Source organism: Prorops nasuta, unplaced genomic scaffold, assembly GCF_024137725.1.
Source record: "Prorops nasuta isolate Cenicafe-Biocafe unplaced genomic scaffold, Cenicafe_Pnas_1.2 PNAS00009, whole genome shotgun sequence".
In the NCBI taxonomy this organism is placed as follows: Eukaryota; Metazoa; Arthropoda; class Insecta; order Hymenoptera; family Bethylidae; genus Prorops; species Prorops nasuta.
In genome coordinates this window covers 1812448-1883807 of record NW_027116806.1, presented here as the reverse complement: position 1 = coordinate 1883807, position 71360 = coordinate 1812448, and the positions used below count along the sequence as shown (strand labels likewise).

Here is a 71360-nt window from a genome sequence, read left to right as displayed (position 1 = left end):
CACGTTTCATTATTCCTCTTATGTATTAATCAATATCATTTACATATACAGCAATTAATGACAAATTTAGATGATGAAAGTTCTACTTATTACTACAACCTTCTATCCTCATTAAAATTATAAGTCACAAAAGATTAATGTATGTTTAATTCTTGTTTCTGCATACCTTTATATATATGTAATCTGTTCGATCTGCCATTCGTTCATTTGCTTTCTGCATTTTGCTAACACAATCTGTAATTTTGAAAACACATACTATAATAATAATATTGATAAATACATTAAATATTAAAACTGAGTAAATAAAAATCAGATATTGAAAAATGTTATTTACCATGAATTTGTTCTTCAAGATGCATTGAAACTAACCTAAATAATCTGCGTATTAAGGGTTATAGACTATACCACAACTATTTTCCTTGTTTTGGCATCATTTTGTTACCAATTACTTTATTAATTGGAATGTGATGAGCGTTTATAAACGCATGTTTTTCTATTAGTCACTCTATTTCCTGTAACCTATAAAACAAAGAAATCACAAAGTACCATTGCTCAAATATTTAAATATTTGTTCTAACAAACAATACTTATCTAATTGTTTCCTGGATCACTGCCATATAATTGATGCATCCAAATTTTAACTATGAATTCACGTGGAAAACTCACGTGCGAATCATACTAACAAAACGAACACTTCGATGGATACTACATATACTACGTCGCGCCTGCGTTGCGGCCATATTGGAATCTGTTTCACACCTATAGCACGAACACATTCAGACAATATCGGAAGTGTGGTGGAGAAGGACAGAAGATGTCGTTGATAAGCTTCTATTGTGAAAGAGTGAGACTTCCGAGCGAGACAACAATTTTCGATCGGAAGAAGAAGAAAAGCTGAAACTAAAATAGCTGATCATAATTGCTCAATCTTGATATCTCAGCATTGAGTGTACCGATTTAGACGTTTGTAGTCTCATTCGAAAGCTTATAATCGATTTATATAATGAAAGTTCCATTAAAATTTTCATTAAATGAACCGATCGGAAAATATATCCATCGGAAGAATCGAGTGGTTTAGTTTGGTTCAATCTTCGCGTAAAAGTAAGTAGTGTCACGCGGCTCGTATTTTTTTAATTACTTGCCGCGTAACACTACCGTGTTACTTGATTCCTCAAACTACTACAAAATATCTTACATTTTATATTATATATCTAATCTGTCAGCTTCTTTATTTATTATTGTATTTACCCAATCTGTTGATTCGTTTATTTCAATATCCCTTTCAATCAATACAGTTTTATTCTCAGAGATGATACAATAACAACATGATGGTCAGTCTATTCCTCTATTTTAATTTTTAATCCACATAGCTCTATCCTCAGCACGTCAGCAATGATACAGTAAACATAATATTATAATTTAATCTGAAATAAAATCCCATAAAGTACCAAAAAATATCTTACATTTTATATTATGAAATTGATTGTTGCACTTATCTAATTTGTTGAGTCCTTTATACAATGTTATAAATTATTTTAATGTATATATTAAAAATCACGTCATTATTTATTCATTTACCTGATTTACCATCAGTATCTCAATTCTCAGTTGTAAGACAGATCAAAACTGTCACGCCTGTCACTATAGTCTAGTCACTTACTCTTTATTTCTTTACTATACTTTAAATTAACATTTGTCTTGGCTTACGGACCATGCATTATATATTTTAACATACACTGTTCAAAACTGAATCATGTACAGGTTTAGTTTCTGCTTCCCTATACTATCTTGTAGCAAAAATGCTTCGCGCAAAATTGATTCATGTTCATCTCAACTCCTCTATACTATCTTATAGCAAAAATTTAAAGACGACAGCAGACGAAACGCGACATCGATAAATATGAAGATGACGTTTTGGACGTAGTAAAAGTATTATCCAGAAAGCATATTATTTATGTTGGAAATGTAGGGATGTCGAAAAATGGAATGGAAAGTAATGCAAATATGGTGCATATATATAATATTATTTATCAAGTATAAAAGGGAAGAGATCGGATGCAATTTTCAGCCTATAAAGAGGAAAAAGCATCAGATAAGTATCGGGAGCAGCAAGTCAGAAGAAAGATTAATTTAACAAAGCAAAATATTCTTTAATCCTTCTTTTGATTTACTGCTCCCGATACTTATCTGATGCTTTTTCCTCTTTATAGGCTGAAAATTACATCCGATCTCTTCCTTTTTATACTTGATAAATAATATTATATATATGCACCATATTTGCATTATTTTCCATTCCATTTTTCAACATCCCTACGTTTCCAACATAAATAATATGCTTTCTGGATAATACTTTTACTACGTCCAAAACGTCATCTTCATATTTGTCGATGTCGCGTTTCGTCTGCTGTTGTCTTTACATTTTTGCTATAAGATAGTATAAAGTAGTAGAGATGGACATGAATCAATTTTGCGAGAAGCATTTTTGCTACAAGATAGTATAGGGAAGCAGAAACTATACCTGTACATGATTCAATTTTGAACAGTGTATTATGTGCGGCCATTTTTCACATAGTATTGAAAATATCAAAATGGCGGACTCTCTACAGTCTCTACCATCTGACGTATTTCCGGCAGTCAGTAATTTCGGCAGTAACTATAGCGTAGTGCTTTTTATGGCACTACGCTATAGGATATGTCGGTACCGTAGTGCCGAAAGCACTACACTTGGCAACGATGGTCTCGATCCCGAACTGACCCGAACTTAACTTCGTTCAGCCAACGAGTTAAAATCCTTTTCTGCCGGCAACTTCGCCTTTTCTTTTATAGATTTCAGTTCGATTACTCCGAAGAACATTTAAATGATAATTAAGAAATTCACAACATGCTTATTTGCTCTTGTACTATTAAATAATAAATAAACATAGTATTTTAGCATAAAATATATATAGCAATGCACAAATTTAATTCCTACACCTTATTTCACGTAGTACAAATTTTATTCTCTATTCCATTAATAATAATGATTGTATTACTAATTGCTATTCAAAAGCATTTTTCCAATACATAAATCTTATAAAATTAAACAAAAATAAAACTTGAAAAGGATTCGATCCCGCGACGATTAGCGTACCGAGCACATACTTAAATACCTAAGCTACACATTCCTCCAATCGCTTACGGATAAGCGGGCAATATGAATGTGAAGCGTCTCTTGAAATGATAATTATTTATATTCTTTTCTTTTCTTGTTTATAGTTTAATAGCTGAAATCATATCTAGATTTATTATTCGAAACGACAAATCAGGCAGAACAGAAGTTAAACAATTAAAACTAATCGAATCTCTAAAATCAGTTTCAATAATTTCAGCTATTAACCCTTTGCATTCCGTTATTATTATACAAAGAATATTAAGTCCCTTCAAAGGGGATAGCGGAATGCAAAGGGTTAAACTATATTAACAAAAAAAAAACAAATAAAATTAATTATTTCTTCAAGAAGCCTTCATTCATATTGCCTACTTATGCACAAGCTCTTGAAAGCTTGTGTAGCGCAGGTGATTAAATATCTGCTCGCTATGCTGATCGTCGCAGGTTCGAATCCTTATCAAATTTTGTTTTATTTTTATAAGATTTATGTATTGGAAGAATGCTTGTGAATACCAATCAGTAATACAATCATTATTATTAATGGAATAGAAAATGAAATTTGTATTGCGTGAAACAGGATGTAGGAATTAAATTTGTACATTACTATATTCTGTATGTTAAAATACCATTTTTATTTATTATTTAAAGGTACTATAGCAAATAAGCTTCTCGAGCATTTGTTGATTATCATTTAATCGTTCTTTGGAATAATCGAACTGGAATCAGCTGCCGGCTGAAAAGGATTTTAACTCGTCGGCAGAACGAAATTAAGTTCGGATCAGTTCGGGGGCGAGACAGAGAGATACGAAAAAACTATTCCACTCTCTTTCGCACCCTAGACTACCGACGCTCACCGAAGTTGAGCAATGGAAGCCAAGACACGTACACTTCCATGCAATGGTGTGCGTAACTCAAGAAGTGGGGTGACTCAGGGATGCAAGCACCCCTGAACGTGTTAGTGAGTCCGCGGACGGATGGTGGGGAGTCCGTCCGTCCACAGATCGGCATCACTGTCTGGAGAGAGCATAAGGTCTCACTACGGGCAAGGGGGGTACTAGGCAAAGGGTGAGGGGAAGGAAGACTAGCCGCCATCTTAGTACATGCCTGTAGAAATGTAGCTATATATAGTACTATATATATGTCATATTCTGAATCCAGAATACCGTGAAGCAAAACAAAATTAATAAATATAGGAATAGGTGGAAAGTGAACTGTTTCAGAATTCCTTTCATTCCAAATTGGTTCATTTGGTTCTAGAGGTTCTATTGCCGTAATCCTGTTCTTCTCGTCCTTTGCTGGTTAACCTTAGCACGTGTTGGATGTGTCCTAGCTGTCCTGGTTGTAACTTGTAACTAATTATTGCATACCATGGAAGTGGAAATTAACGGAAATGATCAAGAAAATCAAAGTAAGTGAACTTTATTAATTAATATTCAAATAATATTAATAAACATGAAATATTTTTATTGTAGACGCGCAAGTAAAAGAGTTGCGTGAGGAGATGAGAAAACTTCAAGAAAAGTTGGACAAGTTTATAAATGTTAAGACTGCTAAGGACAAGCATCAAGAAATTGAAAATAAAAATATAAAAAAAATTTAAGGCGATAAATAAAACGCAGTCGTTGAGAAACCACAAAGAGCTGGTAATTTTTTCAATTTTTATCATATTAAGTTCAATACATCTAACATTTTAATGGTATTTCTTTCAGTTTTGAGACGAGGATTGGGCAGAGGACGTGCCAGGGCATCGTGGAAGGGAAAGCGTCAAACCAAATATAATAGAGGCACCCCGACCATTATAACAATAAACAATTAATTAAAGATGCTAGGAAGAAAAATACATTGTTATTAAATTTGGACTAAGTTTAATGGAATGCTTTCATATATAACGATAGCAAGGATAAGACGGATGATAATATTCAATATAACCTAACTGCATAAAGTATTTAGTGATCAGTGCAATCAAAAGTGTATATTATAATATTAGCTTTGTTTTTTTTTTTCGAAGAACTGAAGTGAACTCCCTGCAAATAGCACAATCAGTGTACACCAGGGTGTTCTTTTGACGAGAAGTGACGTTAACCCTGACTGTTTCTTTTCGAAATGCAAAATGTCCAGTTCTAGCAGTTCTCTGAACTGCTTGATCTAGGTCTCTGAATAGTGTAGCCAGTTCAGTTATAGTGAGTGCAAGGAATACACGTGGGAGAAGTACAATTAAATACCATTAAATACGGTAGATCTGGTAGACTCCTTTACGTATGTACACTCTTACATCTATCGTCGAACTAAAAGAAATTTTTAAAAATGAGTAAAACTCTAGAAACTACTGAAAGAGGTATTTTAAAAAGGGATGGAGAGGGAAATATAATAATAAAAGATAATGGATGTGTAATATGTGTTATGGAAGGTATTTACAAATTTTTAAAAATATTATAAAGTGCATGAGGAAGTTATATCAGTAAAATTAATTATTAAAATGCTTAATTACAGATGAAACTGAATATGATATAAATCATACAGAGATAGATTTTAATTATAAAAATATAAAACTTATCATTAATAATAAAACAATATTAATTCCATTAAATGATAATAATATTGCTGGTACATTTTTATTAACCATGGACGAAAAATACATATTTGTGAACGATTGCAATAAGGAAAATAGTCAAATCTTTAGATGGTGTGATGATAGTACAAAACTGTTTATATCATTATACAAAGAAACAAAAGATTTGTTTGCAATGAAGAAGATCAGAACAAAAAAAGCATTATGGGAAAATATAAGTTTAAAGATGAAGGGCTATGGATATGATATTAATTGTATACAAGCAAAAAATAAATATAAATCATCAGAAAGATCATATAAAAATGCAATTTGCAATAATCAGAAAAGTGGTAGAGGGCGTTTAACTTGTCCATATGAAATGTAAGTACAAATGAAATATTTATAATTAAAGTTGATATTGAAAATTATTATTGCAGGGAATTATCTGAGCTATTAGCCGATAAACATAATATAATCCCAGTAGCTCTCTCAGGAAACAATGGTTTAACTGTAAATACGGAATCATTTGACACGATAAGCACAATTGTGTAAGTATTTTATTAAATATTATCATTTATATTTGATATTAGATAATTTATTGAATTGCAACCATACAACAATTTACTAATGATGTAGTATAATGTATAATTTATTAATAGACCAGCTGAAGCCATCTCGGAGGAAAGAGAAACTTTATCACTTGAAGAAAGTGTCGATGATGTAGAAGCTATAGAACCAATACACTGTAGCAAACCGAAACCTGATTCGAATGCAGTTAAGTCACCAATTATTCAAAATGAACGAAAACTAATGGGGAAAACTGCCCGATAGTTAGACGTTTGTCAGAAAGCAATTAGTAGATTGGAAGAATCGATAACAGCTAAGCGTAATATTCAAACAGAGATCTTAGAAGAATACAAACAACTTAATGTTGCCTATCGAGATTATGTAAGACAATTAGAACATGCTAATGAATTTCGAAAAGAACGAAATGAACTACTAAAATAGCTAATTGCACGAAAAGATTAATTAAAATATACGCACTATATATAATTATGTTTTTAATAATAGGCCAGGAGAATTAAGACAAAATCTTTCAAATATAGCTCTAACGTGACGTAACTTAGATAACTACTGGAATCGCTCGGGAATGGTGCACCTATTGAAAATATCGAGGTGCGCCAGCTTGAAAAAGTGTGCTATTTGCATAAACAATGAAAAGGTGAAAAAAAATGCGAAAATTGCGTCTTTTTTCGGAAACAATCGCATATAACTCGGTAAGTGTGCATGTTAGAGAAAAAATGTATACTTATAAATTTGTTTGTTATGAAATTTTTTACGAGATAGAATTGGTCCGATATCCGTAGATTGAAATGTTCGCTGCAAAATGCTAGAAAATGCAAAAAAAATTAGGTAAAAAACAAGGTAATTTTAAATTATTTTTTTAATAATGAAAAATTAACCCAATCACGCCGTAAATTTATAGAAAAGTACTTGGCTGCAATACAAAACGAGAGCCGCAAGGCCGATTAAGATCGGATAGACAGTTTTCGCATATTGTAATTGTTAATTAACCTACCTCAACAAAAAGGCCTATTTTTTAATTTTGTGCCAGGCTCAAAGTTATGAATATTTTTTTGCGATCGCGCTTTTACACCTTCTTGGATTCTTTAACTATCATATACAATTGCTATCTTAACGATTTTTCAATTTTCAAACTTTTTAAAACCACTTAAAAAGTTATTAAAAATTGAAAAATCGTTAAGATAGCAATTGTATATGATAGTTAAAGAATCCAAGAAGGTGTAAAAGCGCGATCGCAAAAAAATATTCATAACTTTGAGCCTGGCACAAAATTAAAAAATAGGCCTTTTTGTTGAGGTAGGTTAATTAACAATTACAATATGCGAAAACTGTCTATCCGATCTTAATCGGCCTTGCGGCTCTCGTTTTGTATTGCAGCCAAGTACTTTTCTATAAATTTACGGCGTGATTGGGTTAATTTTTCATTATTAAAAAAATAATTTAAAATTACCTTGTTTTTTACCTAATTTTTTTTGCATTTTCTAGCATTTTGCAGCGAACATTTCAATCTACGGATATTGGACCAATTCTATCTCGTAAAAAATTTCATAACAAACAAATTTATAAGTATACATTTTTTCTCTAACATGCACACTTACCGAGTTATATGCGATTGTTTCCGAAAAAAGACGCAATTTTCGCATTTTTTTTCACCTTTTCATTGTTTATGCAAATAGCACACTTTTTCAAGCTGGCGCACCTCGATATTTTTAATAGGTGCACCATTCCCGAGCGATTCCAGTAGTTATCTAAGTTACGTCACGTTAGAGCCATGTCAATCTGTAACCCTCCTGGCCTATAAATAGTGTTAATTTAGTTTATTTTTGTTAAAAAATATTTTGAAATATTTAAAGATTACTTTAAACGTACCTAAAGTATTTGAAAAAAATAACTGTGATTTTAGCAATAATGTAATATTATTTCTTTTAAGTTTATTTTTGTAACAATTGCATATATGCTTACATTGATGTATATTTTAAACAGAATGCCCTTTTTGTTAGTTATTTTGCAACTTAAGAAAATATTAATTAAAATGTACAATGTATAATGTGATTTTAAGAAGCGAAGTTAATAATTTGCGTTTATTTTTGTTAAGAAAAATATTGTTAATTAATCAGATTAATTTGCACACACACCTACATACTTCAAAACAATAACTATGATTTTAATATTAAGTAACTGCAGTGAAGTAAAATGTGTTGCTGTAATATTTCCACAATGCGACTGATATTATAATTATATTATAAGGATAATAATTTGTGTAAATTATTATATATTTTCACAAAGTTTGATGAATAAAATATTTTATTTTATAAGCGAAACAAATTTACATTCTATTGACATATATTAAATCACATATTTCATCACGAATCTCTTTACCATTTTCTAATACAAAATCTGATTGAACAGGATCATTTAAATCATCAGTAAAATCAACAATTGCCTCTAAGACTTCAATATCGTCATCTGCAATATTATGCAATACACAGCAGGCACGTATTACTTTAACTATTTATACTATATTTCTTAATTTCAAGTGAAATAATTGCCTGAATCTTTGCTTCAGTCGTCCAAACGCATGCTCCACTACTACTCGGCACGAGCTGAATGTTTCATTAAAGTATTTTTGTTTGCGCGTTAAATGCCCATTATCCCTGTATGACACAAGTAGCTGTTTTAGGCATGGATATGCACTATCCCCCAAAATAAAATAATGATCTGGAATTATAACTACAATAATAAATAATGGAAAGAATTGTAATTATGAATGTATATTTTTTACGTATTTACTATCACACAGTACACTTAACACTAGATATACCAGACCAGTCAAAATGACTGTTTTTGGTATTTCAATTTAAAATTCCTACTACATGTAATTTTTTTTTCCTAATGATATCATGACTTTTCTAGTTATAACTAAAGAATTAATTTTATAAAGTTTACATTACTGTATATATGTTGTTAGTAAAAATAATTTGCGTTTTTGACACTTATACTAGTACCAGTAAAAATGACTGGTTCAATCACTGATATATCTAGTGTTAAATCATTGCATATAGATGAGTTTTTAAAAATCCTTGTGTCATGCACCGATCAAGGGTAACCTATATATACGTCAAGAAATCTCATCTTTTCATTTACTGCTCCTTGTAGTTGAATTGAAAAATTCTTTTTTCGATTATAATAAGAATCAGCATCTCTTCTAGGTTTGTCTATGATTACATGTGACCCGTCTATAGCACCTAAACATATTTTAATAATAAATTAAGTACTGTAACGTTGCGTTCCCGCAGCGTTACAATAGCTGCCATCTAGCGCTTTGCTAATCTCAAGCGCTAGATAGGCGGGTCGCGTGCGAACTAGGGAGTTATCAACCGATAAGTATTGATCTAGGATCGATAACTTGTCGGCTTCCTAGTGTCGCGCGATGGGTGTAGCGGGGCAGCGGCGGGACAGGCGCAGGGCCTTACCTGCTCCCGCGAACTGCCCCGACACACGTAGTTTAGAAGTCATAAGTGACACATAGTGCCCGAATCTGAGTTCCCCCAGCCGGTACGAACCCCAGAAGTGACAGCCGCTACCGGACAGAAATTGGAAGGCACGAAAAAGTGCAGCGACTGCCACCGCCACGAATCCATACCGGCCAGAGGAAACCTACTACCCTAAGGGCGAGAATTAAGGGCGAGAGCGAGAGAGAGAGAGAGAGAGAGAGGGAGACGGAGAGACTGAGAGCAGAGAGAGCGAGAGAGAGCAGGGGGATAGAAGAGAGCCAGCCCTTGTAAGCAGAAATTAGGGTGATTATTCGTTTTGTAGTAAAGTCCTGTGACGTCCCGGGGTGTGCTAGGGCTTTAGGGCTCGTAGCACCGAACGGTTTTATAGGGAACCGCTGGCCCAGCTCACCTGTCACGGGTAAGCGGGCAACTTAGCGGAGTGGTCATTCCGTCGGACCGATAACGAATATCTTAAAGAGTAAAAACGCGAATTAGTAGAAGTGTTCGCGATTACATCGATTCGTTGTGCGTTTGACCGTTGACAGGAACGTTCCCTTCAGTCAGTCAAGGCCGCGGACTTAGCATAATTATCGGGAGGACTCGTGACCTTAGACGTTCGGGAGTAAACAATCCGGGTCGTTGTTGTGTTTGAGTACGCGGAAACGGAGTGAGTGCGAATAACCGTCTCGCAACGCGCACGCGCGGGAAGAGGGACTTATCCGCGTAGCGCCGCGTAGTAGTTAACTGAGGAATCCGCCGGTGGCGCGCGAGTACCGCGCGACTCGGTGGGACCGCCGCGAACGCCACTAGCGGCTCGAGCGCGAGGTTAGCTAGTACGTCATCGGGACTTCAGCCGCGTTCGCACTACTTAGGCCGCGTCCACATTTAGGACCTAGCGTAACACCCCAAGAACGAGTAAAGCGAACCGGGTCTCGTATTGATAACCGACTTTATAATAAAGAGAGTTTGACCGCAGTTATTGAGTTATTGTATTAGCACCCCATCCCAGATATTCGCGTACGAGGGTTAGAACCCCCTCTGTATAAATAAATATTCGGGTATTATCCAAAGTACATCGAAGGCGCCCGGGTCTTGTAGGAAGTCGCCTATTGGGACGCGAACGCGATCGGTGAGGGATCACTCCTCCCTCCCCTTCTATACTATCCCTAAGGATAGCCAGTAGCGTCACAGTACATGCAGAGTACCACAACTTTTTTAATATTTTTTATATTACAAAAAATTACACATAGGTACACTTCATTTAAATTAAAATATTCAAAGACTAATAAATGTACGAACCTATTATTTTACGAAACCCTTTGTTTTCTTCAAAATATCTTGCTGTCTCTTCTTTTTCTGTTGATGTAGGATATTTTATATACTGAGGAGCTATTAACAATATAAAATTAGTCACTCTATTGATAATATTAAATAGGGTGCTAATTGAGATGTCAAATCCATCCGATACATCCCTATACGATGATGTTTCATGTCCTACAAACCACAAATAACAAAGTATATGTTTTGAGGCTGTTATTTTTGTGCGTCCTCCAAGATCTAAATGAAAAAAGTACAATTATTTACAAAATCATAATTTATATATATATATTAAGTAACATACTTTCTAGAGAGGTAAATATTTCCGATACTTGAAATCTTTCAATTAAATTATCCACTACATGTCGTGTCAAGCGGAAATGCATTCTAAAATCAATGCTATTATAATTGTTGATTACATTTTCTACTTAATTTGTAATTCTTATGTGTTTAATTTTGTCCAGTCTTTGAACAGTTTCATTTAAGATAAATAATAATAAATTCTCATATGAAAAAATTGAAATATAGTTAATTTAAACTTTAAGGAAAAAAATTAATAAATGTTGCTTTTCGTTTGTATATTACCTTCATCATCTTCAATAAATGGCTATACTTTATTTATTATCAATTCTTCTTCAGAAGAAGAAGAATTAAATAAATCAATCGGTCCTTTAGATTCCTTTTTAAACTTATTATATGCGATTTGACATTAATAGCACGTGTACTTTTATAAAAGCTGCTTTTCTTCTCTTGTTAGTTGATTGGTTAGAGAGATTTACTACATAAAGTGCCAACTTTTGTGTAAAAGTATGTTCTTTTGACTTACTGCTTGAACTCTTGTCGTCTGTTGCATTAATAAGAGCTTTTCTTCACTGCTTATTTCAGTTCAGTTCAGTTCAGTTCAACTTCAGATTTAGTTCAGTACGATGGCTTAAAAAAAAAACAAAGCTTTTGATATAAAATATCATTAAGTACCTGTCGAACAGTGGATAAAAAATGTACACGTTATTTTCAGTTAAACTGTTCTGCGTTAAACAAATCTACACTGAGAGAAATCTAAATAGTAAATTTAACTATACGATCATTACGAACTCAACTATACGAAGTGGACGTTTATTTTCAGAAATCAGATCCAGATCTCGGATCAAACTTACCGTAGTGTCGCAACTTACGAAAAAAAAATACTAGATCACCCTAGAATAATCCGGATCTAGTGAGGAGGCTTTCGCTAGAGTGAATCCGGATCCAGATTTAAGTAGAGTAATTAGGGCCTATTCAAGTGTGGAAATTTTAGCTGTCATTAGTGGCATTATTCTAATCAACAAAAGGTAAATATTAAATTTCCAATTTGTTTTGCTAAAGATAAAGAAAGAAGTATAATAATCATTAATAATTTTCAATTTTTATATAATATATTAATTTTCTTACATAATTTCTCTTAATAACATATTATTTACAGATTAAACAATGGATTATATGAATTTATGGAATATTTTATTTGAAAATAATGAGGAGGAAGATAATAATACATCATCTTCCTCCTCATCATTTTCAAATAAAATATTCCATAAATTCATATAATCCATTGTTTAATCTGTAAATAATATGTTATTAAGAGAAATTATGTAAGAAAATTAATATATTATATAAAAATTGAAAATTATTAATGATTATTATACTTCTTTCTTTATCTTTAGCAAAACAAATTGGAAATTTAATATTTACCTTTTGTTGATTAGAATAATGCTACTAATGACAGCTAAAATTTCCACACTTGAATAGGCCCTAATTACTCTACTTAAATCTGGATCCGGATTCACTCTAGCGAAAGCCTCCTCACTAGATCCGTATTAGTCTAGGGTGATCTAGTTTTTTTTTTCGTAAGCTGCGACACTGCGGTAAGTCTGATCCGAGATGTGGATCTAATCCCTGAAAATAATCGCGTCAGGAACTATACAGGGTCTTTTCCTAACAGCGGAGCATAGGAGATTCGTGTTAGTTGACTATAGCACTCGGAATGATCGAATCTGAGAGCGCTGATTGGTCATTATTACGTAGTACCAACAGATAATAAGCCGTTACCAATAGTTGGATACAAAAAATGAGATTCATCCGCCATATTGGTGTGGAGAAATGTTTACATGCTAATCCTAGCAGAAAGAGGTGTAAAATGGAGAAATGTCAAATGGTAAGGTTACTAAAGTAAAAATTGAAAATAATGAATGAAAAGTACGAATATTCTTCATTTTCATTCAAAGTATTCAATTTTTACTTTAGTAACGACAACATTTGACATTTTTCCATTTTACACCTCTTTCTGCTACGATCAGCATGTAAACATTTCTCCACACCAAAATGGCGGATGAATCTCATTTTTCGTATCCAACTATTGGTAACGGCCTATTATATGTTGGTACTACGCAATATTGACCAATCAGCGCTCTCAGATTCCATCATTCCGAGTGCTATAGTCAACTAACACGAATCTCCTATGCTCCGCTGTTAGGAAAAGACTGTATTTTTATGTTCAATGTACTATATGTATGTTAAAAGTCACTATAAATATAGTAACTTTACCTAAACTTACATATTACTGGCAACTATACTAAATATAGAGCGAAATGTCCTCAAATATTTCAAAATAGTGATATGAAGTAAAATGTTATTGTCAGCATAACTATTTCCTTCGATCAAACTTTTATATCACTATATAGTGAACAAGACAATATCGCTCAACTTTTTTGGAATAGTAAGCACTACTTTTTTTGATCATTGAAAGTACTATATTATTAATAGTAAAGGAACATTTTCTTTCCAATCATATAGTTGCTGCAATTTCACTCTATATATGTATATTGACATCACCTATGCATGATATAATAAAAATTGTGATTTAAGGAATATTTAATTTTAAATGCACTATGCTTTAAACACTATATAAAATACATAAAGTCTTGATTTATTTTATATTTGTCAATATAAGGAATATATATAAAAAAAATAATTGTATGATTGGAAAAGAAAGAAGAGCCCCTTGAATTATCGAAAGTGAGAGTAATGAAGGTATAAAAGTAGAAGATATTATAACTATATAAAAATTTATAAATTGTTTTCCAATAATACAAAATGATTATATATCCTATTTGCAATATCACAATATATTTTCTTAATTTGTTTTTTTAAGAAATGTAACATTGTAGCTTCCACATATATAATAATTTTAATTGTATTATTTTGTAAATAATGCAACAAGGTGTCTCCGTTGTCGGTAAAATGTACTCGTTCCAAAAATAAATCTGTCAATATTGGGGAATTCATCAATAACTTGGAAATATTTTCTGATGAAAATGTATATCCACCATATAGTTTTATTTCTTTTAAATTATGAAAAGCATGAGGAAAAATTGAAAATGGTATTAGTTTACATTGGTCCAAAGTAATTTTTTTTAAGAAAAGATTATTTTCAATAGTAAATTCAATAGTTAGTGGAAATTCTAAAACAAAAATTAATTATACAGCATAATATTGATTTTATTTGTGAATATAATTTTTTGATAAATATGTCTATATAAACTTACTTGACAAAGACAGTGTTTCCAAATATGGCATATTTCCAATTAAATTATTAATATTAGAAATATCAACGCCATTAAAACCTGCTATGTAAAGTTCCTTAAGATTAAATCCAATAAAATTCACTCTTGACTGTATATTAAAATATTGGTATGAATACATAAAATTTTCCAATTGTTCTATTCGTAGAATCTTCAAATCAGTTTCATTTATATTTTGTAAAAAAGCTGATAATGATATTGATGTGCTAACCCAGTCACATTTTAATAATTCCAATTTCTTCACCTGAATGTTATTTAGAATATAGCCTGAAATATGTTAAAATTAATTATAATGGTCTAACAGAATGAAATAATTAAAAGAAAATAGAAAAGTACCTCGTTTAAGTATGACAGCATTAGCTTCCTACAATTAGTTATATATAAGTTACGAAAAGGTAATATTGTTCTAATTAAACCTTTCGTATTACAAAAATTGTTGTTTGCTACACCAAACGTTTCCAAATTTTTAACATTATTCTCACTGAATGCATTAAAAAATTGGTTTATCTGTACATCACAACTTCCACTCGTTTCTCCTATTATTAAATGTTGAAGTTGTGGGCATATTTTGCATATATTTGGAATCAATGCAGAGGAAATCTTAACTCCACTAAGATTGATGTGTGTCAGCATTGGGTGCATACTCCTTATCTTGAAAAATTGTTGAAATATTGATGGATCTACATTTGTAAATAGTTCAATGTCTTCTAATAAGAGATTAGAAATTAAAGACTTCCTTTTATGTTTCATATTTCCCAAAAGGGTATTCATTAGTACGTTGGTTATAGGATGTTTTACTTCTTTGTTTATACGTATATTCCTTATTATCAAATCAAATTTTTCTTGTATAAATATTTTGCTGAATATTAAGGATATAATATCTCTTGTATGTAGATAAGCAAACACGTTTTCTAATACTGGAATAAGTAAATGTGCTAAATAGCTGTTAAAAAATGTTTGATTATCATTAGCACATATTTCTCTTTTATTTGTAGATATTATTTTTTGATCTTGGTGGAGCGAAGGTTTAATTTTTACTTGAAAAGTAGATCTTATTCTTAATTTATTTTCTCTAATTTTAATTTGTAAATTAAATGAGTCTCTTAAACAATTTAATTGGAGGAAAGCTATGCTGTCATTTTCTCTGTTGATTATATTTATAAAGAAATTTCCAATGACGTAAGGCTTTATGCAGCAGGATATTAGTTCCTTTGATCCAATATTTTTTGGAAGGCGGTATATAATTAATTTTAAAATTTGTTCACCTTTCTCATTTATTATTTCAGGCAAATTTTGAGGTTTCAACTTATAAACGACCCTTTCAGAGTACCTTTTGTTAGGCATTGGTGGATTGTACCCACTGGGAAAAATTTTACTATTTTCTAAAACTCTGCTTTTTGATATTTTAGTTTTATTTTGTTGTTTCCTTTTATCACTTTCAATATATAATTTTAATTCTTCTTCCAATAATTGTAGTTCTTCCACAGTTTCCATTATAATACAATATAAATCACTTTTTCACAAAATATAGACTTTTAGAAAGAACAGCGTCTTGGTTAAAATGTATCAATATAAAACACAACTATTTTGGAAGAAACAAATATTTCAAACATTAAAATTGGTTATTGACGATTGACAGGTTTCGACAACGATCTATTACTTTCATTGATTTCTGATCACAACGCTCGTGTCGAGTATCACTGCCACTGCACCCGTGTCAATGTATCACTACGCCCATGTCAACGAATCACAGCGCAGTTTTCGAAGCGCCACCTTATTAGTTAAGACCACGAAATCGCAACATTTGTTACGAATCCTTCTCTTCATAACGATCTAGTGTTGACCGCGCATGTACTCAGCGTAGGTACAAACAAGCCATATTGAAACTGTATGGTTTAACAAATTATTACTGCGTACTAAGTGCAGGTAAAACTGATGTGCATTTTTCTATAATATAATAGAAACCAGTGAAGCAAAACAAAGGAAAGTGTCTAAAACAATTGAAAGAATACATTTTGGCTGATATAATAAGCGTCGTTAATTGCTAAAAGAGGTAAGTAATCTATTTAATAAATATAGAAATTATGGAAGTTTGAAAAACATTTTCTACAATTATTACTATTTTTTGTAGGAAAAGACATTAATAAATACAAATAAGTAAATATGTTATGAGTTATAACACAAACGTAAGACGATAGCTTCCGTGCTTTCTCAAAACAAAACAACTCTGCAGAAACAACTTTTTTTTCTAAACTCTTGGAATAAGCGTGCGAAAAAACATGAATACACAAGCATCTACATCGACCATTAATTTTAGTGAAGATTCAGATGCTACAGATATTTTGAGTTCGCAGTCTAGTTTTTTATCTCAAATTAGTTCTGTATTTGCTGAAAATTTATACGATTCGGATTTTGTTGTAGAAAAACTTTATAAATGGGACTTGGGAGAATACATAGATATATTTGAAAGTAAGTTTAAAAATTGTTTACACCTTTTTAAAAGTGATAATTTATTTACAATTAATAATATTATTTCTTTCGTAGAAGAAAAAATAGATATAAACGTTTTTCTTTTTATGCCGGATGACGCAGTGCATAAATTAATAAAACCATTAGGCCACTTTTATAAATTTCTTCTTCAACGTGAAAAACTGAAAAAGCAGTTAGTAAATTATTTAATAACTTCTTGAAATGATTTTTGTATAGCAATTCAAAAGTTTTTATTCATCTTTAGAAAATAAATGAAGATAAGGAAAATGTTAGAACTCCACCTGGACAAATAAAAACATATTTTTACATTAATAATATTGAAAATTGATAAAAAGGTATTATTGCTTTTTGTAATAAAACAAAAATTACACAATTTTAGGAACTCAAAGCACTCTTAAAAGAAACTTGTAACGTGTTTTGCTGACGAGTTTAGTCGTCGCAAAACCGTTCGGTTCGCTTGACCGAGAAGGATCAAAATAAATTTGGACGAGTTTAATGTAGATAATAAAAAGTGTTTATTCAGGATAAATAAAAGACATATAGTATTTACAATGTTTTTGTACACAATAACCTTAACCTATTGTGTTTATGTTGTTCATGTACTGCCGCTGCAGGTGTGTACGCAAATGTGTCGGTCGCTATCTCGCAGGTACAATGATCGCCCGCTGGCGGCGCTGCGCTCGGTAGCCACACGGAAGGGCTCGGGTAGGCGGCGCGACGGTCGGTAGCCTCACGGGAGGGCCCGGGGAGCCAATATGGCGGTAGCCAATATGGCGGTCAACGGGGGAGCTGCAAAGTAAGAACGTTAGCGGCTGAAAGAAAATGGCCGTTGGTCCGGAGAACTCCTGGACACGGCCGTTAGCATGGCATAGGCGGCGGGATCGGTGTGGATGACGCGGAGAACTCCTGCGCCAGGAAGTGCTCGGAGAACTCCTGAGCCAAGGATGGGTGTACGCGGAGAACTCCTGCGTAGGATAGGTGGAATATACCCGGAGAGCTCCTGGGTACGGAATGCTCAACTGGGTCGGAGCTCGGTCTTATATACCCAGTTGAGCCGCCGAAAACGGAATCGGCGCTGCGGAGCGGCCGTTCTGGGTAGTTAGGGAGGGGCATGACGAGGACTCTATACTTTGCGCACGCTACAGTATAGGCCGCGGTATCGGCACGTACGCCACAGCTCTCCCCACCACGCGGTATCGTGCATGGGGCAGCGACAAAGCAAGCGTCTCGTCACACCTCCCCCCTCCTTACCAGACCGAAAAGATGGTGGTTCGGTCTCTTATTCTTCCTTGCTCTCGGATTGGCCGGATGGTGGGGCCCGTCTTGTCCAAAATTTCCCCTAGGGACTTTTTCACGGCCGTTGGCAGGCCTGGTGACTCGGACTTATGGCGGGCTGGCGGTGAGCTGTCACCACGTGCGACCTGTCAACTTCGGAGAAACGGTATAAGATGGATGTTTTTAGGCCTCCCAGCCTCTGTGCGGACCTAGGGGTTATGTTTGGGATTCTTACGGCCCGGAATAAATTCCGGGCACTGAAAAATGCTCACTACTTCAGGTTTTTAGGCCTGAAGTAGGAGTGAATTTGCGACCCTCGTCGTCGCAGGATCCAGCAACCAGCATCGGTCTCGACGCGGAGGCGAGCGTTGTGCTGCTTCAGCTGCCGCATCTCCACACGGTGCCGTATCTCCTCGGGGATCCCGACCCTGGAGGTGTCCCGAGGGATCTCCACGGCGGTTGTAGGAGGCGGCACCGGCTTCGATGACGGCAGCGAAGCCGGGCTGGGACGAGGGGAGACCCGATGGATGGGCCTGTGGCTCGATGGTGCCGGTAGCGTTGGCCTCTTCGGCCTGTTCGGCGGTGGCGGCATCATTACAAAGTCCTCAAACGACCCAGAAGGGGTCGGAGGCAGCATGGCGACCAGTTCGGCCTCTATTTCCCGGAGGGGAGATAGCCTCGCCGGCACTGGAGCTGTCATCTCGGCCAAGATGGCGTCGATGTCCAGCTCCAGGACGTCGGGGTCGGCCGACCTGGTCGCTGGTCTACTCGCGGACGGTGCGGGGGCGGACGCTGGCACATTGGCCGGCGGGCCCGGAGGCGCGTGGGCGCGCGGGAGCGCGAGGGCGCTCGGGAGCGCGAGGGCGCGCGGGAGGCGCGGGTGGCGCGGCGGACGCGCGTAGGGGGCGCTTGGGCGCTGAAGCGGGTGGAGGCGCGGGGGCCTTCCGCTTGGCGGCCAAGCGAGCCACTATTGTGGCGCGGCTGACCGGAGGACCGACCGGAGCGGTTAGATCCGGTAGCCGGTTCTGCGGGGGGTGTCGGGGGACGGGAATCACCCGTCTCTCGACGCCTAACGTGGGTTGCTGCGGGGGAGTCGGAGGGAACATCTCGCGAACGCGACGAGCTTGCCGGTGCTGGTCCATGATCGACCAGGGTATGCTTTTTTGGGCATCGGCTCCGGCCTTATATAGCCCATTGACGCGATAGGGGAAAGATGTACTTCCCCTTCCACCTGCATTTCCGGACAGGGTTTTAACTCCTTTATATGATGGTCACCTATAGTCCGACCATCTATACTGCGGAGCCTAAAAATGACAGGTGATGGTGCTGCCACTATCGTGTATGGGCCGGAGTATCGAGGGGCCAGTTTACTTGCGTAGTTTTTGGACGCGTCCGATAGGTGGTGCTCGCGTTTCATTACTTTGTCGCCCGGCTTGGGGCGCCACTTTCGGCGACGGAGATTATAATGCCGTTCCTGCGCATGCGTGGCTTCTCGCTGCCGTTTGTGGGCCTCTTCCCTCGACGTTCCTAAACGCATCAATTTTTGTTCATGGGCCTGAACGTCCTCCCCGGTGGTTTCTCGGTCGGTAATGTCGGTGTGTTCGGTATGAAGCGCTCCGGGTGCGTTCAATGATCTCCCAAAATTTAGGAAAGCTGGACTAAAGCCAGTACTGGCTTGTTTAGCCGTATTTAGAGCAAATATGAGCTCGGACAGCTTTTCATCCCATTTTTGGTGATCTTTACCGACATATTGACAGATCATTGTTTTGATCGTCCGGTTTGCCCTTTCTACGGGATTGCACTGCGGGGAATATGGCGGCGTCCGTCTGTGCTGAATCCCGAGTTTTTGAAGACCTACGCTGAATTCATGGCTAATGAATTGTCGGCCATTGTCGGTCGTAAGGACTTTAGGGCACCCAAAGCGGAAAATTACCAGCTCTTGGAGGGCTTTTAGGCAATTTTTAGCGGTAGCGGTTCGGAGGGGTTTAACTTCTACCCAGCGAGTGAAACGGTCCTGAATAACCAACAGGGTATTATTACCTGTTTTTGACCTAGGTAGTGGCCCGACCAAATCCATGGAGACCGAAACCCACGGTTCGGTGCTGTGTTTTGTGAACATTTTTCCGGCTACTCCTCGTTGGTCAATTTTATGTTGCTGGCAAGAGGTACATTTCTGTACATGTCTTTTTCCTTCTCGCAACATTCCGGGCCAGAAATATTGTTCGGCTAAGCGAGCCTGGGTACGGGCAACCCCTTGATGTCCGGCCGTTGGTTGGTCGTGACACTCTTCTAATACTCGCGGGCGGAGTTCGGTCGGAACGCATTGACACCAGCCATGCTGAGGATGGTGGTGGTACAATACGTTTTTGTCCACTAGATAATTGGACAATTTCTCGGGTTCTTTGGACAAATTTTTGATTATCCGGCTGTACCAGGGACAAGTGACCCCTTCTAACTGGTATATCTCAGGATCCAAGTTAGTTTTAACGGGTGCTCGGGATAAGGCGTCTGGTACGTGGTTGGAAGCGCCTTTTCGGTATTTTACTTCAAAGTCGTATTGTTGGAGAGCCACGGACCATCTGGCTAGTCGGCCATTGGGTGCGGAGAGATTGCGAAGCCATTTTAACGAAAAATGATCGGTGATTACCGTGAAGTGATATCCTTCCAGGTAAGGTCGCATCTTCTCAATTCCCCAAATGACGGCTAGACATTCCTTTTCGGTGGCGGAGTAGTTAATTTCGGCTCCTCTTAGCGTTCGACTTGCGTAAGCAACCACGTGTTCTTCGCCTTCTGAATCCTGAGTGAGGACTGCTCCTGATCCAACGTCACTGGCGTCCGTTTGTAGTGTAAACTCCTTTAAGAAATCTGGACAAGTCAGGATGGGGGCCTTGGTTAACTGTTGTTTAAGTTGCTGGAAGGCGTTTTCTTGTTCGGATTCCCAATTCCAGGGTTGCTTCTTCTTAAGGAGTTTATTCAGCGGTTCGGACGTGGTGGCGACGTTTGGTAGGAAACGGCGGTACCATGACACCATACCGAGGAATCTTCGGAGTTCGTGTAGATTGGTCGGTGTGTCTATGGCTGTGATTGCTTCTACCTTGTCCGGGTCGGTGTGTAGTCCATTCTGGTCAATTATATGGCCCAGATATCTGAGGCTTGTTTGTCCAAATTTACATTTTTCTGGATTTATTTGGAGATTTGCCTCTTTTAGCCGGCGTAATACTTCTTTTAAGGCTTGAAAGTGTTCCTCGAACGTACTCCCGAGCACGATTATGTCATCGAGGTACGCGAAGGCATAAGGTTCCATAGCTGGACCTATTACTCTGTCCAAAACCCTTTGGAAGGTAGCCGGTGCGGAATGTAGGCCAAAAGGCATTACCTTGAATTGGTAATGGCCTCTGCCTGGTATAGCGAAAGCCGTAATCGGTCGACTTTCCGGATCTAGGGGAATTTGCCAGTATCCGTTTTTCAAGTCAATCGTTGAAAGATATCTGGCCCCCTTAAGTTTGTCCAAAATATTTTGGACCGGCGGTAACGGGTATGCATCCCGTTCGGTAACAGTATTGACTTGTCGGAAGTCAATACAGAAGCGGTATTTTCCGTCTTTTTTTCTGGCTAGAACGATCCCTGAATTCCATGGACTGTCGGAAGGCTCTATTACGTCCTCAGCTAACATTTTGTCCAGTTCCTGGTCAATGATACCCTGTAGTTTAGGATTGTAGGTCCGATAGCGTTGACGGATGGGTTCTTGTCCAGTTTTTACCCGGATGCAATGTTGAGTCCAAGTGGTGTGCTTCCTGGAAGGTTCGGTAGTCCGGAGCTCTTCTTGTACCATTTTGTCCAGTTTTTCTTTCTCGGCGGGAGAACATTTGTGCAGGCCTCGACTCGCCTCGGAGGCGATAAGGCATGCTTTTACTGGAACAGAGGTATTCCATTGGAATCCGATACGGTTCAGAAAGTCTAGTCCTAACAAGACGTCTACTGGTAAGGTCGGTAAGATGCGGAAGATGTGATTTTACTTCACTTTTCCTATCCGGATCTTTAAGCGGGCGGTTTTCGTAACCGGAATTTTCTCGCCATTAGCCAATCGCGTTGCTTCCTGCAAGGGATTGGTTAATGGTGTGCACTCTTGGAATACTTTTGTTCCAATATAGGAGTGTGTAGCTCCTGTATCAATCAGGGCTCGGTAATTCCGGTTATTAATATGGAGTAAGATATGAGGACGCGGGTCTCTCAATCTTCGGTAGGGGGCCGGGAGGCTCCGGTTCCCTCTCGGCCCGCAACGGGGTTTCCCGGACACGGACATTCACGGGAGTATACTCCTTCTTTTCCGCAACGGGAACAGAACAACTTCCGAGGTCGTTTGCAATTCTTGCGGTTATGTCCTCGTTGTCCGCAATTCCAACAACAGTCTTTAGGGTTATAAGCAGGGCTAGCGGTGGCCACTGCTTTTTCGGATCGAGGTTTCCTAGATTCGGATTTGCTGGAGAATGCCTTGTTCAAATCTAGGTTAATCTCGAATTCTTGTCCAAGCTCGATTAGGTCGGCTAAGGTGTGTACCTCCCTTCGCTTGATATAGTTCCTATAAGCCGGTTGGAGGTTGTTATAGTAACGATCCAATTGCGAGGCTTTGGACATTTCTCCATGGCGGCGCATAAGAGTTCCTAATCCCGTGATGTAATCTAGGATTCTTTCCTGCGGTTTCTGTAATCGCTGGTGGATACTTTCCTCCATGGCGACAAGAAATCGTGCCGGTAAGTATTGCCTGCGGAAGAGAGTGTTAAACTCTTTCCACGTGTTTATTTCCTCTTTTACTAAACGATACCATAAAAGAGGTTGTCCTGCCAAAAGGACCGGTACACAGGCAAGCAACTCGGCTTCCGAAATCTGGTAACTTTCCTGCAATTCCTCGATTCTTTCTAGGAAACTTAGGGGATCTTTCCCTTCAAAACGAATACCAGACTTACGTGCCCACTCTAGCGCTTGGCGCGGGTTAAAATCGGGCTCTTCGTCCATGGTGCTAGCTGCCGAAGTATTCGGTTCAATATTCGCCAAGTGATATTCCACTAGTCGGGCGCGTAGTTCGTCTCGGTTTCCCTCGGTGGACAATTGCAGTGAAGCAAGTTTCTTTGCTAAATCCGCCTTGCTGAGCTTATAAATGAAGCCGGTCGATGTTTTCGGTCGGGGCATTAAACCGTCCTTTTGATCGCTCTCGGTCCCTGTTCGGGCGCCAATTTGTAACGTGTTTTGCTGACGAGTTTAGTCGTCGCAAAACCGTTCGGTTCGCTTGACCGAGAAGGATCAAAATAAATTTGGACGAGTTTAATGTAGATAATAAAAAGTGTTTATTCAGGATAAATAAAAGACATATAGTATTTACAATGTTTTTGTACACAATAACCTTAACCTATTGTGTTTATGTTGTTCATGTACTGCCGCTGCAGGTGTGTACGCAAATGTGTCGGTCGCTATCTCGCAGGTACAATGATCGCCCGCTGGCGGCGCTGCGCTCGGTAGCCACACGGAAGGGCTCGGGTAGGCGGCGCGACGGTCGGTAGCCTCACGGGAGGGCCCGGGGAGCCAATATGGCGGTAGCCAATATGGCGGTCAACGGGGGAGCTGCAAAGTAAGAACGTTAGCGGCTGAAAGAAAATGGCCGTTGGTCCGGAGAACTCCTGGACACGGCCGTTAGCATGGCATAGGCGGCGGGATCGGTGTGGATGACGCGGAGAACTCCTGCGCCAGGAAGTGCTCGGAGAACTCCTGAGCCAAGGATGGGTGTACGCGGAGAACTCCTGCGTAGGATAGGTGGAATATACCCGGAGAGCTCCTGGGTACGGAATGCTCAACTGGGTCGGAGCTCGGTCTTATATACCCAGTTGAGCCGCCGAAAACGGAATCGGCGCTGCGGAGCGGCCGTTCTGGGTAGTTAGGGAGGGGCATGACGAGGACTCTATACTTTGCGCACGCTACAGTATAGGCCGCGGTATCGGCACGTACGCCACAGCTCTCCCCACCACGCGGTATCGTGCATGGGGCAGCGACAAAGCAAGCGTCTCGTCACAAACTATAAAAGGAAAAGCTTTATTTAAAAAAACAAATCCTTTTGAAGACTCTAAGTACTTGGCTGATATAATAATTGATAATTTGTTTAATAAAAGAGGGAAGCTGAAGTATGAAAAAAATAGCTTAAACGATTTCTATAAAACGTTTAAATACTCTCACTTACATTCTATACAATTGTTTTAGAATAATTAAGGAAGAATTTATATTTTGGACTCATGAGATACAAGCGTTATGGCCTAATGAAGATAAAAAAAATGGTATAACCCATCAGTAAAAGGAAAACCTGCTTCGCGCGCGCGCGCGCTGGCAAGTTGTATTACAACTATACAAATAAATGCAGAAAATGGAAGTCAATAACTTCACAAGATACAATAGAAGATGAAGAAAATGAAGGAAGATAGGATGATGAGTTGCAACAAGAAGTACAGACCTTCATTAGACAATTAAATGAAACTTCACTTGATGATGTGAACAAAATTAAATTTCTATGGGAAAAGACTTTCCAATACCGAAAAAAATTATTGTGTTCTATTGATGAATATTTCAATATATTTTTACAGCTGAGTACACCATTGGATGCTGAATGAATTCAATTAGATTTTAAATTAATGAATATCTCAGATGAACATTTACTAGAATCAAAGTGGCCGTTACTTTCTAATAAAATTCTAAGTATAGCTCAAGAGCATAATGCGGCTTGTAAAATTTGAGAAAAAGTACAAAATGCTCATAGAGATATTTTAGCATGGAGGATTCTTCCATATTTGTTTAAACCAGTTTTGATGAAGACAGAAATAAAAAATAAGAAATGGAAACCTTCTTATGAGGAACAGTCTAATGGATTCATAACGTGGATTCATGTAAGTTATTTTAAACACTTTTTCTAATGTTAATTTGTTTTAATTATAAATAGTATTAATGTATTATGTTTATAGACTATTAGTGAGCTGGAAAAAGTGATAACAGATGCCAAAGACTTTTTAAGACATTACAAATTAACATTGCAGCCTTTGGTAGTGGCAGTTGGTCCTATGTCAGATATTAGGGCAGCTTACGTGATTATAAATGAGACAAAATATAAATTTTCGAATTTAACTACTGCTGTGGCACTGTGTTGGAAAAGTTTTTATGCATTTAATGCAAAATATCCGTCATCCTGTGCACCTATTTGGATTTTTTTGCAAGAATATGTTTACGGTCATGAAGAAGCAGATTGTAAACACTACCAAAGCGTACAGTGGGTTAAGGACAAGTTAAACAGTATTAAATAGAAGAAATCGAAAGTTGATGATAACTTGAAAAAAGAGGAAATTCGTTAAATAATTTTATTTTAATTAAAGTCGCCGTTACTTTCTTTAAACAATATAAAAATATTTGTTAAAGTTACATAGCATTATCAATATGGAAGTAAGATGTATAGATTGTTGTAAAATTTGTAAAGGAATATCGTTGAAGTATCATACAAAGTATATTCATAAGAAGAATATTATAGCATATGGTTGTACACCACGCAAAAGAAAATTTAATACTCTTAAAAGTTTAGATAATCACGTAAAAAAGACTTACCAGAGAAAATTAATGACAGAAGTCACAACGTCTGTAGATATACCTTTAATAGAATCTGAATCGCAACATCTCATAAATAACTCATCATTAGTATATGCTGTAACAAGGCAAATTCTCTTGCCTTGATATATAACTTATTTCTACTTTTAAAAGCGCCGCGCTTAGATGAGGTTGCGCTCGATCCCGTGTGGCGGCGCTGTGCCCCGCGCACGGCTGCCTCGATCGCCTGGCCTGGTCGAGCGGAGTGGAGCGGAGCCTTGGGCCAGTGAAGCCAGATCGTGCACGGACTTTCGTTCCCTCCACGCCGTCTGCTGCGCACGCAGCTCCACACAAAGAAAGCAGCTGCTAGGTCCGTGAGATGCTTCACCAGTCGTTGCACGCACACTTTTCCACCGGTACATACGTGTATCGGTCTTCTCCGACAAGCTTCGATAGATCTCGGGAGCGAGAAGTAACCAGACCTCTCTCTTTCTCTATACTACGTCAACCAAACGACTCGCAAAGTAAAACAAAATCCTTTTCCTAATGCTTCGATAAAAGTTAAATTATCGAAGGTCCCAGCCCGAAAAATTAAAACTTTCCTATATTAGTTTTCAATTATTATAAAATAATTATATGTAGCCATTAACTTACTAGATTTAATAATAAATACAAAAAATGCGTTCTTATAATATCAAATGAGTTGAGGTATAATAAACTCAATGTTTATGTCTTAATCTGTTAACAAATGCATTTTTATATTTATTATTGAGTCCAAGAAGTTAATGGTTATTAAAAAAAAAATTCCCCGTAATGAAAAACATGATAATCTGTGACAAGAATCGAACCCGAGCCCCACAGCGTGACAATCTGCCATCCTATCGCCTGCGCTACAAGAATCACTTATCGTTACAGGGGCAAAACAGCCTATTATCGGTTTACTCTAATTTTCTTATTAACTCGTCATAAACGATCAAGAATTAGCTGAAATAAGAAGTAAATTTATTTACACAGTATTATTACATATGACTTATTATATTTGTTCGAGTTTGGGAGGAGCAGAAAATGTTGCGAAGTAGATTCCGCATTTCTCTGTTATATCTCCCATCTCTATTGCGCTCACAATAGACGGCTAGACCGACAGCGTCTAGCCGCTCTATCTGTCCCTCTCTCCGCGGCGCGCTTGCGCGTTTTCTGGCCCTGGCGCGTCGCGGCCGCGAAGCGACACTACTTTCGCGCTTGGCCACTAGGTGGCCAGCGTCCGCAGCAGCTCTCTCGCTGGCAAGATTAGTGTCGCGTAATTATATAGATGGGTCCTTGATAAGGACCCATCGCACCTCAGCCTTGCTCAATCCAGAGCTGCCAGACTTGGCATAATCTCGCGCATGCGCGAAATGATTCTTGTAGTTTGCCTCTTCGCCACTGCAGCTTTTAGGGATGTAGCAACCTTAAGTATCGCCCGTAGAACCTTCCTTTTAATGTTTTGAATCACTGCACCTTAATATTAAAAATCAATTTCACAATAAATTAAGAAATAAACAAATTAACTATAAATTGGATTGCTTGTTAGTAAGTCCCTTTAACTCTTATCAAATATTTAAATGAAATATTAAAAGATGTGGATAATTAATGTGTTAAATTAAATCAATATTAAAAAATATCTGATATGTGAGTAGAGATATAAGCCCTCTCACCAACGACAAGGTCTTGCAATCCTTAGAGAGGGAACATGCAAAACATATAATAAAATTATGTTTGTTTTTATTACCAGCACTTTGTTACACTTTTCAATGAGAAAATACATTTTGCATAAAATGCAGTATATTTTTTCAGAAAAATTACGAAGATGTAGTCAATAAAATGAAACTTAAGTATTAAGAACACTCATGCAAAAATACATAAAAATGAACATATTATACCCAAAGTTTCACATGCAATGTCCGCAAATGCAAATAATTGTTTAAAAAATAGCCACCAAAAAATTGTAACATATGTTAGGAAGAATATAAATTAGCTGAGTTATGCAGCTCTAAATGTCGCGTATCTACTTGGAAAGACACACAATTCTTCTCGTGTGCTTGAAATGATGACCGAATTTTGCAAATGGCGTTTAATAAATCGGCACCGATTGCATTACGTTTCTTCGAACGAACATCTGTTACAATTGAAAAAATGCGTTCAACTTCGGCATTGGAGTGGGGCAAAGATAGGAGCATTTTAAGTAATAGCTCCAAATTCGGAAATAATTTATTATTATCAAAATTTTTTAAAGTGAACACTTTATTCCAGAAGGGAACAATGTCCAAACCCTGCAACATTTCGCGATCGCTGTCTTCAATAAGAGGCAGCTGACGCCACTCCATTGCCAATTCATTTTTATTAAAAATTGGTGGTAAAGAAGGTAAGATGCAATTGAAATCACGTATTTCACGGTTTCTAACAGTTATATCTAGTGCTATAACTGGATCTAGAAATTCAAGTTTCTTAAATATTATACTATTTAGTGGCAGTCTTTGTTGCATTTCAATTACGCTAACTTTATAAAAATTTAAACAACGTTTACGGATTTCTAAAACATCTTCTTCTGATAAATTTTCTAAAAATTCCTCACAATCCGAACCTAAATAAATAAGATCTATATCTAAATAATATTTTAAATCATGCAAATTTAAACATTCAATTTCACTTAATGCTTCTGCTTTCAAGAAATTTTGGCCAAATTGTTTTATTAAAGTTTTGCTTGTTTTTACAAGCTTATGGATTAAAACATTTCTAGATTGAAAAAAGGCATTAAATTTATTGAAGGCAGTTAAGGCATAGTTTAAAAACAGAAAGTAACATTTAATCGTATCGCTATTTAAAAGATCCAAAATTTTTGTCGCCGATTCTAATTTATCATTAAAGCATGCGTCAGTAAAGAAAAGACGGAGACACGACCAATTCTCAATTAGTCTATCAACACATTTCTGTGTTGATAACCAACGAGTTTCTCCAATTTTTAAAATTTTATGAGTTTCGACCTCACAAAAAGTTTGGAACTCTTTTAAAATAGCGCAACGCTTTGCACTACCAGAAACATATGTTGCTACTCCGCGCATTAATTCAAAACATTCTTGCGGCAATTCTTTGCAAGCTTTTTTTGCTACTATCGCAGAAGTGTGGCAAATACAATTTAATAGAATAACGCGAGGAACTATTTCTTTCAGCCGAGCTAAAAAGGAATCCCGGGATCCCAACATAACGGACGCATTATCACACGCGAAACCTACTATATTTTCAAAAGGAATACCGTATTGGAAAAAACAATTTTTAAAGGCCGCGAATAATTTTTCGGCTGAGCAGTCAGTTGCATCGAGCTCAATTATTTTAAATAGTTCCGTTATTACATTATTCATTTCTGTTGAAAAATATTGAACGACAATGCTTAAGCATTTCTTGTCAGTTATATCCGTTGACTCATCTAATAAAATACTAAAATAATTGTTTCTCAATGCATCTGACGTACGTTCCATTTCCCGTTTCTCTAAAACATTCGTAATAATTTTGCTACATATCGTACGATGTAGCTTAATTTGCTCTACTATTTCCGGCCGTGTAAAAGTTACTTTTATTAAATCTACTAAATGATCTACAGACTGAATACTCACATTATGCTCAGCGAAATAACTTGCTAATTTAATTTCTGCACTTTTCACTAAATCACTAATATTCAAATTTTCTTCCGACGAACAAAAACTTGTAGGCGCGTCATTATTTTCCACCGAACTATAATTATTATCCATCACCCACAAATGACTTTCACTTTTAACATGCTTTTCTAAAACATTTTTTCTATTTGACAAAACCCTTTTACATGCATTGCAAAAAGCCTGATTATCCCGATTTACTAACCACGGACTAAACTTTTTATTTGACAACCACGAATAAACAAAATTTCTAACACCACCACTACTACTACAGCCTTGCATTTGGTCCGCGGAATCCATAATAAATTTCGAAAATTACTACAGACACTGTAAAATCACTTTTATTATCCCGTAAATTTATTAACGATCCGTATTAAATGATACCAAATGCAAGACTGACTAAGTTACTTTAAATTAGATGGAAAGTTAACGGGTACTTCGTTATTGTTTGTAAACAAACGGCATTTGCCAGTTAACTTTTGATTAATTTTGCAGACTGTCAAAAATTTATCAATAATTTTATGTATCTAGCATATCTATTACTAACAGTCAGAAGGACTTTCAAATGTTTTATATAATTGTTATATAATATATGCGAAAGAGGCTTTTATCATTATTACAATAATTAACAATTTAAAAAAAAATGATTTATTTATCAACATATAAAATCTTAGTGTAATGGAATCAAAGGTTCATTTCATATAAAATAATGATAACAATGATAAATTGGACTAATTAATTGTTTTATTTCTTTTATTTATACATATTAGTACAAATTTGCTTAATTATTCAATAGGAAATCGAATATACTTATTACTGACAAAAATGATAAAAATGGTGTTTAAATTTATATATATAGTTTTCAGACACCGCTTATTAAAAAGAAAATCCGAAATTCTAGAATTGAAATCTTATTTATATCTGTTTATAAATATATTAAAAAGTTTATTTATATATTTCACATATTTATACATAAACTACATATTCCCTACTAATTAAGAAACATACTACTGCAGTTTTGACGTATATATCTTATTTCCAGAAAAATTAAGGAAAACCTGTAAATTCATACATATATATGTCCGTCGATAAGAGCGATAAAGCTTCGAAATTGGATTGGTTTAGTTCATGTGTTCTGTCAATTTAATAATCCCGCTTTCGTTTGATAAACGCGTATTAAACTAACATTAAACTAACAAATAGTTTGTGTTAAATGATTTAAGTGCATTAAAAACATGTTTAGTTTGTTCAGCAGTATATAGAACAGACCTGAAATAAGATAAACATTGATTGCATAAAAATATTCAGATTGTGCTGTTTTAGGTTAAATTTGTTAATTGAAAAGTGTTTCTTTTGTGATTTCCTTTCTACGACGATTACATAAAAGCATGAGTTATCAGGACATTATATATTTACAGTGTTTACTCAATCTAATAATGTGATTGGCAGAATAGTGGAAATGTGAATTTTCAATAGGATAAGGAAAATGGGGAATGATGAAAATGGTGCAGCAGTACAAGCTATTTAGATGAGTATTAAAAATTAATTATTTATGGCTTGAAATAAATCAAGATTCATTGTGTTGTGTTTTCCGTTACAGGTAATGTAGAAAAATGTGAATGTTTCTTCAAAATGTAAGGATTAACAACTATAGAGGACCAGGATACCATTAATTATGACAGCTTGGACATGGTAATTAGTCTTTCGGTCAAGATATTACTCCAACCAAGGAATATCCAGGTAAATAATTCTGCATTTAACAATAATAGTAATTAAGGAACGCCAAATGAGAATAGCTTAGAAGTGTTCTAGCTAACCTATTAATATTTGCAGCATCTTCTCCATCGCCAAGTATGATTGGTACATTGTGGAAATGTGAATCTTCTATTGGATTAGGAAAATGGTGCAGCAGTATAAGCTATTCAGATGAGTATTAACTAATAATCATTTAGAGCTTTTAGTTTGATACAAGATTCTTTGTGTTATGTTCTGCATTACAGATTGTGTTGAAACGTGCCTAGGATTTGCAATACACAAAAAGGCTTATCAACTGAGGATCACAGTAACATAGATTGACAGCTTGGAAGTGGTATTTTGTGCTTGAGTGAAGGCGTTACCCTAGTCTTTGAATATTCAGGTAAATAATTCTGTAATTCATAGTAATAGTAATTACTTATAGAAATGTCTACCAAATCAGAGTAGCGTAGCAGTGCTAGTTAACAGTAGTTAATATTTGCAGAATCTCCTCTGTCAAAACTCTCAGATCTGGATGGAAGGATAATATTTATTTTGCTTGATGGAAGAATTAAAGGTAAACCAATAATTATCAACATTTGTAAATTTTATTTATCTCATCTTAATTATAAGTGTTTGTAGTAACATTTGTATAAAAACAAAAAAATAAACAGGAAATAAAAATTTTTAAATATTTTGTCGAGGGGCACCTCGAACACTAGCTACGTTCCATAAGCCGGCTGCGAGAATCGTTCTACGCATGCGCCAGATTGTGCCAAGTCTGGCAGCTCTGGCTCAATCGACTGCCCAACCAGCAGCAGCCGCAGCAACAGGAGCAGCTTTTTTTTAACGCCTCCACGGCAGCGCCTCCACCAGGCAAATCAAGAGCGCCTCCACCGGCGAACTCATTGGGTACCATACTTTGGTAAGTAACACCCAATCACCAACCGCCTACCAAGAGGGGACTACCCCTCTGCGGCAATATTCTCCCTCCTAAGGGAAATTTCTCCAGGGACTGCCCGGGAGAAGTTAACCCTCTCCTTCCCCTCCACACTGCCTCCGAGGACTACCTCGGACCCAGTGTTCCGACCCTCAAGTCCAGGGCTCTCGAAAGAGTCGGGTAGCGGGAGGGATAGCATTCACCCTAGGGGTTGGGGTGGCTCGGAGCCACTATAGCTCTAGGAGAAGTAGGCCGAGGGGTAAGGGGACTTCCCCTTCCCTAAAACCACTTCTCCTATTTCGCTTCCTCCCGTGGCTGGGGATTTTACTGGGGAATACTCCAGGGAAAATTGCCCAGTCCGGGAGCTTCTAAGTCCGCGTTCCTTTCTGGGGAATTCTGTTTTCTGGGGTTCTAGGGAATCTTCGTAGACCGAAATTCCCTAGAAGTTGACGAGAGCAAATTCCCTAGAAAGTCGATCATTAGTCTAGCGGTTCTTTTGTAAATATATTGTAAAATTGTTGTACATTTTATTTATTTAAATAAAAACTCCTTTTACCTCTTATCTTTGGCTTTGAATATTTCATTCTAGAATAAGACCTTCCCTTCTGACCACAGGTTCGGAGCCAACTTGGGACATTGTTTCGCACAAATTTTTGGTCCTTCGAGCCGGATTTCCGGCAAAAAACGTTCGAAGTGCATCAGTGTTCCTGAGTGGGCATTCCGGACTGTGTTTTGGATTGTGGTTTGTTCTGGAATAGAGTTTCAAAATGGCTAGCTCAGGGGAATTATTAGAAGCAATCAATTACGTACCCATGATTCGGGATGAATTCGTTCGGTTGGTCGTTAACATCAAGAAGCGTGGAGTGCACAATTTCACCCTTCCCTTCTTGGAGGATAGGCTAGCAGCCTTAGAGAAGTGGCTTAACGTGTTGCATAAAACTCACGTTAAGATCACTACTCACACTAAACCGGCCGAATTAGCTAAAATGGAGTACGTAACCGATAGTTGGTATCAAGCAGCCCTTGATGCCCATAGTGACGCGGAAGAATTCATCCTAGGACATCTAGATGAACTTCGTTCCAATCAGGTAATGTCGTCATCAGGTCACACTGCACCTTCAGGCGAAATAAACCACATTAGGATTCCAGTTATTGATTTACCAAAGTTTTCCGGGGATTACTTAGAATGGAACAACTTTTATGAAACTTTCCGTTCCATTGTTCACGACAAAGTGTATGTCTCCGGTCGGGACAAGTTCCATTATCTAAAATCCTGTCTGCAAGGAGAAGCAGCTACGGTCATTAAATCTTTAGCGATTACCTCCGAGAACTATGAGATAGCATGGGACACTCTGGTAGCTCGGTACACTGACAAACGGATGATCACGGATACGTTCTTAGATCAGATATCGCAAGTACCCACGCTTCGGGGTGACAATTTTAAGGTTCTGAAAGAAGTTAGGGACTCAGTTACAGTTGCTCTCAACGCCCTTAAAACTATGGGATACGGCGTCGATCAATGGGATCCCATAATTGTTCATTCGCTGAAGAACAAACTGGATGACACCCTTCGTTTGGCTTGGGAGATGTATCTGGGTAGCAGCAAGGATTATCCCTCGTTCATTCAATTCTCTGAGTTTGTAACGCGTCATATTAACTCCTTGCAATCATTAGGTAACAAACCTAAGACTTCCAAAAAGGAATCAGGGAGATCCTTGAAGTCACACGCTACTAGCGTGAATAGTACCGGTTGCGCTCACTGTGGTAGTAACCATCTCTTGTATCAGTGCAAGGACTACCTTGCATTGACCCCTCAGGCCCGTTCAAAGTTCGCATTTTCACAGAATCTTTGCATCAACTGTCTGAGGCCCGGGCATAGTTGCTCCAATTGCTATTCTTCGTCACGATGCAGGAAATGTAGTAAAATGCATCATACTTTATTACATTTTGACAAATCTGGCACCGGGGGGAGCAAGGCACGGGGGACTACCCCCGCGGTCAATTCCTCTTCCGAGCCAGAACCCTCGAGCTCGAATACTACAACACATCTCAGTGTTTCCGACACTCGATCAGTTCTATTGGCCACTTTCTCTGCCAGAATCGACGCTCATGACGGTTCTCGTATTATAGTCGGCGGTTTAGTTGACACGGGCTCCGAAAATTCCTTTATTTCGGAAAATCTAGCTCAGCAGCTACGGGTATCACGAAAACGTGTCAACGCGACCATTCATGGCGTCTCTCTGAATTCGGCTCAAAACGTTCGAGCAGAGATACAGATTACGCTTCATTCTCTATCACGACACGGTGTCTCGTTGGACGTAACTGCATTGATCTTACCCAGGATTACTCAGTATATGCCTCCGACTTATTCTCCGTCGTCCTTTCCAGCACTTAGCGAAATTGATCTGGCTGATAACTTCGCTTCAACCAGGGCTCCAATTGATGTACTCATTGGTGCAGACTATCTTGCAGCATTGATGGAAGGCCCGTACATGCATTCTCCTGATCATACGTTGCTTGCTCAGCGGACTATTTTCGGGTGGATCGATTCGGGGGTCGTACCCAAGACTGGTCGCTCTCATAGTGTCACGGTGCATCATTGCTTTAAGGTAGAAAAAACTCTTCGCGACTTCTGGGAACTGGAAGAAGTCCCGGAAGTCAAACCCATGTCCACAGAGGACTCCCTCTGTGAACAACATTTTGTGAATACGGTATCACGCACCTCTTCAGGTCGTTTTGTCGTTGCGTTAACCTTTTCGATCCGACATCAAGAAGCACAGCTTAGGTTCTTCCTCTCGGGTAGCAGAGAAAACCTTAACACGAATACTTCGGCGATTGGAAACCTCTCCAGAACAAGCTGAAAGCTATTCTCAATTCTTACAGGAGTATCAATTGTTAGGACATATGTCTCCTGTTCCTATGAACTCTGATTTTCGCGTCTTCCTGCCTCTTCACGCAGTTTTTAAGATCGAGAACCAGAAGACAAAGATTCGCGTTGTATTCAACGCATCTTCTAAAACATTTACGGGCGTATCGCTTAACGACACGTTATTCATTGGACCCAAGCTCCAGCAGGACATCACGCGGATCGTAATGAATTGGCGTGCCTTTCGATATGTTGGCGTGACGGACATTGTTAAAATGTTTCGACAGGTTCTTGTGCGTTTTGAGGACCGCAAGTATCAGAACATTTTATGGAAGACTGATTCCGGTGCGCTTCAGGCTTTCGAACTCAACACGGTGACCTACGGTACTGGACCGGCACCTTTTTTATCCTCGCGAGTTTTGCGCGAATTAGCTTCCACGGACGGGGCTGACTTCCCTCTCGCGCAGGATGTTTTGTTAAATTCTACATACGAAGATGATATACTTTTCGGGGCTCATGACTTAAAACAACTCAGTTCGGTCAGGGAACAACTCATCGCTCTACTAGCGAAAGGGGGCTTCTCCTTGAGCTAATGGGCATTCAATCAACCGGGGACTTCCCCGCTTGAACCTACCGAGCCGCACTCTTTCTTTGAGGATCCTGCTGGGTCAAGTAAAGTCTTGGGCATATATTGGGATCACGGGGATGATAGCTTTCGCTTCCGTGTTTCTCCTTCATCTATTGGTGTACTAACCAAACGCATCCTCTTATCAGAGAATGCTAAGATCTTTGATCCATTGGGATGGATCTCTCCCATAGTTATCACTTTAAAACAGTTAATGCAATCCACCTGGTTGCTCAAACTCTCTTGGGATGAAGAGATTCCTGAGCCTATTCAGTCCAAGTGGCTCAAGTGCTATGAGCAGCTCTGCGACTTACAGGCTTTGAGTATTCTACGATGGACTGGTCGATCACTTACTACTAGAAAACACGAATTAATCGGATTCTGCGACGCCTCAGAGCTGGCCTACGGTGCAGTCGCTTACGAACGTCTCACGGATGAGAACGGTCATTTTTCGGTACATTTAGTAATGTCCAAAACAAAGGTCGCACCGATTAAGACCACTTCAATACCTCGGTTGGAGTTGGTTGCAGCCGCACTTCTAGTCAAGTTGTTGGTTCACGTCAAGACAAGCTTGGTCGGGAGTTGTGATGCGATTCGGTGTTACTCGGATTCACAGGTCGCGTTAGCTTGAATAGCAAAGCAACCCGTCCATTAGAAGACGTTTGTGGCCAATCGCGTTTCGTACGTTCAAACGCATTTACCGGAAGCCAGCATGCATTATGTACCCACTAAGTTGAATCCTGCAGACTTGTGCTCAAGAGGAACCAGTGTTCAACAGTTATCAGAGGACTCACTTTGGTGGCATGGGCCTGCTTTTCTCCGTGAGCACACCGCAAAACCTGTTCAGGTCTTTGAAACCGAGGAAGAAAGTCGGAAGGTAGCGTTAACCGCTCAACTAGACACAACTGAGTGTTGGTTTTTTGATAAGTTTTCGTCTTGGTCTAAACTGGTCCGAGTTATGGCCTATGTTCTTCGATTTGTCCAGCGGACCAGGAAAACCGGCCAATGGGAGGACTCCCTCCTGTCTGCATCGGAAATTCGCAGTTCGATTGAAGCCTTGGTAAAGGTTGTTCAACGAACACACTTCGCGAGCGAAATCTCAGCCTTGAATCATGGGTTACGTATACCGTCGCGGTCCAAGCTTCTTTCCTTACATCCGGTCATTGATTCACAAGGAATCTTAAGAATAGGGGGGCGGCTTCGGAACGCCGAAATTTCTGAACAAATGAAACACCCCATTATTTTACCGGATTGTCACTTAACTGCCATACTCATTAGGCAAACCCACCTAGAGACACTTCACGGGGGACTCCAATTAACCTTGTCCACGTTGCGACAAAGGTTTTGGGTCGTGAATGCGCGAAATCTAGTAAAATCATGTGTTCATAAATGCATCACGTGTGTTCGCGAACGCGCTAAATTCGGTAACCAACTCATGGGCTCGTATTTATAGACAACCCTCGGCCGAGGGTCCCCTTACTCGAGGGCTCTTTACCAACGTTTGAGTTTCCCATCTATGTACACATTATTAAATCTTGATTTTAAACCTATCTTTTTATGTTTATACTAATGTACTAGAAATGCAATGGGTAATTGATAAGAGAACCAATCTTTTGAACCCAGAGTTCTTAAAAACAAAATAATAATTATATCAGTTTATACATATACGTGTACTATACTGTAATTATATATAATTAAGTACTTATAAAATGGACTTTTTAAATTCGTCAATTTCTTCTCTTGAAGATGAGGAAGAACAAATTATAAGATTACCGAAGAGATATTGTAGAGATTATTGTAATCCATTTGAATGTTATAATAATGAACAGTTCAAACGACGATACAGATTTAGTAAGGATTGTGTAATCAATATTTTACATCCATTAATTGAAAGCAGTTTAGAAGGAAATTTAAATTGTAGAGGTCTACTCATAAATTCAATGCATAAATTGTTAATAGCATTACAATTTTATGGCTCAAATTGTTTCCAAGTAAGTTTAAATATTGTATAACATAATTCTTTATGTAAATATAATTTTTTTTATTAATATTTTTTAGATTATTGGTGGGGATTTAGGACACGTCTCTCAGTCAACTGTTTCATTAATAATTAAAGAAATATCTCGCTGTTTTGCAAGGCACCTACCAAAGTTTGTTAATTTTCCAAAAAGAGAGAAAGCTAAAGATATAATAAAGTTCTATGAAATCAGTAACTTTCCTAATGTGATCGGCGTGATTGACTGTACACACATCTGGATAAAAAATCCAGGAAATGAATATGCAGAAGTATTTCGAAATAGAAAAAGCTGGTTCTCCATTAATGTACAGGTAAAATTTTGTTTAAATTATTAAAATCTGCATACTATTTATTATCTCTTTTTACACAGCATCTGTCGGTTAAACACCTTTCAAATATGCGCATGTATATTTTAAATTTAAATATTAAGCTAATAAAATTATGATATCTAAATTTTAGAGAAGACTTCCATCTCTCTGATTGCAAACAGTAAAAGATTTTAAAAGGTACTAATGCATAAAATTGATACAGTAATTCTTCTCTTATTATTATGTTTATATAACGGTTTAACTCAGGGACCCTCTAATAAATAAAGAATTTTTATAATAGTTTATAGATATTTAATATTAATAAAATTGGTAATAATTGTGAAATCTTATTTTATTTGCCTTAATGTGGGTTAATTATGATAGCAGTCAAAATAATAATATGCTAAATATCTTGTAATATGTATAAGAATATATTTTTATATATAGGTAGTGTAACGTTGCGTTCTCGCAACGTTACTATAGCTGCCATCTAGCGCTTTGCTAATCTCAAGCGCTAGATAGGCGGGTCGCGTACGAACTAGGGAGTTATCAACCGATAAGTATTGATCTAGGATCGATAACTTGTCGGCTCCCTAGTGCCGCGCGATGGGTGTAGCGGGGCAGCGGCGGGACAGGCGCAGGGCCTTACCTGCTCCCGCGGGCTGCCCCGACACACGTAGTTTAGATGTCTAAGGTGACACTTGGTGCGATAGATTCCCCGCCGCCGATAAAATTTCGCGACCAAAGCCACAGCCGCTACATATAGCATCATACCCAGTGAAAGTGCAGCGACTGCAGCCCGGCCGCGAAACCATACCGGACAGCGGAGACTATCCACCCTTCGGGCCAGTGTCCAGGGCGAAAGAGAGAGAGAGGCGAGAGCGGGAACGAGAGAGAGAGAGCGAGAACGGGAGAGAAAGAGAGAGAGCAGAGAGAGAAAGAAGAGAGCCAGCCCTAGAAAGCTGAAGTAAGGGTGATTATTCGTTTTGTAGTACAGTCCTGTGACGTCCCGGGGTGTGCTAGGGCTTTAGGGCTCGTAGCACCGAACGGTTTCGTAGGGAACCGCTGGCCCGGCTCACCTGTCAAGGGTAAGCGGGCAACTTAGCGGAGTGGTCATTCCGTCGGACCTGTACATCGCGTCAGGGTGTGTGAAAGAGCGACTTAATAAAATTGTTCGCGATTACATCGACTCCGCGTGAGTTTGACCGTTGACAGGGACGTTCCCTTCAGTCATTTCAAGGCCGCGGACTTTGTATAGTTATCGTGAGGACTCGCGACCTTAGGCGTCCGATAGTAAACAATCCGGGTCGGTGTTGTGTTTAAGTACGCGGGAACTGAGCGAGTGCGGGTAACCGTCGCGGGACGCGCACGCGCGGGAGGAGGAACTTATCCGCGTAGCGTCGAGTAGTAGTTAGCCTAGGGATCCGCCGGTGGCGCGCGAGTATCGCGCGACTCGGTAGGGCCGCCGCGCACGCCAACTAGTGGCTCGAGCGCGAGGCTAGCTAGTACGTCATCGGGACTTCAGCCGCGTTCGCACCACTTAGGCCGCGTCCACACGTAGGACCCAGCGTAACTCCCCACTACCGTGTAACGCGAGACGGATCTTGTATTGATTATTGAGATTGTAATAAAGAGAGTTTTACCGAGATTAGCGAGTTATCATATTAGCACCCCATCTCCGATAGCCGCGTACGGGGGTTAGAACCCCCTCTGTATAAACAAATATTCGGGTATTATCAAAAGTACATCGAAGGCGCCCGGGTCTAGTAGGAAGTCGCCTATTGGGACGCGAACACGATCGGTGAGGGATCACTCCTCCCTCCCCTTCTATACTATCCCCAAGGATAGCCAGTAGCGTCACAGTAGTTGCAGGACCAAATATGGAAATATATGATATTGTTGTTCGCCACCCTGGATCAGCGCACGATTCTTTAATATTTGAAAGAAGTGCAATTAAAACACGTTTTGAAGTAGGAGAATTTCAAGGAATACTTTTAGGAGATAATGGATACGGAAATAAACCGTACTTGGTTACACCAGTTATTAACCCTACAACAAATGCAGAAAAGAGATACAACGCGTCTCACATTGCAACAAGAAATTTAATTGAAAGGGTGTTTGGCGTTTGGAAGAGACGGTTTTCTCCACTGAGAACTGGTTTGAGAACAAAATTAACCACATCGTGTTCTATAATAGTAGCTTTAGCGGTATTATTTAATATTGGAATTCAATATAAAGAAAATGATGTAGTTGATTTACCAGATATTCCCAACACTGATATAGATTTTGAAGAGATTGTATTTGTAAATGAGGAAATAGGTTACGAAAACGGTCTTCAATTTCGTAATCATTTTATACAGCAACATTTCCATTGTTGAGTATATCAGAATATAGTGAAATGTTTTATACAGTTTGAAATGATGTTTAAATTGTTTATATAATTTATTATCAAAATTAAAGAATTTAAATTATATATGTCTACATAGTTATTTATTATTCTTCACAATATCATAAAACAAAACGCACTTTTTTGCACATGTTAAAAACTTAAAAACATATTTTGAATTTTATATAATAATAGAATATAATTTTAGTACTGAGTACGTTTACAAACAAATTATAAAGTTTTTTATTGAATAACATTATTTGGACTTAAAATTAATTATTTTATATTCAAATATTAAGAAAAAACTGTATATAATTTCTTTTTTAAATATCATTTTCTTGTACAAGCTGTTGCATACTGTTTTCAACTTGCAATAATTTTAAAATTTGAATTTTTGTTTCCATTTTGGCAATTTTCAATTTTTCTTCGTGTAATTCTTTTTGCTGTACAATGCTTTCAGCAATTTTACGTGTTCGAAGTACTACTTCCTGAGACAAATTTGTGTGATTTCTTGTTTTTTTGGCATCACGCTGACTTTCAGCATATTTTATAATTTTCTCCACTTCTTTGTCAAAGCTTTCATATTCCTTATTCAAGTTATTCAACTTTCTTTTTTTGATCCTAATATTTGTAGTTGAATGATCGCTTTCCACATGTTCACATTGTTTTTTATCATTAATATATAATTTTGATGTACTAGGCACTGGTTCTAAATTTACTTTACTATTATCTTTTCCAAAGAATATATTTTCTTCGCTTTCTGATGAGCTTCCATCATGATTCATAGTACTCTTTAGAATGGTATTTGAAATATTATTATTATTATCATCACTATCAACTATATAATAAATAGTATCTTTATTTTGCGACATTATGTTACCTGTAATTTTGACAAGTCCAGCTATCTTATACATTTCATTATTATTTATATAAATAATTAATTAAGCTATTTACCAGTCTTTTCAAAATGTGATGTACTATCCCACTTCTGCAATATTTCTACATCATTAAAAGTGCTTATTGATGCAACCCTTTCCATTATGGGATCATTAACGTATTCTTCAAAAGGTCCACCTCCAGTACGTAGACGATGCGCTTTCCTTTTCGTATTTTCCTTTCGATTCCTAATATACAAGATCAGCAAATATATAAACTTGACTATTTAAATCTACTATATTAATTAAACTTACTTTTGTACCATATTCTCCCAACATTTTCTTAATTGTTGAGGAGTACGCGTGGATAAATTATATTCATTAAAATCATTTGTTACTTTTAGCCATGTTTCTTCTTTTTCTTTATTTGTCACACCATCCGTAGACTTATTAATTATAATACTTTTGTATTTATTTATAATATCACACAGAATTTCTTTTTCTTTTATGCAAAATACTGAACGGTTCATTTTACTTAAAATATTATTTGGACGATTGAAAAATGTGTCCTGGTCCAAACCCAATCTCATTAGTGTCACCACACTGCCGAATGACCATGTCCAACACACTGGCTCTCGCCTCTCCTTGACGGACAAAATTGTTTGAAAATTATAGGTTATGACGTTATGCCTTAGGTTTCATATACATAGATGGGAAACTCAAACGTTGGTAAAGAGCCCTCGAGTAAGGAGACCCTCGGCCGAGGGTTGTCTATAAATACGAGCAATGGGTTCACTTCCTACCGCTCGGGTTTCTCGCAGTTTCACTTTTGAACACACCGGAGTAGACTATGCCGGGCCCTTTTCGGTGAAATTACATCACGGTCGTAATGCAAAAGCCATAAAATGCTACGTGGCCGTGTTCGTATGTCTATCTACCCGTGCTGTTCACTTGGAACTCGTCTCTCGACTGGATACCGAGGCCTTCCTCGCCGCGCTGTCTCGTTTTATCTCTCGTCGTGGAAAACCCGCCGTCATGTACTCAAACAACGGCCTCAACTTTCAAGGAGCGGACGCAGAACTCAAACGCGCCTACCAATGCGCTGTAGAAGCCGCCCGCGCTCGGAAAACCGATTCTTTCGGCGAAATCGAGTGGAAATTCATTCCGGTCGCCACTCCTCACTGGGGCGGTCTTTGGGAGAGTGCGGTAAAAAGTATGAAGCACCACCTAAAGCGCTCCCTCGGAGTCTTCGTGCCCAATTTCGAAGAAATGACCACCCTGCTGACCAAGATTGAGGCCTGCCTCAATTCACGGCCTATTTCGCGGTTACATGATGATCCTGAGTCGTTGGACGTACTCACTCCGGGGCATTTCTTGTCAGGTCGGGCGTTAAATTCTCCACCGGAATTTTCCACATTGGATTTACGCGAATCGTCATTAAACCGTTGGCAAACCGTGACTAGAATCACCGAGACATTCTGGAAGAAGTGGTCTTCCGAATACCTACACACGTTGCAGAATAGGCCAAAATGGCAGAACACTAACTCGGAATTTGGTGAAGGAGATCTGGTTCTGATCAAAGTACCCAACAACCCCCCGCGCATGTGGACCTTGGGGCGGATTCTCAAACTAGTCCCTGGTGTAGATGGGGTAGCTCGCGTAGCTATACTTAAAACCGCGAAAAAAGAGATTCAACGGAGTCTCTGGCAACTTTGTAAACTCCCTTCTTAGCCCTTGCTTTCGGGTCGCATCAGGGTCTATCTTTACCCTGCCTTACGGCATCCTGGGACTCTTCAGGTTGTCATCTCTCCTTCTCAAGCTTCCTGGGACTCTTCAGGTTGCTTAACATTCTCCTTCTTGACTTCCTGGGACTCTTCAGGTTGTCTATTTTCTTTTCCTGGTTTCCTGGGACTCTTCAGGTTACCACCTCCTCTCTCGGGCGTCCTGGGACTCTTCAGGTCGTCCTGTTTCCTGTTCCAAACCTTCAGGAACACTTATGATCTCCGCCATGTCTTTTCTTCCAAAACTCCAAAAATACTTACTGAGTCTTCGCACTCATCATTTACCTTTTTTGGTGCAGCGAGATTTGATCATGGCGGATTATCCCTGGGCTCACCTATTAGGCATCGGATATGAGGACGAGGGGGACGATGTCCTCGAGTTACATGCCCCCCGGGAGGAATCTGAGTTTCGGCGGTTGTTCGGCAGTATTTCCCCGGAGGGGCTAAAGGCGCCACCACCACCACCGCCACGGAAACCACCGTCGAACCCGCGACGTCGGAGGCCCATGGTTGCCGCCCAGAAGCGCATTGCCTCGACGAACTGGGCTGGGAAAGTCTTAGACGATCCCAGCGCCAGGGAACTCGAGCGCAATGCGCAAAAAATTATTGTCCGAGCCTTCGGGCAGACGATAGAGGTGCCGCTCTATTCGGCCCTTAAACTCCGGCGTTGGAAGGCCTGGGCCCCGCAGGGCAAAATCACCCTGCGGTGGTCGCCGGCCTTAGAGCTTCACTCGGCCAAGCTCCATATGAAGCCATGTAAATAGTCGTCTCGTCCCTATCTGTTTTATATCTTTTATTTTTATTTTTTTTTGTAAATAAACTTGTGTTAAACTGAGTTAACTTTCTTCTTCCTTGTCTTGACGCCATCGCGTCAACGGGGGGAGTTTGTTCGAGATTGGGAGGAGCAGAAAATGTTGCGAAGTAGATTCCGCATTTCTCTGTTATATCTCCCATCTCTATTGCGCTCACAATAGACGGCTAGACCGACAGCGTCTAGCCGCTCTATCTGTCCCTCTCTCCGCGGCGCGCTTGCGCGTCTTCTGGCCCTGGCGCGTCGCGGCCGCGAAGCGACACTACTTGCGTGCTTGGCCATTAGGTGGCCAGCGCCCGCAGCAGCTCTCTCGCTGGCAAGATTAGTGTCGCGTAATTATATAGATGGGTCCTTGATAAGGACCCATCGCACCTCAGCCTTGCTCAATCGACTGCCCAACCAGCAGCAACCGCAACAACAGGAGCAGCTTTTTTTGACGCCTCCACGGCAGCGCCTCCACCAGGCAAATCAAGAGCGCCTCCACCGGCGAACTCATTGGGTACCATACTTTGGTAAGTATCACCCAACCACCCACCGCCTACCAAGAGGGGACTACCCCTCTGCGGCAATATCCTCCCTCCTAAGGGAAATTTCTCCGGGGACTGCCCGGGAGAAGTTAACCCTCTCCTTCCCCTCCACACTGCCTCCGAGGACTACCTCGGACCCAGTGTTCCGACCCTCAAGTCCAGGGCTCTCGAAAGAGTCGGGTTGCGGGAGGGGTAGCATTCACCCTAGGGGTTGGGGTGGCTCGGAGCCACTATAGCTCTAGGAGAAGTAGGCCGAGGGGTAAGGGGACTTCCCCTTCCCTAAAACCACTTCTCCTATTTCGCTTCCTCCCGTGGCTGGGGATTTTACTGGGGAATACTCCAGGGAAAATTGCCCAGTCCGGGAGCTTCTAAGTCCGCGTTCCTTTCTGGGGAATTCTGTTTTCTGGGGTTCTATGGAATCTTCGTAGACCGAAATTCCCTAGAATTTGACGAGAGCAAATTCCCTAGAAAGTCGATCATTAGTCTAGCGGCTCTTTTGTAAATATATTGTAAAATTTTTGTACATTTTATTTATTTCAATAAAAACTCCTTTTACCTCTTATCTTTGGCTTTGAATATTTTATTCTAGAATAAGACCTTCCCTTCTGACCACAGGTTCGGAGCCAACTTGGGACATTGTTTCGCACAATATTTTTTAATTTGAAGCATACATTTTACTTGAAGATACGATAGTTTAAGGGTATCCATGCAGTACTTTAAATACAAAAACTGTATTCATATGTTCCTCTGTCATTAATTATTCTATTACACGTAACATATAATATTGCTTAATTTATTCGTGATCGGGGGTGTTTACATTTTCCGGTGACAAATTACTTACCTTTATAACTTGATGATCAAGGTTAATTCTTTCGAATATACCTTTACATATTAAATTGGTGAGAAACTATACCAATTTCGATATGAAAATATTGTTATTTAGCCCAGCTCTTATGGGTAGCTCTAGCTGTTAAAGTGACATTTGAGTTCTTATGGAGCAGCTGACTCAACAATTTCAAGCGTAAGTATACTCTTACTTTTGACAGTATATAATGTAAAATTTGAAAAGTATAATGTCTTGTGTAATATTTTAGCATAATTTACACAAGGCAGTTATTACTAAATTAACAGTTTTTATTTATGTTTCATTTCGTAATTTATTTTTCAGAATGTCGAGCGACGAATCATTTTTAGATAGTAAGTACAATTTTTTTACCTTTCAGCACATTCTATATTTTAAGTATTCGTTTAATTAATTGAATGAATTTGTTTGTCTTAGAAGAAATGGAAGAAAAATTGGTTGCCTTGGCTGGGCCGGCTGAGGTGGGTCCAACCACCAACCAGCGTATCACTGCGCTGGAAGGGTTGGTGGCAAAGTTGCTGAAGGGGCTGCAACAACAGCCGCAGCAGCAACAACAGCCACAGCAGCAGCAGCAACAGCAAATAATGCCGGCGCGTCATCGTAAGTATTATTATTTAATATATTTATTTATTATTTCTCCTCTAGTCATTAATACTATCTTTCTTTCTCATTTGCCATTTGTGCATCGCTTTGGTAATGTGTTCCTTTATGTAGTAAAGAATTCACACACTTCAGTCAATTTACTATCATAAATGTTTCTTTTCGTTAATTCTTTATAAATTAAATTATACATTTTCCAATATTTTACAGATAACAGATATGGTGGTGGAAAGGCGCGCCGGCATTGGGCGCAATTGCGCGGTGGAGGATGGGGAGGAAGAGGACGAGGAGGAAGAGGAGGAAGAGAAGGAGGACAGGGAGGAAGAGGGTGGGGTGGAAGAGGTGGAGGAAGGGGATGGGGAGGGAAAGGAGGCTATGCTCCAATAATAAAAAATTATTATATAAATTAAAAAAAAAATAATAAAAAATATAATTAAAATTAAATCTTTTGTTGAAATTCATTTTTATCTCCCTATCACTTATTTTAACCCTTATAAGTACAGTGGTACACTCCGGGAAATATATTCTGTCCCACTTATAACCAAATGTTTTAAAAGGTCGTACTTCAATAGCGGTCAACACTTTTCCATATCCCGCTGGTTACCTGGTCTAGCACCGAGTCCTGAGGGTCCCGAGCAATAAACTGGGAACAATCGAAGAACCCTAATATACCTGATACTCTAATCACTAATCTAAAATTACTATTTTTGTATTTTTAATCAAACATATTTGAAATTATTACGAATATATTGCTTGTCTTTTTAACATGAACATGAGTCCGAATACATTAATCGAACAATTATTTCTTTTAGTTATACCTTGAAGCTGCTACTTTATTATCTATAAACTCTAATAAAAATTCAATATTACTATATATCTTCGTTATGCGTTAAGTTAAAATAAATCTCCAAAATATTGGAAAGGACATAAACATATTATTAAAAAATTAACAAATATAAATTTTAGTTTAAGATATAATTGAGAAATAAATGTAAATATTTTAAAATACTATCTTTAAAAAGAAAAAGGTTAATCATCTCATAAAATTAAAAATTTCAATTTTTTTAGTATGATTCTGCTACGGGTTAATTGATGCTTATTTGGATTATTTATAGACATATTGGAATAAAATAAATTTGATTTTTAACAGGTTTTAATAAAATGGGAGATGTAAGATATAACTAATATAGAAATAATAGTCCGAATAACGTCATTTTTGGATTCATTTTCATGTTAAAAATACAAGTAATGTATTCATAATAATTTCAAACCTGTTTGATTAAAAATACAAAAATAGTAATTTTAGATTAGTGATTAGAGTATCAGGTATATTATAGGGATCTTCGATTGTTCCCAGTTTATTGCTCGGGACCCTCAGGATTCGGTGCTAGACCAGGTAACCAGCGGGATGTGGAAAAGTGTTTACCGCTATTGAAGTACGACCTTTTAAACCATTTGGTTATAAGTTGGACAGAATATATTTCCCGGAGTGTACTTACGGTGTACCACATATGCTATTGGACATTTATTTCTGTGAAAGTTTTATTTATTAGTATCTATAGATGGTTATAAGTTTTTTTAAAAGCTAATAGGTTTTTTTACAATACTCTCTCATAAAAATTACCATTCAATTTGTTATTAAATTGTTATAAATAAACAAACAAAAAAAACGATGATTTATCAGAAAAAAATCATTATAGAGCTTATTTAATGTTCAATTTTTACGAAAATTTAGCCTTGGGGGTTTTGAGGTATGCTGATTACGATTCCGGGGTCACTTTTTCAAAATTCAAAATGGTGGATTCAAAATGGCGGGCCGAGAAATTATTTATATCACATATTCTGCTCTAAAAATAACTACTCGGGGGTTTTCGTGGTCGCTGAATGGAACTCTGTTAGTAGAATTTGTCAAATTACGTTCGTACACTCGAAAGTAACTAGTATTATAATTATCTGCTGCTTAGTCAGAATTTTGTATTATTTGGAAGGTGAAATGTAGTCTTTTAACATTTTTCCATATCGAAAATTTAAATTTCCATCTAATCCATTTAAAAATAAGAATTCTACTTGCAGATTCGTATTCAGCGACCCCAAAAACCCCCGAGTAAGAGTTTTCATGTCAAAATAGTTAATAGAAAAATGTGAGCTTCTAAGGGTTAAACATTAAAGGTACCATCTTTAGGTGACATGACATTTTTAAAATAAAACAACCAAAAAATATTTATCGGTGCGTTTAGTGTTAGTAATATTACCGATTAGACCTTGAAGCAAATATCGGTATTACATAATTTTATAGTTAATGATACTGTTGCTTCAAATATACATAGTTAATATTAATATTGAGAGCAAGATAGTTACAAGTATTTGCATTGATATGAAATATATTTATATATATATATATATGTAAGAAAATAAAGTAATCGAGCATTTTTTAATTATCATATAAAACATCATAAGTTATTCAATTACACGTAACATATATTATTACTTAGTTTGTCGTGTTAGATTTGCTTTCAAACTAAGTTGAAAAAAGAACAGAAAATGAATATCATTTCACGAAAGCATCGTCTAACATTGTCTGTTTATCTAAGAACTATCGGAAGGTTTTGTAGCGTAGGTGGTTAGGTGCTTGCTCTATACGTTGAACGTCGCAGGTTCGAGTCCTCTTAAAGATTTTTCCTTTTTTTTATTTTGATAATTGTCTAGATAAATTTCACCTGTATATGAATCCAAGATGTAAAGAATAATACGACTTTTCAGCAAATATCTATGTGTCTCGTTCAGTCGGTTTCAATCGGTTGAATTGAACGACTTAAAATTAAATACGCGAATAAAGTTTTGCAAATTTAAGTAATTTATCAAACGTATTTTTCTATCGTATTTCAAAAATTTAATTGCACACAAATTTTTCACGTTAATATCAATAGTGTTTTAGTTGGCTTTAGTGTACGTTACGTGAAAAGTGATTTTTGTGTTGAGGATATTTCCGGCTAATTTCATAAGGGATTAAATATTCATAATTGTGAGTACAATATTTATAATACAAATAAATTGTAGAAAAATGGATATTGAATTAAAAGAGAAAAAGAGTTCAAGTAAAAAGTTTCAAATTGATTGGTATGACGAATATCCATCTTGGGAGAACTGGGTGCTTAGAGTGACCGGTAGAGACGATTTATTCGTTTGTCTTGCATGTGAAAAAATGTATTCTTGCGGTGCTTCACAGATTAAAAGGCATGCAGGCCAGAAAAATCATATAGAAAATATGATAAAGAAGAAAATTCCACTCGATGACGAAATAGCATATCCCACTACATCTGAAAATGATCAATTTCGTTTTAATGATAGAGTAAAAGCAGCTGAACTTAAAGTGGCAGCGTTTTTCGCAGAGCACCAAATAGCATTTGAAAATAGTAGAGAATTAAATTTATTATTTCAAGAGATTGGCAAAGAGCCGGACGTTCTTCAATCTATGACTTTGGGAAAGACAAAAATAAGAAATATTATTACTAGTCTTATGTCCCTATAAGACAGAACGAGTAAGTGAAGATTTGAAACGTCATAGATTTTCTGTTTTAGTAGATGAAACTACAGACAGTACGATCGAGAAAAAAATGACTCTTATAACAAGACATGTGGACAGTAAATCATTGCGTACACAAGATAATTTACTGAATTTAATTAATTTAGACGCAAAAGACTGTTCTGCGGACAAAATTTTTAATGCATTCAAGAATAAATTGAATAAAAGAGAGATACCTCTAACCAACATCATTGGATTAAGCTGTGATAATGCATCAGTTATGATTGGAAGAAATGACTCTTTCAAAACAAGGCTTTTAAATATTTGTCCACAATTGATAACAATGCCATGCATTTGTCATTCTTCAGCATTAACAGCTTCTAGTGCATGTAAGACATTGCCAAACCAATGCACAATTTTCATAAAAAAAATGTGTGTTTTATAAATGGAAGTACTAAAAGATTTGCTATATTTAAAGAATTTCAGGAATCTTTTGAAAATAACACTAAAAATTTAGTGAAGTATGGAGAAACGCGTTGGTTTTCGCGTCAAAAATGTATTGAACACATTCTGGAAAAGTGGGATACTATACACAAGTTTTTGGTAGAACAGCAACTTGAAAAGATCAAAGAAGCAGAGGAATTGTTAATTATAATGGAAAATAGCGCAACAAAAGCATATTTATATTTTTTGGAAAATGTTTTAAGAAAGTTTAATACTTTTAACGCTCTGTTTCAAAGTAAAGAAACAAAAATTCACTTACTGAATAAATGTTCTAGAAATTTTCTTTTATTTTTCTTGAAAAATTTATTAAACCTATATTATTAAAGCAAGATGTATTTTTGCCTTTTGTACGCAATGCAAGATTTTCAAGAAATGAAAACCTTCTTCCTATAGAGACCATTAATATAGGTCCTAATTGTGCTAGTTATTTGAAAATAATGTTGAAAGAAAAAAAAATACTGAAGCACAAGTGAAAACAATTCGACAGAATTGTTTATCCTTCTTCATAAAAGCGAGTGAAGAAATTCGTGATCGCTTCCCAATATTCGATAATTTATTAGAAAATCTGAGTATTTTTGAAAAGGACGTGACATTATTTGATCAGGATCGAGAAGCTAGTAGCTTCCAATTAATGCAAATATGCCGTCGATTAGGAAATTACAATGAAAATGAAATTATAAACGAATGGGAATCTCTAAATGCAAAAGAAAGCGATATTAGAAAGAAATATTGGTCAAAATTAGAATTTGATGACATGTGGATAGCAATATGTTCTGCCCAAAATGAAAAAGAGGAATTGAGATATCCACAATTGCGGAAATTGTTAAGCGTAGTGAGATCTCTTTCTCACCCAAACGCTGAGGCAGAACGATGTTTGGTGGTAAAGAAGATTACCAAATGATAAAATGACCAAATGATATTTTCGCCAAAAAACGCTAAGTTCACTCTGGTCAAATGTCGGTATTACAGATTACCGACCGAATCATCTAAATTCCGAAATCTGAGTAGCTGGCAACGCTGGAACAGTGAAGCCAGATCGTGGACAGAATATTCTCCCCACCATGCCGTCCTCTGCGCGCGCAGCTCTCACACATAGAAAGCTCCTGCTATGTTCGTGAGATGCTTCCCCAGTCGTAGCACGCACACTCTTCCACCGGTACATACGTGTATCGGTCTTCTCCGATAATCTTCGGTAGATCTCGGGAGCGAGAAGGAACGATGTCGATTCTCGGACCTCTCTCTTACTCTATAATACGTTTACCCCAAACGCGACTCGCAATGCAAAACCAAATCCTTTTCCTAATGCTTCGGTAAAAGTTAAATTACCGAAGGTCCCAGCCCGAAATTAAAACTTTCCTAAATTAGTTTTCAATTATTATAAAATGCTTATATGCAGCCATTAACTTATTAGATTTAATAATAAATACATAAAATGCGTTCTTACTATATAAAATGGGTTGAGGTATAAGAAACTCAATGTTTATGTATTAATCTGTTAACAAATGCATTTTTATATTTATTATTGAGTCCAATAAGTTAATGGTTATTAAAAAAAAAACTCCCCGTAATGCAAAAAAATGAAAAAAAAAGAAAATCTCTGCCAGGAATCGAACCCGAGCCCACCGCGTGACAATCTGCCATCCTACCGCCTGCGCCACAAGACTCACTTAGCGTTGCAAGGGCAAAACAGCCTTTTCTCGGCTAACTCTAATTCTTTTATTAATTCGTCATAAACGATAAAGAATTAGCTGAAATAATAAGTACATTTATTTACACAGTATTATTACATATGACCTATTTTTTTTTTTAATTTGAAGCATACATTTTACACGAAGATACGATAGTTTTTAAGGATATCCACAGATGCAGTACTTTAAATAAAAAACTCTTTTCATATGTTCCACTGTCATTATTTATTCCGTTACACGTAACATATAATATTGCTTGATTTATTCGTGATCGGGGATGTTTACATTTTCCGGTGACAAATTATTTACTATATAATTTTATGATCAAGGTTAACTCTTTCTATTATACCTTTACATGTTAAATTGGTGAGAAACTATACCAATTTCGATATGAAAATATTGCTATTTAGCCCAGGTCTTATAGGTAGCTCTGTTACAGTGACATCTCAGTACTTATGAAGCAGTTAACTCGTTCGTTTGAAGCGTAAGTATACTTTTACTTTTCATAATATATAATGTAAAATTTGAAAAGTACAAAATGTCTTGTGTAATATTGTAGCATAATTTACACAACGCAGTTATTACTAAATTAACAGTTTTTATTCATGTTTTATTTTATAAATTTATTTTTCAGAATGTCGAGCGACGATTTATTGTTAGATAGTAAGTAAACTTTTTTCACCGTCCAGCACGTTCTATATTTTCAATATTCTTTTAATTAATTGAATTAATTTGTTTTTCTTAGATGAAATGGAAGAGGAATTAGCCGCCATGGCTGAGGTGGCTCCCACTACCGACCAACGCATCGCTGCGCTAGAAAAGTTGGTGCAAAAGCTGGTGGGGCAGCAGCAGCAACAACAGCCGCAGCAGCAGCAACAACAGCTACAGCAGCAACAACAACAGCCGCAGCAGCAGCAACAACAGCCGCAGCAGCAGCAAATAATGCCGGCGCGTCACCGTAAGTATTAATATTCAATATATTTATTTATTATTTCTCCTCCAGTCATTTATACTATCTTTCTTTCTCATTTGCCATTTGTGTGTCGCTTTGGTAATGTGTTCATTTATGTAGTAAAGAATTCACACACATTTCAGTCAATTTACTATCATAAATGTTTCTTTTATTTAATTCTTAATAAATTAGATTATTCATTTTCCATTATTTTACAGACAACAAAAATAGTGGTGGAAAGGCGCGCCGGCATTGGGCGCAATTGCGTGGTGGATGGAGAGGAAGAGGACAAGGAGGAAGAGGACAAGGAGGAAGAGGAGGAAGACAGGGAGAAAGAGGAAGAGGTGGAAGAGGGTGGGGTGGAAGGGGAGGAGAAAGGGGATGGGGAGGTAGAGGAGGAAGAGGGTGGGGTGGAAGGGGAGGAGAAAGAGGATGGGGAGGTAGAGGAGGTTTAGCCCATATAATAAAAAATTATTATATTAATTAAAAAAATAAAAAAAAATAATTAAATTTAAATCTGTAAAATTCATTTTTATTTCCTCATTATTTATTATAAACACTAAAGATACCATTTGCAAGTGATATGCCCTTTTTAAAATAAAACACATGCAAGAAATACTTATCTCGGTACGTTTAGTGTTAATAATATTACCGATTAGAGCTTAAAGCAAATATCGACATTACATAATTTTATAGTTAGTAATACTGTTGCTTCAATTATATACTTAGTTAATATTAATATTTGTCTCAATTTTTTCCGATCCTTTTACATACAAAGTTGAAAAACAATATATATTAGGTTAAAAGTTTTGTTTCATTAGAAATATGGAATTTTATGTTAGGCTAGTGGAAAAAATGGAGCTGAGTTCATAGGTAGCGCGAACAAAATAGACAGGACATACACAAACACGAATTATAATAATAATGAGACCAAGGTCACTGAAAAAGAAACGTGATACTAAACGGAGAGAGATATGAGGTATCACAAACTTTAAAAGACCACTGCAAAAAAACTAAAAAAGATACAAGGATGATCGAAGGGGGTTTTTGAATAGTTTTACACCCCCTACAGAATATGACTATAAATTGTATCCTACTCGATTCAGAAGATCGGAAATTAACATTGGAAAGGCTAAAAAAAAATTTTTACAACATGGACCATGGGGGATACTTTAGATGGTGCAAAAACCTATTTACCCTTACCCGCCTTCCCCCCCCTTTTCCGAAGGATTTCGGAGTTATAGTACAATAAAGTACAGGCGTATAGACCTTGGAACAAGGAGTAATTAATGTCAAATAACCTTTTTCCTCAAAGTCACCGTTTGGCCAGCAGAGGACAGAGAGCGAGAACCAATCGGGAAACTGCACTTAAGGGACATGTAATTTACAAAAATAAAAGAAATAAGACAAAAATATGGAAGCCTCAATGGCACCTTTCATTAACAAGCTAAATCAAATTCAGGGTTACTGAATTTTGAAACTGAATTCATCCCGCGCGTTGACTCTACGCGCCGCGCGTCCGCTCCACACGTTTCACGCGCCGCGCGTATATTCCACGCGCCGTGTACCCGCACCTTTAGAATTCTCTTCAAGATTTTTTATTCAATTTTATATAAGATTTGCATATTGCAAGAATTTTTTCAAATAGCCATTAGTAACATATTCATTAATAATAATTGAATAAATAAATTATATTTGTATTGCATGAAATGGGGTGCGAGAGTTAACAAAACACATTCTTATTTCATGTGAAAACTCTATTCCTATTTATTATTTAACGATATATATAAGAAAATAAACTAATTGAGCATTTTTTAATTATCATATAAAACTTCATAAGTTATTCAATTACATGTAACATATATTATTGCTTAGTTTGTTCCTGATCGATTTGCTTTCAAACTATGTTGAAAAAAGAAAAGAAAATGAATATCATTTCACGAGAGAATCCTTTAACATTGTCTATTTATCTAAGAACTATCGGAAGGTTGTGTAGCGTAGGTGATTAAGTGCTTGCTCTATACGCTGAACGTCGCAGGTTCGAGTTCTCCTCAAGATTTTTCTTTTTTTTTGATTTTATATAATTTTCTAGATAAATTTCACCTGTATTTGAATCTAAGATGTAAACAATAATACGACTTTTCAGCAAAGATCTATGTGTCTCGTTCAGTCGGTTTCAATCGGTTAAATTGAACGACTTAAAATTACATACGCGAATAAAGTTTTGGAAATTAAAGCAATTTATTAAGCGTACTTTTCTATTGTGTTTGAAAAATTTAATTGTAAAATAATTTTTCACGTTAATATCCACAGTGTTTTTGTTGGATTCGGTATACTTTGCGTGAAAAGTGAGTTTGTTCTAAGGATATTCCTGGTTGATTTCATAGAGGATTATATAGTCATAATTGTGAGTACAATATTTATAATATAAATACACTTGAGAAAAATGGCTGTGGAATTAAAAGAAGCAAAGAGCACAGCTAAAAAATTCCAAATTGAATGGTACGATGAATATCCATCTTGGGAGAACTGGGTTCTGAGAGTAACTGGTAGAAATGATTTATTTGTTTGTCTTGCGTGTGAAAAGATAAATGTTTGTGGTCTTTCACAAATTAAAAGGCCCGCTGTGCAGAAAAGGCATATAGAAAATATGATAAAAAAGAATATTCCATTAGATGAAATAGCATATCCCACTACTTCCGACAATGATACGTTTCGTTTTAATGATAGAGTAAAAGCAGCTGAACTTAAAGTGGCAGCGTTTTTCGCACAACATCATATTCCATTTAAAAATAGTAAAGAGTTACTTTTATTATTTCAAGAGATTGGTAAAGAGCCGGACGTTCTTCAATCTATGACTTTGGGAAAGACAAAAGTAAGAAATATTATTACTAAAGTCTTATGTCCGTATGAAACTGAACGAGTAAGTGAAGATTTGAAGCGTCATAGATTTTCTGTTTTTGTAGATGAAACTACAGACAGTACAAACGAGAAAAAAATGACACTTATAACAAGACATTTTGACAGTAAATCATTGTGTATACAGGATAATTTACTGCATTTAATTAATTTAGACGCAAAAGACTGTTCTGCGGACAAAATTTTTCATGCATTTAATAATGAAATGAATAGAAGAGAAATACCTGTATCCAATGTCATAGGGTTAAGCTGTGATAATGCATCAGTAATGATTGGAAAACATGATTCTTTTAAAACAAGACTTTTAAATATTAGTCCGAAATTGGTGACAATGCCATGTATTTGTCATTCTTCAGCATTAGCAGCTTCTAATGCATGTAAATCATTGCCAAACGAATGCACAATTTTCATTAAAAAAATTGTGTCTTTCATAAATGGAAGTACAAAATGATATGCTATATTTAAAGAGTTTCAGCAATCTTTTGAAGATAATACTAAAAATTTAGTGAAATATGCAGAAACGCGTTGGCTTTCGCGTCAAAAATGTATTGAACGCATTTTAGAAAAATGGGATACTATATACAAGTTTTTAGTAGAACAGCAACTTGAGAAAATCAAAGAAACAGAGGAATTACTGATTATTATGGAAAATATTGAAATAAAAGCTTATTTATATTTCTTAGAACATGTGTTGAGAAGATTTAATACTTTCAACACTCTTTTTCAAAGTAAGGAAACAAAAATTCATTTACTTAACAAATGTTCAAGAAATTTTCTTTTATTTTTCTTGCAAACATATATTAAACCAACATTATTGAAGCAAGATGTGTTTTTACCTTTTGTACGCAATGCAAGATTTTCAAGAAATGAAAACCTTCTTCCCATAGAGACCATTAATATAGGTTCTAATTGTGCTGGTTATTTAGAAACTATGTTGAAAGAAAAGAAAATGACTGAATCACAAGTGAAAACAATTCGCCAGAATTGTTTATCCTTCCTCATAAAAGCGAGTGAAGAAATTCGTGATCGTTTCCCAATATTTGACAACTTTTTAGAAAATTTGAATATTTTTGAAAAGGACAAGGCATTATTTGATCAGGATCGAGAAGCCAGTAGCTTCCAATTACTGCAACTATGCCGTCGACTGGGAACTTTCAGTGAAAATACAATTATAAAAGAATGGGAATCTCTGTATGCAAAAGAAAGCTGTGATGTAAAGAAATATTGGTCAAAATTAGAATTTGATGACATGTGGAAAGCAGTATGCTCTGCCCAACATGAAAACAAGGAAATCAGATATCCACAATTGCGGAAATTGTTAAACTTAGTGAGATCTCTTCCTCACTCAAACGCTGAGGCAGAAAGATGTTTTTCTATGCTACCTGATATTAAAAGCAAGAAAAGAAATAGACTTGTGCATGACACAGTTAATGCTACGTGTGTCATCAAATATGCTTTGAGAAGAAGCAAAGAAACACCTATCTCCATGAATATCACAAAGAAGCACTTACAATTAATGAAAAATGATTTGTATCAGTCACATGATGCTAAACCAAGAAGTAGTTTAAATGTATATGCTTATAATGAGAGTGATGATGATATAGATTATGAATAAAATGAAAGTCTGCTTTGGCGACTACTTTGCAAAGCTTCAATAAGAAATTTCAGTCTGCTTTTGGCGACTACTTTGCAAAGCCAGAATAAGAGAATAAAGTCTGCTTTGGCGACTACTTTGCAAAGCTTCAATAAGAAATTTCAGTCTGCTTTTGGCGACTACTTTGCAAAGCCAGAATAAGAGAATAAAGTCTGCTTTGGCGACTACTTTGCAAAGCTTCAATAAGAAATTTCAGTCTGCTTTTGGCGACTACTTTGCAAAGCTCATTAAAATTAAAGTCTGTCTCTGACGACTACCTCGCAAAGCTTTGAGATTTTCAGTCTGTTCTTGGCGACTACTTTGCGAGGAAAAACTATGAATATTATTGAAATTAAATATTTTTAGATATAGGGGATTGTTTAGTGGGTAGAGTTTGGACCTTAAAGATCCAGGGAGTTTGAGCCAGCGTGTAATTCCCAACACAAAGGTAATTCCTGGGGGCCATGAGTCCCACACTATCAACGAGCAGACAAATTCCTATCATAATTAATTGAAAGGATGAGTCTACTGGTTGGTGTGCGTAAAAGCATTTTAACCTCTTAAAAAGAAAGAAAAAAAAATCCCAAAAGACCATAACCTTCTTCAATGTTTGTACCATGTTCCTCTTTCGTATCACAGCTCCAAATTGTAAACCTTATGAAGACTGTATTTCCAATCATGTTTTAAATATTTTTTAATATATATCGAAAACAATTCAAAATTGTACAAAAATTGCATATTGAAAATGTTGCGTGCAAAAGCGTATAACGAAAATACGGTGTGCACAGCAGCTCTATAAATTTAAAAGCACATGAAAACGTAAAAAATTCTGATTGATGTTGCTAACATATGTATCAATTAAATACGTTGCCGTTTTACAAATTTTTTCCCCCATAATATATAAAAGATTATTTTCAACAATAACTAATTGTCTTCAATTGCAAAAGCCTTCTTTAAACGATAGACTTTGTATAATTTTCGATCTATTGGATCAATCAGCTGTTTGACTGTACGAAATTTCTAAATTCAATGGCCTTTAGTGTTTCTATACGATGCCAAACAATGTTTATAATGCTATCCTTTTCCCGCACTATATTCATCGCACGCTCTCTCTCGCACACCCGGTGTCTTACTTATTTGTGGCGTAACATATATTGTGTCTGTTTTATTTCGTACCTTTAAAGCAGACGTTTTGATCACCTGTTAATAAGGCATGTAGTTTCCTAGTCATAAAAACGCATTGTTTGACTGCTCGCCTTTACTCGGTCTGTCGACCGTGTTTCTTTTTAAAGATCAATCTGCCGAATTTCGGTGCATCAACTGTACAGAAATAAATCGATCACGAATAAAATAAGCAATATTTTATGTTACGTGTAATAGAATAATTAATGACAGAGGAATATATGAATACAGTTTTTGTATTTAAAGTACTGCATGGATACCCTTAAACTATCGTGTCTTCATGTAAAATGTATGCTTCAAATTAAAAAATATAATACGTCATATGTAATAATAGTGTGTAAATAAATGTACTTCTTATTTCAGCTAATTCTTGATCGTTTATGACGAGTTAATAAGAAAATTAGAGTAAACCGATAATAAGCTGTTTTGCCCTTGTAACGATAAGTGAGTCTTGTAGCGCAGGCGGTAGGATGGCAGATTGTCACGCTGTGGGGCTCGGGTTCGATTCTTGTCACAGATTATCATTTTTTCATTTTTTTTCATTACGGGGAATTTTTTTTTTAATAACCATTAACTTCTTGGACTCAATAATAAATATAAAAATGCATTTGTTAACAGATTAAGACATAAACATTGAGTTTATTATACCTCAACTCATTTGATATTATAAGAACGCATTTTTTGTATTTATTATCAAATCTAGTAAGTTAATGGCTACATATAATCATTTTATAATAATTGAAAACTAATATAGGAAAGTTTTAATTTTTCGGGCTGGGACCTTCGATAATTTAACTTTTATCGAAGCATTAGGAAAAGGATTTTGTTTTACTTTGCGAGTCGTTTGGTAAACGTAGTATAGAGAAAGAGAGAGGTCTGGTTCCTTCTCGCTCCCGAGATCTACCGAAGCTTGTCGGAGAAGACCGATACACGTATGTACCGGTGGAAAAGTGTGCGTGCAACGACTGGTGAAGCATCTCACGGACCTAGCAGCTGCTTTCTTTGTGTGAGAGCTGCGTGCGCAGCAGACGGCGTGGAGGGGACGAAAGTCCGTCCACGATCTGGCTTCACTGCTTGGCACCTGTTTTTATAAAATGGCCACAGGGTAATAGAGTAGAGGAAGTGAAGATGGGATTCCAAAGAACAAGTGGCTTTCCCAATGACATTAAATCCATAGATGGAACCATATTTGTATTCCATCACCTAAAAAAAATCCAGAGGCATATGTAAACCGCAAAGGACCACTCAATTCAGCTCCAGGTGTTATTATATTTTATTAAATATATTTTATTTTGTTCTTTTTTTCAGGCAATCTGTGATCATGAATGCAGATTCACCTACTGTACTGTTGGACATGTTGGCTCAGTCCATGATCAACGAGTGCTTAGACTGTCTGAAGTACAAGACTTTTTGGGAGATGCTAATAAATTTCCAAGTGATACGCACTTAGTCGGTGATCTTGCATACAAATTGCATCAAAATTTATTAACGCCATATAAAGATAATGGCCACCTTACAGAGCGCCAGTTAAATTATAATTTTTGCCATGCCTCGGCTCGAATAACAATTGAACGAGCATTTGGGCTGTTAAAAAACAGATTTCGAAGCCTTTTAACTGTATTTGCTATGAAGCGAACAGATTTAGTACCTGATCATATTTTAGCCGGCTGTGTACTGCATAACATACGTTTATTGAAAAATGACGAAATAAATATATATATTCATAATGATGAAATCAATACAACAAATGATATTGAAAGTAGTGAAAACAATGCTACAGTTGGGTGCAGAAATCTTGCGTCAGGCGAGGGGAAGTAGGAATCAGAGGGGCGAAGGGATTTCTATGGAGTTTGTCCGTAGCTGTCAAATGGCGCGATTAACCCTCAATTTTGGATCGTAAAGAAAAATAATATTTTCGGAAAACGATTGCGAAAAAGAAGGAAGGGTTTTAATACATAACAGAGAAGACAAAATATATCAGATGAGTATAAATTAATAACAAAAAATGAAAATTATTGTGAATTTATAAGGAAATATATACTTCGTGGTTATTTTATTTCTGTTACAGGCTAAATCCTATTCTTCATGAGTTTAAATCGCAGGAAAGAAATACTTAAATAACAATGAATGAAAAAGGTTTAATTTATGAAGCGTTTCTGTGTGGCCTAATCATTTCAATAATTGTGACATAATGTTATAATAGTGTGCGACATGAATTCCAGCCACTGTGGGGAAGGCACAATTTTAACAAGAATCAGTGCAAAGGCACACAGACTTTACTTATAAAGAGCGCCAGGCTCATGAACTTTATACAGGGTGAGGCACTTAAGCCGCCCCAGAATGCGGACGTAGAAAGTTGCGTATCTCTTTAACTATAAAAAATATTCAATTTTTCCATAGACCATATTTGAAGCCTCTCTTGTTAATTGCATTCAGAAATGTCCTATGCAAAAATTGAATATCTTTTATGGTTAAAAAGATACGTGCCTTTCAGCATTCATATTCTGGGGCGGCTTACCTGCCTCACCCTGTATATGAGCCAGTCTGAGGCTTGCCGGCTTGAGACTTTTCAAGGACGTGGCATGCTGTGAAATTAAAGTGGATTCTCTTGGAAAATTACTAGTACACATTAATAAAAATCAAAATAAGAATTATATTATATAACTGCTCTGTCTATCACTTTACAAGTATAAAGTTAAGATAATTATACAGTTATACATGGGATTTCTCCCCAAATCTACCTTTAACTTCTAAAGACAAGAGCAATGTAGTTATAATTATTTACAAGAAAATAACTATATATAAATAAGAAATAAGAGAGTGAATATTAGATAACACTGAGGAGGTGGATCAATCGTATGACTCTCAGTCCAGGCATGAACAATTCCAACTGGACAAAGACCCTTTTCAAGTTCATCCAGCGCTAGCCCTCCAAGAACCTAATTACTTGCTGCACCATCCCCGTAGGAAATATAAAGCACAAGCAAAAAGATAACACCAGGTCAAGTAAGGCGTAGCCAAGTCCATTAATATCTAAATCATCACTAAGAAAATTACATAACTAGGGTTGTCCACCGGAGTCTCTGAATCTCCTGTTTTAATGTGCTTCTGCACCAAATTTATTAACCTTATGTTAACTATAATATAATTTCAACACCTAGTCAGGAAGCAATTGATTGAAATCAAACTATGTACAAAGATATAAGTAAGGAAGAAAAATAAAAGTATATAGATATATATATATATATATATTTGGCATTAAAGCCTAATTCCTGTTATCGTACAGGCTATGGAATTTATAATCCGACTCATTTAAACAATAGCTTACTTTCCTTATTGGAAATACTAGACTATATGAGCGCAAAGGAAAAAGCTCTGTATATATCTCCTGTATTTGGAGTTGGATTCAATAATACTTCCTACGTAGACCTGCTATGCCCTACTAGATCTGGAGCCACTAAGCTAATCACAAAGGGATATTAATACTTAAACGTTGAGTCCTACTATCGGTCCTCAACGCTTACCTTCATGCAATAAACAATATAGCAAAGTATAAGCCAGGCATGCACAGCAGTGTCAAATTTAAGGTTAGGAATAGTGAATGGAGTGAAGTCCCCAATTAACCTCCTGACAGTTCCCAATTCCCTGTCTAGCTTCCTTCCTTCCTTCTTAGTATATCGAATCCAGTCTCGGGGTCCACTTACATGGGTATCCGAACTCGATTAAAGCTTTCCTTGAATTTTCCACAAAGATACGTCCTGCCTTGAAGACTGGTAAAAGCGGTGTGCCTGCGCCTCAGTTTTCGGTCGACCAGGCGATCGTGGCCGCTGTGCACGGGGCACAGCGCCGCCACCCGGGATCGAGCGAAACCTCATTTGAGCGCGGCGTTTTAAAAATCAGAAACTATTCATGTAGCAAGGCAAAAGAATTTGCCTTGTTACAAGTGAATGTGTAAGCGATTGCTGTGTATACAAAAAAATTTTATTACAAAATAATAATAATGTATGATAATGTTTTGATTCCTATTATTATAAATTAAAGCTAGTTCAAATAAAATTTATTATTTTAATTTCTTCCTTAACCACACACAAATTCTATGCGTACATAGTAATTATGTATTCTTGTAGAACCTATCTTTAAGCTACTCTAATTAATTTGCAGCTATTTTAAATCTGTAGGTCATAACTATTTACTTCAATGATTTTTATTATTCAATGTGAAACAAATTGTGTAAAATTTCTGCTAATTTCTTATTTATCCGTCACATGCTTTCTCATCTCGAATGACATTTATTTGCCTTGATTGTTCCTTCTTCTTCTAGTTTTCAACACATATACCAATAATTCTCTAAATATTTTCAAATATGCTCAGATATATATATATATATATACACTGCCGGTCAAAAGTTTAAGACCACTTGAGAAATTTGGTTGAAAATCAGTCACTTCTTGAAACCTGTATAACTTCGTAATGAGGAAAGATACAATAAAATTCAAAAAACCGTTGGAATGCTGATAAAATTCTACATATAGTGGAATTAGCTCAATGCATGGAAAACGAGTAGTTATCAAATTGAAATTAAATATAAATGTTGCTAAATTTAAAATTTTTTATTTTTCGTTACGTCAATTCAACTTTTTGTAGCACTTGCAATAATTATGGTAATTCTGTGAAACTTTGGTGACATAAAGTTCAAAGTTTCAGCTTTCATTTGAGCGATGAAACGCCACGATATTCATTGTATTTCCTTATTTTCATAACTTTTTTCTGATTAATGTCGAGAAAAATGTTTGACCAAAAAACAGCTGCCCAAGCATTTGAAACAATTTCAGATTAAAGAATCCGTCGGTGTTAAACGACCTATTCTACTTGTTTCATATTGCACTTTTATACAGTTAAAAGAAATATGATAATTGTAAATCTTAGAATTAATAAAATAGATTTGGTTAATCATTACTCTACTTTTGTTGATTTAATTTAAAAATTAATGGTGTTTTATGTTAATTGAATAAAAGTGCAATATAAAACAAGTAGAATAGGTCGTTTAATACTGACGGATTCTTCAATCTAAAATTGTTTCAAATGCTGGGGCAGCTGTTTTTTGGTCAAAAAATTTCTCGACATTACTCAGAAAAAAGTTATGAAAATAAGGAAATACAATGAATACCGTGACGTTTGATGACTCAAATGAAAGCTGAAGCTTTGAACTTTATGTCACCAAAGTTTCACAGAATTACCATAATTATTGCAAGTGCTACAAAAAGTTGAATTGACGTAATGAAAAATTAAAAATTTTAAATTTAGTAGCATTTTTATTTAATTGTAATTCGATAACTACACGTTTTCCGTGCATTGAGCTAATTACACTATATGTAGAATTTTATCAGCTTTCCAACGGGTTTTTGAATTTTATTGTATCTTTCCTCATTACGAAGTTATGGACGTTTAAAGAAGTGACAGATTTTCAACCAAATTTCTCAAGTGGTCTTAAACTTTTGACCGGCAGTGTATATATACACATATATAAAGTGAATGCACGAGCAACATCACTATGCTAAACACGAGGGAGTTAATCGACAATAAATTAATTAATTAATTAATTAAACCCTAATAGCACCCAGGAGATAACCGAACTCCTCCCCCCCCCCTCTCATAAATTATATAAATTATTAATTCAATGAATTAAATTAAATTTAACTAATCTAAGCTGAATTAAATTAAACTAAGTTGAATCAAATTATACAATTAAATTTAGTTTGACCAACTCCCAAGACCACGAGCAAAAGGTAAACAACGCGTACACGAGCTATATATGTTAAACGCGCCTAGCAATATGTACGAGTTTGAGCGAACCGAACGTAAACAAACCGAACTAAGAGGACTAAGGAGAGGAAAAACAGCAAGGAAAGATATTATTCAACACGTGCTATTATTCAGAATAATATTGCACGATATAAAACTAATTGAAAAGAGAATAATTCCGTGAACCTAAACGCGTATTAATATGCTAATAAATAGAAGCTAATTACCAAATGAATTTAAACTATGTTCCCCATACCCAAGCAAAGACACAAACCCAGGCAGAATAAATCCAAGCAGAATCACAAGTAATTATCCAAGGACTAAACCGCAAGAGCTGAGTTAATGCAATCTAAGTAATACGCGAACATTTATCTACGCGAGCCTGATAGCGACCATGCTCGACAATCGAATGCACATGTAATAGTGATTACCGTACATCGACGATCGGCCATCGTCTCCACAGGCTATCGGAGCTATCATGGACCTTTAGCATGAAGGGCAGCACAGTAAGGGGATCCTCGTGACCATGCCCATTGTTCCTGTCCCGATTCGAGACAAGCCCAATGAACAACCCGCAACTATAGATCCTCCCGGTCGTCGACCCTTCGTGAGCCCCGTCACCACGGCAAGGTAGTCCAATCAGTAGACGGGGATTCTTGTAGAACCTATCTTTAAGCTACTCTAAGTTGCAACTATTTTAAATCTGCAAATCATAACTATTTACTTCAATGATTTTTATTATTCAATGCGAAACAAATTGTGTAAAATTTTTGCTAATTTCTTATTGATCCGTCACATGCTTCCTCATCTCGTATTACATTTATTTGCCTTGATTGTTCCTGCTTCTTCTAGTTTTCAACACAACAATAATTTTATTATCATTTTTAAATACACGCAGATAAGATGATTATGCTGATTTGTAATTAATTTTATAAATATTGGAATGATTGTTGAACCATTGTCTTATTAAGTTTGGAAAATGGGCGTTTGAATGATGCTATTTAAATTGGGCCTCTCTTCTGTGAGATATGTTCTCATAAAACTTGGATAGATAAAGTTCCTTAAAAGTTATGTGTATAATACTGAGTTCATCTTATTTTTTAGCTTCAAGTAGTTTTCCAGCTACCTGTTTGAATATACATTTTGAATATATAAATACTCTTATTTCCTTACTCTTATTATAATGTTGTCAGGATTGATAGAAAGATATGTCAATCATCTGAAAATGATAGGATATACACATGGCGACTGGATAAATTAAGATTTTAGGACAGATAAGTCTCATGAACAAATAGGAATAATAAAATAAGTATTGCTTATTGGGAATGGATATCCAAATATGTAGCTGGAAAATGTAATTTGAAGCTGAAAACAAGATGAACTCAGCAGTATATATAAACATATTGGTCGACAATATCCTCTCAAATGGAAGGAAAAGATATCATATGGATGAGGTGCCAAAATACTTAAATACAATAAGTCCAATGTCCATTCTACAAATTTAATACAGCAGTAGTTTACCAATCATCCTAATTATTATAGAAACAATTAGACAGCAGAATAAGCATATATATATATATACAGGGTGTCCCACGAATGATGGCCATGCCAATATCATCGGATAGGGGACAAAAATCTAAGTAAAAAAGTTGTAAAAACTTTTTTCGTAACACCTTTGGTTAAAAAGTTATTGGCAATTAAAGATTATCGATTAAAGTATAGCCTTTCTTAAAAAGGAAGATTGTTTTGATCGCATTGTAAGACCAGAAATGCTAAGAGATTCTGTGAATTAAAATACTAAGAAAAAAACAAAGCCAAACATCCACTTGAGACTATTGTAATGGTGTGTTTATGTTTTGATTGTTTTTATGGCGCTCGCACTCAAAACTGCCGATCGGCCTTCAACCACTCCAATAAGTTCAAGTAAATGTTTGGCATTGTGTTTTTCTTAGTATTCTAATTAACAGAATCTCTTAGCATTTTTGGCCTTAAAATGCGACCAAAATAATCTTCCTCTTTAAGAAAAGCTACTTTAATCGATAATCTTTAATTGCAAATAACTTTTTAACCAAGGGTGATAGGAAAAAAGTTTTTACAAATTTTTTACTTAGATTTTTGTCCCCTATCCGATGATATTGGCATGGCCATCATTCGTGGGACACCCTGTATATATGTATCAACTGGGGTCGTTGTGGGGACCTATTTATATATTTTTTTTCCAGAGAAATAAAAAGAATTCAATTCCATCAGGAACGAAAATAGTCGTTTTGCTGTAGAATCAACGAAATTCTATAAATCAGTAAATAAGTATTTGACATTACAAAAGGTAATTGTAAGGACATGTCCTTATAAACCCATTTATTAATATGACTTGTCCTCATATCTACCTAAAAATAGGTATGAAAATTTGTGAGGACGTAAAGTTTTTACTTAGGCTGATACGGGGACTATTTTCTTGATAAAAGGGGATTTATAAGGACTTAATATTCTAACGTTTTAAGGTACATATAGGGACAAGAAGCATTAGTCCAAATACATCTACAAGTTATCTTCATGCCAGGTCCTTATAAAAGCCCTTCTATCGGTACAACAGTACCCGTATCAACCAGTACATAAACTTTACTTCCTCCAAAATTTGACATCTAAACATAGGTAGAAATGAGGAATAGACATATGTAAAAAGGTGGATATAAGGACCAGTTCTTATAAACAAACTTTGATCAATTAGTGTAGCAGGATACAATGTGTTAGGTTTTTTGATCACTAATGCGGCTTGAAGCAAACGTAAGGTATTTTTCCGAAACTCTGTAAAAACTAATATTTCCTGTCCGAAGCGTCATAACAGCTTTGCGATGCTCACTCTTATCGTCTCAGCCAATTCTACCTGATTATTACAGACAACAAGAGAACCTTTTTTTGATGGTACAGTGCAAATATAGATCAAGAGTAACCCCTCTCACACCAGTCTCGTTGAAAGTAATGCCTAGCACTAAAGAAATCGATTAGTTAAGCTAGGATTATTTAACTAAACAATACTTGAAAATTTAATATCTGGCGAATGCAGCATCGTAGAGAGCTCTGGGAGGTCTCATTCTTCTTGTCTCAACATGCTCTACACGATTATGCAATAAAATACTTTGAGAAAATTTTTGTGATTGGGGTGAAAATATCGTGCAAGACGAGTCCAACGAAACCAGTCTCGTGGAAATCGGACCTCCAGAAGTCAAGAAAGCTATTAGCTTGTCTGTATCAAGCTAGTTAGGTCTTGTTGAGTATCTATACGACAGGCAGTTTAAAATAGTGGATTTTTCCGATATACTGTAAAAAATCATATGTCCTGAACGGAGTATTTTATAGAGTTCTGGTAGTTTTTATTTCTTTTTGTCTCGATATATTGTATCCAATTATGCATTAAATCAGGTAGACGATGATTCTGAATTTAAGGGGATGCATTGAGTGACTCAAACACTCATTCAATTTTATCTTCCAAACTATTAGGAATATGAACTTTTTTGTAGAGATTAAATTTACTCTTTTGACTGTACTGAAACGCGCTACAAACTCGGTTTCTCAAAATTATAAAAAATAATTTTCATAAAAATTATAAATACTTGTAATTTTGTTGGTCATAATAATATTGAAAATTAGGCCTTGTAGAGCGCTAAAGAAAAGTTCTATGACTAATTTGAGACCAAGAAGAAATAAATATACCTAAAACTGTGGAAGATTTTTTTGAAAAACTAAATTAGCTATTGAATGACAAGTTTTACACTCTTTTACCGACGGAAAAGTTTCACAGTGCGTAAGACAAGGACAGGCTTATTAGCCCTCTCGCTTTAGAAAGGGTACCCACTCTCTCCCCACCATTCCCTGCTAAACAAACCAACTCTCCTACACACAGCAAGATGGCTGGCTAACGCTGCCTGTCGGTGTGAATCCGTAGCGGAATAGAAGAACAAATAATTATTTGTAAATTTTAGGGTAAGGTTTTCGCAATTCCGGCGTTGTACCGCCCTTCCATATCATTTCCGACAGCTACTACAAATTTCTCAAATCATTTTATCATCTATAAGTCTCAAAAAACTTGAATTAGTTGACTAAAGCGTACAACTCGTAGCAACCGACGCTGATCGCTAAGTTGTGTAGCGCATCAGCGTCGACTGATACGAGTCACGCTTTCGTCAACTAATCTAAGTTTTTTGAGACTTGCAGATGACAAAATAATTAAAAAATTTTACTGTAGCCTCCTGAAATGATATGGAAGGGCGGTACAAGGTCGATTTTGCGAAAAACTAACCCTAAAACCTGGAAATAATTATTTATTCTTGCATTGCGCGACGGATTCACACCGACAGACAGCGTTAGCAGCCGTCTTGCTGTGTGTTGGTGCTCGTAGGTGATGCGCCACACAACTTAGCGATCAGCGTCGGCTGCTACGAGTCACACTTTCGTCAACTATTTCAAGTTTTTTGATACTTGTAGATGACAAAATACTTTGAAAATTTTACTGTATCCTCCGGAAATGATATGGAAGAGCGGTACAACGCCGGATTTGAGAAAATCTAACCCCGAAATCTACAAATAATTATTTGTTCTTCTATTCCGCTACGTATTCACACCGACAGGCAGCGTTAGCCAGCCATCTTGCTGTGTGTAGGAGAGTTGGTTTGTTTAGCGGGGAATGGTGGGGAGAGAGTGGGTACCCCTTCTAAAGCGAGAGGGCTAATAGGCCTGTCCTTGTCTAACGCACTGTGAAACTTCTCCGTCGGTAAAACAGTGTAAAACTTGTCTTTCAATAGCTAATTTAGTTTTTCAAAAAAATCTTCCACATTTTTAGGTATATTTGTTTCTTCTTGATTTCAAATTAGTCATAGAACTTTTCTTTAGCGCGCTACAAGGCCTAATTTTCAATATTATTATGACCAACAAAATTACAAGTATTTATAATTTTTATGAAACTTATTTTTTATAATTTTGAGAAACCGAGTTTGTAGCGCGTTTCAGTACAGTCAAAAGAGTAAATTTAATCTCTACAAAAAAATTCATATTCCTAATAGTTTGGAAGATAAACTTGAATGAGTGTTTGAGTCGCTCAATGCATCCCATTAAGCTGATTATATACGTCCTGATATCATATATACAGAACTCTTTCCTAAAATATATAGTAGTTGAACGATTTTCTCTAGAGAATATTCCTTTCTATAGTTAAGTTGTCATCACGTAGTAATAGTCTATACAATGTCCCTGTAGAATACAGTATATAAATTATCTCTTATATAAAACAGATTACTATGTATATAGATAAATTAAATGTATATATATTGTATTTGGGTATTTTTACAGATATGTATACCATAATAGCTGCATGTTTGAAAAAGTCCCCGTAGAGACCGTTAGACCTATATACTGTATGTATAGTATGTATGATGTATATATAGCATATATACTGTATATACAGTGTATATATGAATATAACGTATATATGAAAAGTGATTATCAGTGTAAGGTCAGATTTCAGGACCGTCCCCAGAACCACCTTTCAATATGAAGCGTGGCTTCTAGGGACCGTCCTGATATATACCCATTGAACTATTGAATTTGTGGGGACCTTCCTCATAAGTACCAAAAGTCTTCATATCAACCAATAAATAGCAGATTTGGTCCTCATAACGACCCCAATTGATACATATATACAGGGTGTTTCAGGTAAGGCGCCCAAGCTCGAAAAGAGGACTTAGAGCGCATGGTGGGGGCAGATGCATCTAATTGGCCGCGGTTGGAGAGAGAGAGAGAGAAAGAGAAAGAGAAAGAGGACAAGAGTTGACCAAAGATGACTGGTGTGAGCGGGGAAGGGAGGGGCAGCGATACACTAGGCGTATCGTATACCAATGTATAACTCTTTCCTTCTCCAATTATTCTTTCTCTCTTGGTCCTCGAGCGGGATAGGGATGGGACAGCGATACGCTAGGCGTATCGTCTAGTAAAGGATAGCTCTATCCTTCTCCACGTTATTCCTGCTCTCTTTCTCCGCGGCCAATTAGATGCATCTGCCCCCACCATGCGCTCTGAGTCCTCATTTTGAGCTGGGACGCCTTACGTGAAACACCCTGTATATATACGTATATACGGGATCAGGACTCGCCAATTAGATCCTCGGTTCTTTTTATCGCCGCTCATACATAGAGTCACGCTCGTAGTAGGAATGGGTAGTGGCGAGTCGACGGTTGTTCTTGACCCCCCGAGAGGTAAGCAGTGGTCCGGTGGTCTTTTGACCATGAGCCTCCACCCACCACTCGGGTCGAGGAATCGGGGGCTGATTGTTCGACCAATGAGGACTCTCCGCTCCTGATCTCGCAATGTTGGTCTTGGTACTTTGTCATCTGGCCCTTGCCGTTGAGACTTCCGGTAAAGGGTGGGTGGACGTCTAGGCATTATGGGGGGGCGGGTCAAGGTAGCCTGGGAGTTAGGCAGTGGTCCGGTGGTCTTTTGACCATGAGCCTCCACCCCGCACCCGGGCTGGGGGGAGCGAGCAGGCATTTCGACAATCAGGGTACCTGGTTTCTTCCCACAGTTGTGACCTTGACTCTCTTGTCTATCCCTTGTTGATGGGGTTTGATCTCGCGCTCTGAGCTACGGCCACGAGTTAGCGATTTCTCAACCCATCGGCGAGTGATGACGAACATCGCATTATTATTTGCTGGGGATAGAGGGGGGTTTTCCAACTTATCTCGGGAGCTGTCACGGTTCGGGGCGCCTTTCTCTCTCCCCAGGTCGCGTCGCATTCTTATCGGTCTAGCGGTGGCTATTTTTTTATTTTTTATTCGCTGCGTTAGCGTAGGGCCCCTACCGGTGACGTCTTGTGATTCTGATTCTGAGCCAATGCCAGGTGCAGCGGACATGACCCTCGTTACTGCGACCCACTGGTAGGGTATAGGGCCCCGGCTGGTGAGTCTTGTGGCCTTGATTCTGAGACAATGCTTGTTGCAGCGGACATGACCCTCTTGGCGACGACTCGCTAGTTGGTAGCGGCAATCATTAATTAAATAGCTCGTAGCGTAAA

The 71360-nt window shown here is 37.0% G+C and overlaps 8 protein-coding genes and 1 pseudogene across 8 annotated transcripts; 6 read left to right on the top strand and 3 right to left on the bottom strand.

Annotated features, from left to right (window-relative positions):
- Positions 1–5452: 5452 nt before the first annotated feature.
- On the top strand, positions 5453–6704 carry LOC136776135 (uncharacterized). Its single transcript, XM_066731509.1, has 5 exons — positions 5453–5555; positions 5639–6077; positions 6134–6244; positions 6356–6470; positions 6528–6704. The coding sequence occupies exons 1-5, from the start codon at positions 5453–5455 to the stop codon at positions 6702–6704; spliced, it is 945 nt and encodes a 314-aa protein (XP_066587606.1).
- Positions 6705–8044: 1340 nt separating this feature from the next.
- On the bottom strand, positions 8045–11478 carry LOC136776134 (uncharacterized; annotated as a pseudogene).
- Positions 11479–28073: 16595 nt separating this feature from the next.
- Positions 28074–30065, bottom strand: LOC136776133 (zinc finger protein 862-like). Its single transcript, XM_066731507.1, has one exon. The coding sequence runs from the start codon at positions 30063–30065 to the stop codon at positions 28074–28076; it is 1992 nt and encodes a 663-aa protein (XP_066587604.1).
- A 3141-nt stretch (positions 30066–33206) lies between these two features.
- Positions 33207–34360, top strand: LOC136776132 (uncharacterized). The gene is made up of 2 exons (XM_066731506.1): positions 33207–34175; positions 34352–34360. The coding sequence occupies exons 1-2, from the start codon at positions 33207–33209 to the stop codon at positions 34358–34360; spliced, it is 978 nt and encodes a 325-aa protein (XP_066587603.1).
- A 4-nt stretch (positions 34361–34364) lies between these two features.
- LOC136776130 (uncharacterized) lies at positions 34365–36561 on the top strand. Its single transcript, XM_066731505.1, has 4 exons — positions 34365–34580; positions 35323–35529; positions 35593–35839; positions 36080–36561. The coding sequence occupies exons 1-4, from the start codon at positions 34365–34367 to the stop codon at positions 36559–36561; spliced, it is 1152 nt and encodes a 383-aa protein (XP_066587602.1).
- A 954-nt stretch (positions 36562–37515) lies between these two features.
- On the top strand, positions 37516–38392 carry LOC136776129 (putative nuclease HARBI1). Its single transcript, XM_066731504.1, has 4 exons — positions 37516–37519; positions 37677–37921; positions 37989–38258; positions 38318–38392. Exons 1-4 carry the CDS (start codon positions 37516–37518, stop codon positions 38390–38392), a joined length of 594 nt encoding a protein of 197 aa, XP_066587601.1.
- A 1743-nt stretch (positions 38393–40135) lies between these two features.
- Positions 40136–40671, top strand: LOC136776128 (putative nuclease HARBI1). Its single transcript, XM_066731503.1, has 2 exons — positions 40136–40574; positions 40616–40671. The coding sequence occupies exons 1-2, from the start codon at positions 40136–40138 to the stop codon at positions 40669–40671; spliced, it is 495 nt and encodes a 164-aa protein (XP_066587600.1).
- A 293-nt stretch (positions 40672–40964) lies between these two features.
- Positions 40965–42106, bottom strand: LOC136776127 (myb/SANT-like DNA-binding domain-containing protein 3). The gene is made up of 3 exons (XM_066731502.1): positions 41832–42106; positions 41596–41765; positions 40965–41521 (listed from the first exon to the last, which is right to left on the bottom strand). Exons 1-3 carry the CDS (start codon positions 42104–42106, stop codon positions 40965–40967), a joined length of 1002 nt encoding a protein of 333 aa, XP_066587599.1.
- A 13104-nt stretch (positions 42107–55210) lies between these two features.
- LOC136776126 (protein FAM200A-like) lies at positions 55211–57298 on the top strand. The gene is made up of 2 exons (XM_066731501.1): positions 55211–56060; positions 56172–57298. The coding sequence occupies exons 1-2, from the start codon at positions 55211–55213 to the stop codon at positions 57296–57298; spliced, it is 1977 nt and encodes a 658-aa protein (XP_066587598.1).
- Positions 57299–71360: the final 14062 nt, after the last annotated feature.

Excerpts from the sequence above, each read along its gene's own strand:
- LOC136776135 (XM_066731509.1), top strand. The coding sequence starts at position 5,453 with ATGAGTAAAACTCTAGAAACTACTGAAAGAGGTATTTTAAAAAGGGAT. Across the intron at positions 6,078-6,133 it reads TTAACTTGTCCATATGAAAT|GGAATTATCTGAGCTATTAG; the intron begins GTAAGTACAAAT and ends TTATTATTGCAG. Across the intron at positions 6,471-6,527 it reads CGAAACCTGATTCGAATGCA|TTAGACGTTTGTCAGAAAGC; the intron begins GTTAAGTCACCA and ends ACTGCCCGATAG.
- LOC136776133 (XM_066731507.1), bottom strand. The coding sequence starts at position 30,065 with ATGGATTCCGCGGACCAAATGCAAGGCTGTAGTAGTAGTGGTGGTGTT.
- LOC136776132 (XM_066731506.1), top strand. The coding sequence starts at position 33,207 with ATGGCTAGCTCAGGGGAATTATTAGAAGCAATCAATTACGTACCCATG.
- LOC136776130 (XM_066731505.1), top strand. The coding sequence starts at position 34,365 with ATGCATCATACTTTATTACATTTTGACAAATCTGGCACCGGGGGGAGC. Across the intron at positions 35,530-35,592 it reads AGCAGGACATCACGCGGATC|GTTCTTGTGCGTTTTGAGGA; the intron begins GTAATGAATTGG and ends ATGTTTCGACAG. Across the intron at positions 35,840-36,079 it reads TCATGACTTAAAACAACTCA|AGAATGCTAAGATCTTTGAT; the intron begins GTTCGGTCAGGG and ends TCCTCTTATCAG.
- LOC136776129 (XM_066731504.1), top strand. Across the intron at positions 37,922-37,988 it reads ATGGCTCAAATTGTTTCCAA|ATTATTGGTGGGGATTTAGG; the intron begins GTAAGTTTAAAT and ends AATATTTTTTAG. Across the intron at positions 38,259-38,317 it reads GGTTCTCCATTAATGTACAG|CATCTGTCGGTTAAACACCT; the intron begins GTAAAATTTTGT and ends CTTTTTACACAG.
- LOC136776128 (XM_066731503.1), top strand. The coding sequence starts at position 40,136 with ATGGAAATATATGATATTGTTGTTCGCCACCCTGGATCAGCGCACGAT. Across the intron at positions 40,575-40,615 it reads ATTTGTAAATGAGGAAATAG|CAACATTTCCATTGTTGAGT; the intron begins GTTACGAAAACG and ends CATTTTATACAG.
- LOC136776127 (XM_066731502.1), bottom strand. The coding sequence starts at position 42,106 with ATGAGATTGGGTTTGGACCAGGACACATTTTTCAATCGTCCAAATAAT. Across the intron at positions 41,766-41,831 it reads TGGGAGAATATGGTACAAAA|GAATCGAAAGGAAAATACGA; the intron begins GTAAGTTTAATT and ends CTTGTATATTAG. Across the intron at positions 41,522-41,595 it reads ATCACATTTTGAAAAGACTG|GTAACATAATGTCGCAAAAT; the intron begins GTAAATAGCTTA and ends TCAAAATTACAG.
- LOC136776126 (XM_066731501.1), top strand. The coding sequence starts at position 55,211 with ATGGCTGTGGAATTAAAAGAAGCAAAGAGCACAGCTAAAAAATTCCAA. Across the intron at positions 56,061-56,171 it reads ATTAGCAGCTTCTAATGCAT|ATAATACTAAAAATTTAGTG; the intron begins GTAAATCATTGC and ends AATCTTTTGAAG.